The following is a 71565-nucleotide window of genomic DNA, read 5'->3' as shown; positions in this document are numbered from 1 at the left end:
TATGTCCCGTTTGTCACTGTAATGTCCCGTTTGTCTCTGTTATGTCTCGTTTGTCTCTGTTATGTCCCGTTTGTCTCTGTTATGTCTCGTTTGTCTCTGTTATGTCCCGTTTGTCTCTGTTGTGTCCCGTTTGTCTCTGTTATGTCTCGTTTGTCACTGTTATGTTCCGTTTGTCTCTGTTATGTCCCGTTTGTCTCTGTTACGTCTCGTTTCTCTCTGTTTTGTTCCGTTTGTCTCTGTTATGTCCCATTTGTCTCTGTTGTGTCCCGTTTGACTCTGTTATGTCCCGTTTTTCTCTGTAATGTCCCATTTGTCTCTTTTATGTCCCTCCTGTCTCTGTTAAGTTGTGTCTAAATCTTTTCTGTCCCGTTTGTCTGTGTTATGTCCCGTTTTTCTCTGTAATGTCCCGTTTGTCTCTGTTATGTTCCGATTGTCTCTGTTATGTCCCGTTTGTGTCTGTCATGTCCCGTTTGTCTCTATTATGTCCCGTTTGGCTCTGTTATGTTCCGTTTGTTTCTGTTATGTCCCGTTTGTCTTGGTTATGTCCCGTTTGTCTCTGTTATGTCCCGTTTGTCTCTGTTATGTCCCGTTTGTCTTGGTTATGTCCCATTTGTCTCTGTTATGTCCCGTTTGTCTCTGTTAAGTTGCGTCTGGAGCTGTTCTGTCCCGTTTGTCTCTGTTATGTCCCGTTTCTCTCTGTTATGTCCCGTTTGTCTTGGTTATGTCCCATTTGTCTCTGTTATGTCCCGCTTATCTCTGTTAAGTTGCGTCTGGAGCTGTTCTGTCCCGTTTGTCTGTGTTATGTTCCGTTTGTCTCTGTTATGTCCCATTTGTCACTGTAATGTCCCGTTTGTCACTGTAATGTCCCTTTTGTCTCTGTTATGTCCAGTTTGTCTCCTTTTATTTCCCAGTTGTCTCTGTTTGGTCCCATTTGTGTCTGTCATCTCCCGTTTTTCTCTGTCATGTCCCGTTTGTCTCTGTTATATCCCACTTGTCTCTGTTAAGTTGCGTCTGGAGCTGTTCTGTCCCGTTTGTCTCTGTTATGTCCCGTCTGTCACTGTAATGTCACGTTTGTCTGTGTTACGGTCCGGTTGTCTCTGTTATGTTTCGTTTATCTCTGTCATGTCCCGCTTGTCTCTGTTAAGTTGTGTCTGAATCTTTTCTGTCCCGTTTGTCTCTGTTCTGTTCCGATTGTCTCTGTTATGTTTCGTTTATCTCTGTTATGTCCCGTTTGTCTGTGTTACATCCCGTCTGTCACTGTAATGTCACGTTTGTCTGTGTTACGGTCCGGTTGTCTCTGTTATGTCCCGTTTGTCTGTGTTATGGTCCGTTTGTCTCTGTTACATCCCGTTTGTCTCTGTTATGTTCCGTTTGACTCTGTAAGTCCCATTTGTCTCTGTTAAGTTGTGTCTTAATCTTTTCTGTCCCGTTTGTCTCTGTTATGTCCCATTTGTCTCTGTTAAGTTGTGTCTTAATCTTTTCTGTCCCGTTTTTCTCTGTAATGTCCCGTTTGTCTCTGTAATGTCCCGTTTGTCTCTGTTATGTCCCGTTTGTCACTGTAATGTCCCGTTTGTCTCTGTTATGTCTCGTTTGTCTCTGTTGTGTCCCGTTTGTCTGTGTTGTGTCCCGTTTGTCTCTGTAATGTCCCGTTTGTCTCTGTTATGTCCCGTTTGTCTCTGTAATGTCCCGTTTGTCTCTGTTATGTCTCGTTTGTCTCTGTTATGTCCCGTTTGTCTCTGTTATGTCCCGTTTGTCTCTGTTATGTCTCGTTTGTCTCTGTTATGTTCCGTTTGTCTCTGTTATGTCCCGTTTGTCTCTGTTACGTCTCGTTTCTCTCTGTTTTGTTCCGTTTGTCTCTGTTATGTCCCATTTGTCTCTGTTGTGTCCCGTTTGACTCTGTTATGTCCCGTTTTTCTCTGTAATGTCCCATTTGTCTCTTTTATGTCCCTCCTGTCTCTGTTAAGTTGTGTCTGAATCTTTTCTGTCCCGTTTGTCTGTGTTATGTCCCGTTTTTCTCTGTAATGTCCCGTTTGTCTCTGTTATGTTCCGATTGTCTCTGTTATGTCCCGTTTGTGTCTGTCATGTCCCGTTTGTCTCTATTATGTCCCGTTTGGCTCTGTTATGTTCCGTTTGTTTCTGTTATGTCCCGTTTGTCTTGGTTATGTCCCGTTTGTCTCTGTTATGTCCCGTTTGTCTCTGTTATGTCCCGTTTGTCTTGGTTATGTCCCATTTGTCTCTGTTATGTCCCGCTTGTCTCTGTTAAGTTGCGTCTGGAGCTGTTCTGTCCCGTTTGTCTCTGTTATGTCCCGTTTGTCTCTGTTATGTCCCGTTTGTCTTGGTTATGTCCCATTTGTCTCTGTTATGTCCCGCTTATCTCTGTTAAGTTGCGTCTGGAGCTGTTCTGTCCCGTTTGTCTGTGTTATGTTCCGTTTGTCTCTGTTATGTCCCATTTGTCACTGTAATGTCCCGTTTGTCACTGTAATGTCCCTTTTGTCTCTGTTATGTCCAGTTTGTCTCCTTTTATTTCCCAGTTGTCTCTGTTTGGTCCCATTTGTGTCTGTCATCTCCCGTTTTTCTCTGTCATGTCCCGTTTGTCTCTGTTATGTCCCACTTGTCTCTGTTAAGTTGCGTCTGGAGCTGTTCTGTCCCGTTTGTCTCTGTTATGTCCCACTTGTCTCTGTTAAGTTGCGTCTGGAGCTGTTCTGTCCCGTTTGTCTCTGTTATGTCCCGTTTGTCTCTGTTATGTCCCGTCTGTCACTGTAATGTCACGTTTGTCTGTGTTACGGTCCGGTTGTCTCTGTTATGTTTCGTTTATCTCTGTCATGTCCCGCTTGTCTCTGTTAAGTTGTGTCTGAATCTTTTCTGTCCCGTTTGTCTCTGTTCTGTTCCGATTGTCTCTGTTATGTTTCGTTTATCTCTGTTATGTCCCGTTTGTCCGTGTTACATCCCGTCTGTCACTGTAATGTCACGTTTGTCTGTGTTACGGTCCGGTTGTCTCTGTTATGTCCCGTTTGTCTGTGTTATGGTCCGTTTGTCTCTGTTACATCCCGTTTGTCTCTGTTATGTTCCGTTTGACTCTGTAAGTCCCATTTGTCTCTGTTAAGTTGTGTCTTAATCTTTTCTGTCCCGTTTGTCTCTGTTATGTCCCATTTGTCTCTGTTAAGTTGTGTCTTAATCTTTTCTGTCCCGTTTTTCTCTGTAATGTCCCGTTTGTCTCTGTAATGTCCCGTTTGTCTCTGTTATGTCCCGTTTGTCACTGTAATGTCCCGTTTGTCTCTGTTATGTCTCGTTTGTCTCTGTTGTGTCCCGTTTGTCTGTGTTGTGTCCCGTTTGTCTCTGTAATGTCCCGTTTGTCTCTGTTATGTCCCGTTTGTCACTGTAATGTCCCGTTTGTCTCTGTTATGTCTCGTTTGTCTCTGTTATGTCCCGTTTGTCTCTGTTATGTCTCGTTTGTCTCTGTTATGTCCCGTTTGTCTCTGTTGTGTCCCGTTTGTCTCTGTTATGTCTCGTTTGTCACTGTTATGTTCCGTTTGTCTCTGTTATGTCCCGTTTGTCTCTGTTACGTCTCGTTTCTCTCTGTTTTGTTCCGTTTGTCTCTGTTATGTCCCATTTGTCTCTGTTGTGTCCCGTTTGACTCTGTTATGTCCCGTTTTTCTCTGTAATGTCCCATTTGTCTCTTTTATGTCCCTCCTGTCTCTGTTAAGTTGTGTCTAAATCTTTTCTGTCCCGTTTGTCTGTGTTATGTCCCGTTTTTCTCTGTAATGTCCCGTTTGTCTCTGTTATGTTCCGATTGTCTCTGTTATGTCCCGTTTGTGTCTGTCATGTCCCGTTTGTCTCTATTATGTCCCGTTTGGCTCTGTTATGTTCCGTTTGTCTCTGTTATGTCCCGTTTGTCTCTGTTATGTCCCGTTTGTCTTGGTTATGTCCCATTTGTCTCTGTTATGTCCCGCTTGTCTCTGTTAAGTTGCGTCTGGAGCTGTTCTGTCCCGTTTGTCTCTGTTATGTCCCGTTTGTCTCTGTTATGTCCCGTTTGTCTTGGTTATGTCCCATTTGTCTCTGTTATGTCCCGCTTATCTCTGTTAAGTTGCGTCTGGAGCTGTTCTGTCCCGTTTGTCTGTGTTATGTTCCGTTTGTCTCTGTTATGTCCCATTTGTCACTGTAATGTCCCGTTTGTCACTGTAATGTCCCTTTTGTCTCTGTTATGTCCAGTTTGTCTCCTGTTATTTCCCAGTTGTCTCTGTTTGGTCCCATTTGTGTCTGTCATCTCCCGTTTTTCTCTGTCATGTCCCGTTTCTCTCTGTTATGTCCCGCTAGTCTCTGTTATGTCCCGTTTGCCTCTGTTATGTTCCGATTGTCTCTGTTATGTTTCGTTTATCTCTGTTATGTCCCATTTGTCTCTGTTAAGTTGTGTCTGAATCATTTCTGTCCCGTTTGTCTCTTTTATGTCCCGTTTGTATCTGTAATGTCCCGTTTGTCTCTGTTATGTCCCATTTGTCACTGTAATGTCCCGTTTGTCTCTTTTATGTCCCGTTTGTATCTGATATGTCTCGTTTGTCTCTGTAATGTCCCGTTTGTCTGTGTTCTGTCCCGTTTGTCTTGGTTATGTCCCATTTGTCTCTGTTATGTCCCGCTTGTCTCTGTTAAGTTGCGTCTGGAGCTGTTCTGTCCCGTTTGTCTCTGTTATGTCACGTTTGTCTGTGTTACGGTCCGGTTGTCTCTGTTATGTTTCGTTTATCTCTGTCATGTCCCGCTTGTCTCTGTTAAGTTGTGTCTGAATCTTTTCTGTCCCGTTTGTCTCTGTTATGTTCCGATTGTCTCTGTTATGTTTCGTTTGTCTCTGTTATGTCCCGTTTGTCTCTGTTATGTCCCGTCTGTCACTGTAATGTCCCGTTTGTCTGTGTTATGGTCCGTTTGTCTCTGTTACATCCCGTTTGTCTCTGTTATGTTCCGTTTGACTCTGTAAGTCCCATTTGTCTCTGTTATGTCCCGTTTGTCTCTGTTATGTCCCGTTTGTCTCTGTTGTGTCCCGTTTGTCTGTGTTGTGTCCCGTTTGTCTCTGTTATGTCCCGTTTGTCACTGTAATGTCCCGTTTGTCTCTGTAATGTCCCGTTTGTCTCTGTTATGTCTCGTTTTTCTCTGTTATGTTCCGTTTGTCTCTGTTGTGTCCCGTTTGTCTCTGTTATGTCTCCTTTGTCTCTGTTATGTTCCGTTTGTCTTTGTTGTGTCCCGTTTGTCTCTGTTATGTCTCGTTTGTCTCTGTTGTGTCGCGTTTGTCTCTGTTGTGTCCCGTTTGTCTCTGTTATGTCTCGTTTGGCTCTGTTATGTTCCGTTTGTCTCTGTTATGTCCCGTTTGTCTCTGTTACGTCTCGTTTCTCTCTGTTATGTTCCGTTTGTCTCTGCTACATCCCGTTTGTCAGTGTAATGTCACGTTTGTCTCTGTTATGTCCCATTTGTCACTGTTTTGTTCCGTTTGTCTCTGTTTTGTTCCGTTTGTCTCTGTTTTGTTCCGTTTGTCTCTGTTATGTCACATTTGTCTCTTTTATGTCCCTCCTGTCTCTGTTAAGTTGTGTCTGAATCTTTTCTGTCCCGTTTGTCTCTGTTATGTCTCGTTTGTCTCTGTTATGTCCCGTTTGTCTCTGTTGCGTCCCGTTTGTCTCTGTTATGTCCCGTTTGTCACTGTAATGTCCCGTTTGTCTCTGTTATGTCTCGTTTGTCTGTGTTATGTCCCGTTTGGCTCTGTTATGTCTCATTTGTCTCTGTTACGTCCCGTTTGTATCTGTGATGTCCCGTTTGTCTCTGTTACGTCCCGTTTGTCTCTGTTGTGTCCCGTTTGTCTCTGTTATGTCTCGTTTGTCTCTGTAATGTCCCGTTTGTCTCTGTTTTGTCCCGTTTGTCTCTGTTATGTCTCGTTTGTCTCTGTTATGTCCCGTTTGTCTCTGTTGTGTCCCGTTTGTCTCTGTAATGTCCCGTTTGTCTCTGTTATGTCCCGTTTGTCACTGTAATGTCTCGTTTGTCTCTGTTATGTCTCGTTTGTCTCTGTTATGTTCCGTTTGTCTCTGTTGTGTTCCATTTGTCTCTGTTGTGTTCCATTTGTCTCTGTTATGACCTGTTTGTTTCTGTTATGTCCCGTTTGTCTTGGTTATGTCCCGTTTGTCTCTGTTATGTCCCGTTTGTCTCTGTAAGTCCCATTTGTCTCTGTTAAGTTGTGTCTTAATCTTTTCTGTCCCGTTTGTCTCTGTTATGTCCCATTTGTCTCTGTTAAGTTGTGTCTTAATCTTTTCTGTCCCGTTTTTCTCTGTAATGTCCCGTTTGTCTCTGTTATGTCCCGTTTGTCTCTGTAATGTCCAGTTTGTCTCTGTTATGTCCCGTTTGTCACTGTAATGTCCCGTTTGTCTCTGTTATGTCTCGTTTGTCTCTGTTATGTCTCGTTTGTCTCTGTTATGTTCCGTTTGTCTCTGTTGTGTCCCGTTTGTCTCTGTTATGTCTCGTTTGTCTCTGTTGTGTCCCGTTTGTCTCTGTTGTGTCCCGTTTGTCTCTGTTATGTCTCGTTTGGCTCTGTTATGTTCCGTTTGTCTCTGTTGTGTCCCGTTTGTCTCTGTTGTGTCCCGTTTGTCTCTGTTATGTCTCGTTTGTCTCTGTTATGTTCCGTTTGTCTCTGTTATGTCCCGTTTGTCTCTGTTACGTCTCGTTTCTCTCTGTTATGTTCCGTTTGTCTCTGCTACATCCCGTCTGTCAGTGTAATGTCACGTTTGTCTCTGTTATGTCCCATTTGTCACTGTTTTGTTCCGTTTGTCTCTGTTTTGTTCCGTTTGTCTCTGTTTTGTTCCGTTTGTCTCTGTTATGTCACATTTATCTCTTTTATGTCCCTCCTGTCTCTGTTAAGTTGTGTCTGAATCTTTTCTGTCCCGTTTGTCTCTGTTATGTCTCGTTTGTCTCTGTTATGTCCCGTTTGTCTCTGTTATGTCCCGTTTGTCTCTGTTATGTCCCGTTTGTCACTGTAATGTCCCGTTTGTCTCTGTTATGTCTCGTTTGTCTGTGTTATGTCCCGTTTGGCTCTGTTATGTCTCATTTGTCTCTGTTATGTTCCGATTGTCTCTGTTATGTCTCGTTTGTCACTGTAATGTCCCGTTTGTCTCTATTATGTCCCGTTTGGCTCTGTTATGTTCCGTTTGTTTCTGTTATGTCCCGTTTGTCTTGGTTATGTCCCGTTTGTCTCTGTTATGTCCCACTTGTCTCTGTTAAGTTGCGTCTGGAGCTGTTCTGTCCCGTTTGTCTCTGTTATGTCCCACTTGTCTCAGTTAAGTTGCGTCTGGAGCTGTTCTGTCCCGTTTGTCTCTGTTATGTCCCGTTTGTCTCTGTTATGTCCCATCTGTCACTGTAATGTCACGTTTGTCTGTGTTACGGTCCGGTTGTCTCTGTTATGTTTCGTTTATCTCTGTTATGTCCCGTTTGACTCTGTTGTGTCCCGGTTGTCTCTGTTATGTTTCGTTTATCTCTGTTATGTCCCGTTTGTCTCTGTTATGTCCCACTTGTCTCTGTTAAGTTGCGTCCGGAGCTGTTCTGTCCCGTTTGTCTTGGTTATGTCCCATTTGTCTCTGTTATGTCCCGCTTGTCTCTGTTAAGTTGCGTCTGGAGCTGTTCTGTCCCGTTTGTCTCTGTTATGTCCCGTCTGTCACTGTAATGTCACGTTTGTCGGTCTTACGGTCCGGTTGTCTCTGTTACATCCCGTTTGTCTCTGTTATGTTCCGTTTGACTCTGTAAGTCCCATTTGTCTCTGTTAAGTTGTGTCTTAATCTTTTCTGTCCCGTTTGTCTCTGTTATGTCCCATTTGTCTCTGTTAAGTTGTGTCTTAATCTTTTCTGTCCCGTTTTTTCTCTGTTATGTCCCATTTGTCTCTGTTAAGTTGTGTCTTAATCTTTTCTGTCCTGTTTTTCTCTGTAATGTCCCGTTTGTCTCTGTAATGTCCCGTTTGTCTCTGTTATGTACCGTTTGTCTCTGTTGTGTCCCGTTTGTCTGTGTTGTGTCCCGTTTGTCTCTGTTAAGTCCCGTTTGTCTCTGTTGTGTCCCGTTTGTCTCTGTAATGTCCCGTTTGTCTCTGTTATGTCCCGTTTGTCACTTTAATGTCCCGTTTGTCTCTGTTATGTCTCGTTTGTCTCTGTTATGTCTCGTTTGTCTCTGTTATGTCCCGTTTGTCTCTGTTGTGTCCCGTTTGTCTCTGTTGTGTCCCGTTTGTCTCTGTTATGTCTCGTTTGTCTCTGTTATGTCCCGTTTGTCTCTGTTGTGTCCCGTTTGTCTCTGTTATGTCTCATTTGTCTCTGTTATGTCCCGTTTGTCTGTGTTGTGTCCCGTTTGTCTCTGTTATGTCTCGTTTGTCTCTGTTATGTCCCGTTTGTCACTGTAATGTCTCGTTTGTCTCTGTTATGTCTCGTTTGTCTCTGTTGTGTTCCATTTGTCTCTGTTATGACCCGTTTGTCTCTGTTATGTCCCGTTTGTCTCTGTTGTGTTCCATTTGTCTCTGTTATGACCCGTTTGTCTCTGTTATGTTCCGTTTGTTTCTGTTATGTCCCGTTTGTCTTGGTTATGTCCCGTTTGTCTCTGTTATGTCCCGTTTGTCTCTGTTATGTCCCGTTTGTCTCTGTTACGTCCCGCTTGTCTCTGTTATGTTCCGATTGTCTCTGTTATGTCTCGTTTGTCTCTATTATGTCCCGTTTGGCTCTGTTATGTCCCACTTGTCTTGGTTATGTCCCGTTTATCTCTGTTATGTCCCGTTTGTCTCTGTTATGTCCCGCTTGTCTCTGTTAGGTTGCGTCTGGAGCTGTTCTGTCCCGTTTGTCTCTGTTATGTCCCGTATGTCTCTGTTGTGTCCCGTTTGTGTCTTTTATGTCCCGTTTTTCTCTGTAATGTCCCATTTGTCTCTGTTAAGTTGTGTCTGAATCTTTTCTGTCCCGTTTGTCTCTGTTATGTCACGTTTGTCTCTGTTATTTCCAAGTTGTCTCTTTTAAGTCCCGTTTGAGTCTGTTATGTCCCGTTTGTCTCTGTTATGTCCCGTTTGTCTCTGTTATGTCCCGCTTGTCTCTGTTAAGTTGCGTCTGGAGCTGTTATGTCCCGTTTGACTCTTTTAGGTCCCATTTGTCTCTGTTATGTCCCGTTTGTCTCTGTTATGTCCCGTTTCTCTCTGTTATGCCCATTTGTCTCTGTTATTTCCAAGTTGTCTCTTTTAAGTCCCGTTTGAGTCTGTTATGTCCCGTTTGTCTCTGTTATGTCCCGTTTGTCTCTGTTATGTCCCGCTTGTCTCTGTTAAGTTGCGTCTGGAGCTGTTATGTCCCGTTTGTCTCTGTTATGTCCCATTTGTCTCTGTTATGTCCCGTTTCTCTCTGTTATGCCCATTTGTCTCTGTTATTTCCAAGTTGTCTCTTTTAAGTCCCGTTTGAGTCTGTTCTGTCCTGTTTCTCTCTGTTATGTCCCATTTGTCTCTGTTATTTCCCGTTTGTCTCTGTTATGTCCCGCTTGTCTCTGTTAAGTTGCGTCTGGAGCTGTTCTGTCCCGTTTGTCTCTGTTATATTCCGTTTGTCTCTGTTATGTCCCGCTTGTCTCTGTTAAGTTGCGTCTGGAGCTGTTCTGTCCCGTTTGTCTCTGTTACGTCCCGTTTGTCTCTGTTATGTCCCGTTTGTCTCTGTTATGTCTCGTTTGTCTCTGTTATGTCCCGTTTGTCTCTGTTATGTCTCGTTTGTCTCTGTTATGTCCCATTTGTCTCTGTTATGTCCCGTTTGTCTCTGTTATGTCTCGTTTGTCTCTGTTATGTCCCGTTTGTCTCTGTTATGTCTCGTTTGTCTCTGTTATGTCCCATTTGTCTCTGTTATGTCTCGTTTGTCTCTGTTATGTCTCGTTTGTCTCTGTTATGTCCCGTTTGTCTCTGTTATGTCCCCTTTGTCTCTGTTATGTCTCGTTTGTCTCTGTTATTTCCCGCTTGTCTCTGTTAAGTTGCGTCTGGAGCTGTTCTGTCCCGTTTGTCTCTGTTACGTCCCGTTTGTCTCTGTTATGTCTCGTTTGTCTCTATTATGTCCCGTTTGTCTCTGTTATGTCTCGTTTGTTTCTGATATGTCTCGTTTGTCTCTGTTATGTCTCGTTTGTCTCTATTATGTCCCGTTTGTCTCTGTTAAGTTGTGTCTGAATCTTTTCTGTCCCGTTTGTCTCTGTTATGTCCCGTTTGTTTCTGATATGGCCCGTTTGTCTCTGTTATGTTCCGTTTGTCTCTGTTATGTCTCGTTTGTCTCTGTTATGTCCCGTTTGTCTCTGTTATGTCCCCTTTGTCTCTGTTATGTCCCGTTTGTCTCTGTTATGTCCCGTTTGTCTCTGTTATGTCCCCTTTGTCTCTGTTATGTCTCGTTTGTCTCTGTTATGTCCCGCTTGTCTCTGTTAAGTTGCGTCTGGAGCTGTTATGTCCCGTTTGTCTTGGTTATGTCCCGTTTGTCTCTGTTATGTCTCGTTTGTCTCTATTATGTCCCATTTGTCTCTGTTATGTCTCGTTTGTTTCTGATATGTCTCGTTTGTCTCTGTTATGTCTCGTTTGTCTCTGTTATGTCCCGTTTGTCTCTGTTAAGTTGTGTCTGAATCTTTTCTGTCCCGTTTGTCTCTGTTATGTCGCGTTTGTTTCTGATATGTCTCGTTTGTCTCTGTTATGTCTCGTTTGTCTCTATTATGTCCCGTTTGTCTCTGTTATGTTCCGTTTGTCTCTGTTATGTCCCGTTTGTGTCTGTCATGTCCCGTTTGTCTCTGTTATGTCTCGTTTGTCTCTATTATGTCCCGTTTGTCTCTGTTATGTCCCGTTTGACTCTTTTAGGTCCCATTTGTCTCTGATATAATCCCTATGTCTCTGTTATGTCCCGTTTGTGTCTTTTATGTCCCGTTTGTCTCTGTTATGTCCCGTTTGTCTCTGTTATGTCCCGTTTGTCTCTGTTGTGTTCCATTTGTCTCTGTTATGTCCCATTTGTCTCTGTTGTGTTCCATTTGTCTCTGTTGTGTTCCATTTGTCTCTGTTATGACCCGTTTGTCTCTTTTATGACCCGTTTGTCTCTGTTATGTCCCATTTGTCTCTGTTATGTCCCGCTTGTCTCTGTTAAGTTGCGTCTGGAGCTGTTATGTCCCGTTTGACTCTTTTAGGTCCCGTTTGTCTCTGTTATTTCCAAGTTGTCTCTTTTAAGTCCCGTTTGAGTCTGTTATGTCCCGTTTCTCTCTGTTATGTTCCGATTGTCTCTGTTATGTCTCGTTTGTCTCTGTTATGTTCCGATTGTCTCTGTTATGTCCCGTTTCTCTCTGTTATGTCCCATTTGTCTCTGTTACGTCCCGTTTGTCTCTGTTACGTCCCGTTTGTCTCTGTTATTTCCCGTTTGTCTCTGTTATGTCCCGCTTGTCTCTGTTAAGTTGTGTCTGAATCTGTTACGTTCCGTTTGTCTCTTTTATGTCCCGTTTGTATCTGATATGTCTCGTTTGTCACTGTAACGTCCCGTTTGTCTGTGTTATGTTCCGTTTGTCTCTGTTATGTCCCATTTGTCACTGTAATGTCCCGTTTGTCACTGTAATGTCCCTTTTGTCTCTGTTATGTCCAGTTTGTCTCCTGTTATTTCCCAGTTGTCTCTGTTTGGTCCCATTTGTGTCTGTCATGTCCCGTTTTTCTCTGTCATGTCCCGTTTCTCTCTGTTAGGTCCCGCTTGTCTCTGTTATGTCCCGTTTGCCTCTGTTATGTTCCGATTGTCTCTGTTATGTTTCGTTTATCTCTGTTATGTCCCATTTGTCTCTGTTAAGTTGTGTCTGAATCTTTTCTGTCCCGTTTGTCTCTTTTATGTCCCGTTTGTATCTGTAATGTCCCGTTTGTCTCTGTTATGTCCCATTTGTCACTGTAATGTCCCGTTTGTCTCTTTTATGTCCCGTTTGTATCTGATATGTCTCGTTTGTCTCTGTAATGTCCCGTTTGTCTGTGTTATGTTCCGTTTGTCTCTGTTATGTCCCGTTTTTCTCTGTAATGTCCCATTTGTCTGTGTTATGTTCCGTTTGTCTCTGTCATGTCCCGTTTGTCTCTGTTATGTCTCGTTTGTCTCTATTATGTCCCGTTTGGCTCTGTTATGTTCCGTTTGTTTCTGTTATGTCCCGTTTGTCTTGGTTATGTCCCGTTTGTCTCTGTTATGTCCCACTTGTCTCTGTTAAGTTGCGTCTGGAGCTGTTCTGTCCCGTTTGTCTGTGTTATGTTCCGTTTGTCTCTGTTATGTCCCGTCTGTCACTGTAATGTCACGTCTGTCTGTGTTACGGTCCGGTTGTCTCTGTTATGTTTCGTTTATCTCTGTTATGTCCCGCTTGTCTCTGTTAAGTTGTGTCTGAATCTTTTCTGTCCCGTTTGTCTCTGTTATGTTCCGATTGTCTCTGTTATGTTTCGTTTATCTCTGTAATGTCACGTTTGTCTGTGTTACGGTCCGGTTGTCTCTGTTACATCCCGTTTGTCTCTGTTATGTTCCGTTTGACTCTGTTATGTCCCGTTTGTCTCTGTTAAGTTGTGTCTTAATCTTTTCTGTCCCGTTTGTCTCTGTTATGTTTCGTTTGTCTCTGTTATGTCCCATTTGTCTCTGTTAAGTTGTGTCTGAATCTTTTCTGTCCCGTTTGTCTCTTTTATGTCCCGTTTGTATCTGTAATGTCCCGTTTGTCTCTGTTATGTCCCATTTGTCACTGTAATGTCCCGTTTGTCTCTTTTATGTCCCGTTTGTATCTGATATGTCTCGTTTGTCTCTGTAATGTCCCGTTTGTCTGTGTTATGTTCCGTTTGTCTCTGTTATGTCCCGTTTTTCTCTGTAATGTCCCGTTTGTCACTGTAATGTCTCGTTTGTCTCTGTTATGTCTCGTTTGTCTCTGTTATGTTCCGTTTGTCTCTGTTGTGTTCCATTTGTCTCTGTTGTGTTCCATTTGTCTCTGTTATGACCTGTTTGTTTCTGTTATGTCCCGTTTGTCTTGGTTATGTCCCGTTTGTCTCTGTTATGTCCCGTTTGTCTCTGTAAGTCCCATTTGTCTCTGTTAAGTTGTGTCTTAATCTTTTCTGTCCCGTTTGTCTCTGTTATGCCCCATTTGTCTCTGTTAAGTTGTGTCTTAATCTTTTCTGTCCCGTTTTTCTCTGTAATGTCCCGTTTGTCTCTGTTATGTCCCGTTTGTCTCTGTAATGTCCAGTTTGTCTCTGTTATGTCCCGTTTGTCACTGTAATGTCCCGTTTGTCTCTGTTATGTCTCGTTTGTCTCTGTTATGTCTCGTTTGTCTCTGTTATGTTCCGTTTGTCTCTGTTGTGTCCCGTTTGTCTCTGTTATGTCTCGTTTGTCTCTGTTGTGTCCCGTTTGTCTCTGTTGTGTCCCGTTTGTCTCTGTTATGTCTCGTTTGTCTCTGTTATGTTCCGTTTGTCTCTGTTGTGTCCCGTTTGTCTCTGTTGTGTCCCGTTTGTCTCTGTTATGTCTCGTTTGTCTCTGTTATGTTCCGTTTGTCTCTGTTATGTCCCGTTTGTCTCTGTTACGTCTCGTTTCTCTCTGTTATGTTCCGTTTGTCTCTGCTACATCCCGTCTGTCAGTGTAATGTCACGTTTGTCTCTGTTATGTCCCATTTGTCACTGTTTTGTTCCGTTTGTCTCTGTTTTGTTCCGTTTGTCTCTGTTTTGTTCCGTTTGTCTCTGTTATGTCACATTTATCTCTTTTATGTCCCTCCTGTCTCTGTTAAGTTGTGTCTGAATCTTTTCTGTCCCGTTTGTCTCTGTTATGTCTCGTTTGTCTCTGTTATGTCCCGTTTGTCTCTGTTGTGTCCCGTTTGTCTCTGTTATGTCCCGTTTGTCACTGTAATGTCCCGTTTGTCTCTGTTATGTCTCGTTTGTCTGTGTTATGTCCCGTTTGGCTCTGTTATGTCTCATTTGTCTCTGTTATGTTCCGATTGTCTCTGTTATGTCTCGTTTGTCACTGTAATGTCCCGTTTGTCTCTATTATGTCCCGTTTGGCTCTGTTATGTTCCGTTTGTTTCTGTTATGTCCCGTTTGTCTTGGTTATGTCCCGTTTGTCTCTGTTATGTCCCACTTGTCTCTGTTAAGTTGCGTCTGGAGCTGTTCTGTCCCGTTTGTCTCTGTTATGTCCCACTTGTCTCAGTTAAGTTGCGTCTGGAGCTGTTCTGTCCCGTTTGTCTCTGTTATGTCCCGTTTGTCTCTGTTATGTCCCATCTGTCACTGTAATGTCACGTTTGTCTGTGTTACGGTCCGGTTGTCTCTGTTATGTTTCGTTTATCTCTGTTATGTCCCGTTTGACTCTGTTGTGTCCCGGTTGTCTCTGTTATGTTTCGTTTATCTCTGTTATGTCCCGTTTGTCTCTGTTATGTCCCACTTGTCTCTGTTAAGTTGCGTCCGGAGCTGTTCTGTCCCGTTTGTCTTGGTTATGTCCCATTTGTCTCTGTTATGTCCCGCTTGTCTCTGTTAAGTTGCGTCTGGAGCTGTTCTGTCCCGTTTGTCTCTGTTATGTCCCGTCTGTCACTGTAATGTCACGTTTGTCGGTCTTACGGTCCGGTTGTCTCTGTTACATCCCGTTTGTCTCTGTTATGTTCCGTTTGACTCTGTAAGTCCCATTTGTCTCTGTTAAGTTGTGTCTTAATCTTTTCTGTCCCGTTTGTCTCTGTTATGTCCCATTTGTCTCTGTTAAGTTGTGTCTTAATCTTTTCTGTCCCGTTTTTTCTCTGTTATGTCCCATTTGTCTCTGTTAAGTTGTGTCTTAATCTTTTCTGTCCCGTTTTTCTCTGTAATGTCCCGTTTGTCTCTGTAATGTCCCGTTTGTCTCTGTTATGTACCGTTTGTCTCTGTTGTGTCCCGTTTGTCTGTGTTGTGTCCCGTTTGTCTCTGTTAAGTCCCGTTTGTCTCTGTTGTGTCCCGTTTGTCTCTGTAATGTCCCGTTTGTCTCTGTTATGTCCCGTTTGTCACTTTAATGTCCCGTTTGTCTCTGTTATGTCTCGTTTGTCTCTGTTATGTCTCGTTTGTCTCTGTTATGTCCCGTTTGTCTCTGTTGTGTCCCGTTTGTCTCTGTTGTGTCCCGTTTGTCTCTGTTATGTCTCGTTTGTCTCTGTTATGTCCCGTTTGTCTCTGTTGTGTCCCGTTTGTCTCTGTTATGTCTCATTTGTCTCTGTTATGTCCCGTTTGTCTGTGTTGTGTCCCGTTTGTCTCTGTTATGTCTCGTTTGTCTCTGTTATGTCCCGTTTGTCACTGTAATGTCTCGTTTGTCTCTGTTATGTCTCGTTTGTCTCTGTTGTGTTCCATTTGTCTCTGTTATGACCCGTTTGTCTCTGTTATGTCCCGTTTGTCTCTGTTGTGTTCCATTTGTCTCTGTTATGACCCGTTTGTCTCTGTTATGTTCCGTTTGTTTCTGTTATGTCCCGTTTGTCTTGGTTATGTCCCGTTTGTCTCTGTTATGTCCCGTTTGTCTCTGTTATGTCCCGTTTGTCTCTGTTACGTCCCGCTTGTCTCTGTTATGTTCCGATTGTCTCTGTTATGTCTCGTTTGTCTCTATTATGTCCCGTTTGGCTCTGTTATGTCCCACTTGTCTTGGTTATGTCCCGTTTATCTCTGTTATGTCCCGTTTGTCTCTGTTATGTCCCGCTTGTCTCTGTTAGGTTGCGTCTGGAGCTGTTCTGTCCCGTTTGTCTCTGTTATGTCCCGTATGTCTCTGTTGTGTCCCGTTTGTGTCTTTTATGTCCCGTTTTTCTCTGTAATGTCCCATTTGTCTCTGTTAAGTTGTGTCTGAATCTTTTCTGTCCCGTTTGTCTCTGTTATGTCACGTTTGTCTCTGTTATTTCCAAGTTGTCTCTTTTAAGTCCCGTTTGAGTCTGTTATGTCCCGTTTGTCTCTGTTATGTCCCGTTTGTCTCTGTTATGTCCCGCTTGTCTCTGTTAAGTTGCGTCTGGAGCTGTTATGTCCCGTTTGACTCTTTTAGGTCCCATTTGTCTCTGTTATGTCCCGTTTGTCTCTGTTATGTCCCGTTTCTCTCTGTTATGCCCATTTGTCTCTGTTATTTCCAAGTTGTCTCTTTTAAGTCCCGTTTGAGTCTGTTATGTCCCGTTTGTCTCTGTTATGTCCCGTTTGTCTCTGTTATGTCCCGCTTGTCTCTGTTAAGTTGCGTCTGGAGCTGTTATGTCCCATTTGTCTCTGTTATGTCCCATTTGTCTCTGTTATGTCCCGTTTCTCTCTGTTATGCCCATTTGTCTCTGTTATTTCCAAGTTGTCTCTTTTAAGTCCCGTTTGAGTCTGTTCTGTCCTGTTTCTCTCTGTTATGTCCCATTTGTCTCTGTTATTTCCCGTTTGTCTCTGTTATGTCCCGCTTGTCTCTGTTAAGTTGCGTCTGGAGCTGTTCTGTCCCGTTTGTCTCTGTTATATTCCGTTTGTCTCTGTTATGTCCCGCTTGTCTCTGTTAAGTTGCGTCTGGAGCTGTTCTGTCCCGTTTGTCTCTGTTACGTCCCGTTTGTCTCTGTTATGTCCCGTTTGTCTCTGTTATGTCCCGTTTGTCTCTGTTATGTCCCGTTTGTCTCTGTTATGTCTCGTTTGTCTCTGTTATGTCCCGTTTGTCTCTGTTATGTCTCGTTTGTCTCTGTTATGTCTCGTTTGTCTCTGTTATGTCCCGTTTGTCTCTGTTATGTCTCGTTTGTCTCTGTTATGTCCCATTTGTCTCTGTTATGTCTCGTTTGTCTCTGTTATGTCTCGTTTGTCTCTGTTATGTCCCGTTTGTCTCTGTTATGTCCCGTTTGTCTCTGTTATGTCTCGTTTGTCTCTGTTATTTCCCGCTTGTCTCTGTTAAGTTGCGTCTGGAGCTGTTCTGTCCCGTTTGTCTCTGTTACGTCCCGTTTGTCTCTGTTATGTCTCGTTTGTCTCTATTATGTCCCGTTTGTCTCTGTTATGTCTCGTTTGTTTCTGATATGTCTCGTTTGTCTCTGTTATGTCTCGTTTGTCTCTATTATGTCCCGTTTGTCTCTGTTAAGTTGTGTCTGAATCTTTTCTGTCCCGTTTGTCTCTGTTATGTCCCGTTTGTTTCTGATATGGCCCGTTTGTCTCTGTTATGTTCCGTTTGTCTCTGTTATGTCTCGTTTGTCTCTGTTATGTCCCGTTTGTCTCTGTTATGTCCCGTTTGTCTCTGTTATGTCTCGTTTGTCTCTGTTATGTCCCGTTTGTCTCTGTTATGTCCCCTTTGTCTCTGTTATGTCTCGTTTGTCTCTGTTATGTCCCGCTTGTCTCTGTTAAGTTGCGTCTGGAGCTGTTATGTCCCGTTTGTCTTGGTTATGTCCCGTTTGTCTCTGTTATGTCTCGTTTGTCTCTATTATGTCCCATTTGTCTCTGTTATGTCTCGTTTGTTTCTGATATGTCTCGTTTGTCTCTGTTATGTCTCGTTTGTCTCTATTATGTCCCGTTTGTCTCTGTTAAGTTGTGTCTGAATCTTTTCTGTCCCGTTTGTCTCTGTTATGTCGCGTTTGTTTCTGATATGTCTCGTTTGTCTCTGTTATGTCTCGTTTGTCTCTGTTATGTCCCGTTTGTCTCTGTTATGTTCCGTTTGTCTCTGTTATGTCCCGTTTGTGTCTGTTATGTCCCGTTTGTCTCTGTTATGTCTCGTTTGTCTCTATTATGTCCCGTTTGTCTCTGTTATGTCCCGTTTGACTCTTTTAGGTCCCATTTGTCTCTGATATAATCCCTATGTCTCTGTTATGTCCCGTTTGTGTCTTTTATGTCCCGTTTGTCTCTGTTATGTCCCGTTTGTCTCTGTTATGTCCCGTTTGTCTCTGTTGTGTTCCATTTGTCTCTGTTATGTCCCATTTGTCTCTGTTGTGTTCCATTTGTCTCTGTTGTGTTCCATTTGTCTCTGTTATGACCCGTTTGTCTCTTTTATGACCCGTTTGTCTCTGTTATGTCCCATTTGTCTCTGTTATGTCCCGCTTGTCTCTGTTAAGTTGCGTCTGGAGCTGTTATGTCCCGTTTGACTCTTTTAGGTCCCGTTTGTCTCTGTTATTTCCAAGTTGTCTCTTTTAAGTCCCGTTTGAGTCTGTTATGTCCCGTTTCTCTCTGTTATGTTCCGATTGTCTCTGTTATGTCTCGTTTGTCTCTGTTATGTTCCGATTGTCTCTGTTATGTCCCGTTTCTCTCTGTTATGTCCCATTTGTCTCTGTTACGTCCCGTTTGTCTCTGTTACGTCCCGTTTGTCTCTGTTATTTCCCGTTTGTCTCTGTTATGTCCCGCTTGTCTCTGTTAAGTTGTGTCTGAATCTGTTACGTTCCGTTTGTCTCTTTTATGTCCCGTTTGTATCTGATATGTCTCGTTTGTCACTGTAACGTCCCGTTTGTCTGTGTTATGTTCCGTTTGTCTCTGTTATGTCCCATTTGTCACTGTAATGTCCCGTTTGTCACTGTAATGTCCCTTTTGTCTCTGTTATGTCCAGTTTGTCTCCTGTTATTTCCCAGTTGTCTCTGTTTGGTCCCATTTGTGTCTGTCATGTCCCGTTTTTCTCTGTCATGTCCCGTTTGTCTCTGTTAGGTCCCGCTTGTCTCTGTTATGTCCCGTTTGCCTCTGTTATGTTCCGATTGTCTCTGTTATGTTTCGTTTATCTCTGTTATGTCCCATTTGTCTCTGTTAAGTTGTGTCTGAATCTTTTCTGTCCCGTTTGTCTCTTTTATGTCCCGTTTGTATCTGTAATGTCCCGTTTGTCTCTGTTATGTCCCATTTGTCACTGTAATGTCCCGTTTGTCTCTTTTATGTCCCGTTTGTCTCTGATATGTCTCGTTTGTCTCTGTAATGTCCCGTTTGTCTGTGTTATGTTCCGTTTGTCTCTGTTATGTCCCGTTTTTCTCTGTAATGTCCCATTTGTCTGTGTTATGTTCCGTTTGTCTCTGTCATGTCCCGTTTGTCTCTGTTATGTCTCGTTTGTCTCTATTATGTCCCGTTTGGCTCTGTTATGTTCCGTTTGTTTCTGTTATGTCCCGTTTGTCTTGGTTATGTCCCGTTTGTCTCTGTTATGTCCCACTTGTCTCTGTTAAGTTGCGTCTGGAGCTGTTCTGTCCCGTTTGTCTGTGTTATGTTCCGTTTGTCTCTGTTATGTCCCGTCTGTCACTGTAATGTCACGTCTGTCTGTGTTACGGTCCGGTTGTCTCTGTTATGTTTCGTTTATCTCTGTTATGTCCCGCTTGTCTCTGTTAAGTTGTGTCTGAATCTTTTCTGTCCCGTTTGTCTCTGTTATGTTCCGATTGTCTCTGTTATGTTTCGTTTATCTCTGTAATGTCACGTTTGTCTGTGTTACGGTCCGGTTGTCTCTGTTACATCCCGTTTGTCTCTGTTATGTTCCGTTTGACTCTGTTATGTCCCGTTTGTCTCTGTTAAGTTGTGTCTTAATCTTTTCTGTCCCGTTTGTCTCTGTTATGTTTCGTTTGTCTCTGTTATGTCCCGTTTGTCTCTGTAATGTTCCGATTGTCTCTGTTATGTTTCGTTTATCTCTGTTATGTCCCATTTGTCTCTGTTATGTCCCGTTTGTCTCTTTTATGTCCCGTTTGTATCTGATATGTCCCGTTTGTCTCTGTTACGTCTCGTTTGTCTCTATTATGTCCCGTTTGGCTCTGTTATGTCTCGTTTGTCTCTATTATGTCCTGTTTGTCTCTTTTATGTCCCGTTTGTCTCTATTATGTCCCGTTTGGCTCTGTTATGTCCCACTTGTCTTGGTTATGTCCCGTTTATCTCTGTTATGTCCCGTTTGTCTCTGTTATGTCCCGTTTGTCTCTGTTATGTCCCGTTTGCTTCTGATATGGCCCGTTTGTCTCTGTTATGTTCCGTTTGTCTCTGTTATGTCTCGTTTGTCTCTGTTATGTCCCGTTTGTCTCTGTTATGTCCCCTTTGTCTCTGTTATGTCTCGTTTGTCTCTGTTATGTCCCGTTTGTCTCTGTTATGTCCCCTTTGTCTCTGTTATGTCTCGTTTGTCTCTGTTATGTCCCGCTTGTCTCTGTTAAGTTGCGTCTGGAGCTGTTATGTCCCGTTTGTCTTGGTTATGTCCCGTTTGTCTCTGTTATGTCTCGTTTGTCTCTATTATGTCCCGTTTGTCTCTGTTATGTCTCGTTTGTTTCTGATATGTCTCGTTTGTCTCTGTTATGTCTCGTTTGTCTCTATTATGTCCCGTTTGTCTCTGTTAAGTTGTGTCTGAATCTTTTCTGTCCCGTTTGTCTCTGTTATGTCGCGTTTGTTTCTGATATGTCTCGTTTGTCTCTGTTATGTCTCGTTTGTCTCTATTATGTCCCGTTTGTCTCTGTTATGTTCCGTTTGTCTCTGTTATGTCCCGTTTGTGTCTGTCATGTCCCGTTTGTCTCTGTTATGTCTCGTTTGTCTCTATTATGTCCCGTTTGTCTCTGTTATGTCCCGTTTGACTCTTTTAGGTCCCATTTGTCTCTGATATAATCCCTATGTCTCTGTTATGTCCCGTTTGTGTCTTTTATGTCCCGTTTGTCTCTGTTATGTCCCGTTTGTCTCTGTTATGTCCCGTTTGTCTCTGTTGTGTTCCATTTGTCTCTGTTATGACCCGTTTGTCTCTGTTGTGTTCCATTTGTCTCTGTTGTTTTCCATTTGTCTCTGTTATGTCCCGTTTGTCTCTGTTATGTCCCATTTGTCTCTGTTGTGTCCCGTTTGTCTCTGTTATGTCCCGTTTGTCTCTGTTGTGTTCCATTTGTCTCTGTTATGACCCGTTTGTCTCTTTTATGACCCGTTTGTCTCTGTTATGTCCCATTTGTCTCTGTTATGTCCCGCTTGTCTCTGTTAAGTTGCGTCTGGAGCTGTTATGTCCCGTTTGACTCTTTTAGGTCCCGTTTGTCTCTGTTATTTCCAAGTTGTCTCTTTTAAGTCCCGTTTGAGTCTGTTATGTCCCGTTTCTCTCTGTTATGTTCCGATTGTCTCTGTTATGTCTCGTTTGTCTCTGTTATGTTCCGATTGTCTCTGTTATGTCCCGTTTCTCTCTGTTATGTCCCATTTGTCTCTGTTACGTCCCGTTTGTCTCTGTTACGTCCCGTTTGTCTCTGTTATTTCCCGTTTGTCTCTGTTACGTCCCGCTTGTCTCTGTTAAGTTGTGTCTGAATCTGTTACGTTCCGTTTGTCTCTTTTATGTCCCGTTTATATCTGATATGTCTCGTTTGTCACTGTAACGTCCCGTTTGTCTGTGTTATGTTCCGTTTGTCTCTGTTATGTCCCATTTGTCACTGTAATGTCCCGTTTGTCACTGTAATGTCCCTTTTGTCTCTGTTATGTCCAGTTTGTCTCCTGTTATTTCCCAGTTGTCTCTGTTTGGTCCCATTTGTGTCTGTCATGTCCCGTTTTTCTCTGTCATGTCCCGTTTCTCTCTGTTAGGTCCCGCTTGTCTCTGTTATGTCCCGTTTGCCTCTGTTATGTTCCGATTGTCTCTGTTATGTTTCGTTTATCTCTGTTATGTCCCATTTGTCTCTGTTAAGTTGTGTCTGAATCTTTTCTGTCCCGTTTGTCTCTGTAATGTCCCATTTGTCTGTGTTATGTTCCGTTTGTCTCTGTCATGTCCCGTTTGTCACTGTAATGTCCCGTTTGTCTCTTTTATGTCCCGTTTGTATCTGATATGTCTCGTTTGTCTCTGTAATGTCCCGTTTGTCTGTGTTATGTCCCGTTTGGCTCTGTTATGTTCCGTTTGTTTCTGTTATGTCCCGTTTGTCTGTGTTATGTTCCGTTTGTCTCTGTTATGTCCCACTTGTCTCTGTTAAGTTGCGTCTGGAGCTGTTCTGTCCCGTTTGTCTGTGTTATGTTCCGTTTGTCTCTGTTATGTCCCGTCTGTCACTGTAATGTCACGTCTGTCTGTGTTACGGTCCGGTTGTCTCTGTTATGTTTCGTTTATCTCTGTTATGTCCCGCTTGTCTCTGTTAAGTTGTGTCTGAATCTTTTCTGTCCCGTTTGTCTCTGTTATGTTCCGATTGTCTCTGTTATGTTTCGTTTATCTCTGTAATGTCACGTTTGTCTGTGTTACGGTCCGGTTGTCTCTGTTACATCCCGTTTGTCTCTGTTATGTTCCGTTTGACTCTGTTATGTCCCGTTTGTCTCTGTTAAGTTGTGTCTTAATCTTTTCTGTCCCGTTTGTCTCTGTTATGTTTCGTTTGTCTCTGTTATGTCCCGTTTGTCTCTGTAATGTTCCGATTGTCTCTGTTATGTTTCGTTTATCTCTGTTATGTCCCATTTGTCTCTGTTATGTCCCGTTTGTCTCTTTTATGTCCCGTTTGTATCTGATATGTCCCGTTTGTCTCTGTTACGTCTCGTTTGTCTCTATTATGTCCCGTTTGGCTCTGTTATGTCTCGTTTGTCTCTATTATGTCCTGTTTGTCTCTTTTATGTCCCGTTTGTCTCTATTATGTCCCGTTTGGCTCTGTTATGTCCCACTTGTCTTGGTTATGTCCCGTTTATCTCTGTTATGTCCCGTTTGTCTCTGTTATGTCCCGGTTGTCTCTGTTAAGTTGCGTCTGGAGCTGTTCTGTCCCGTTTGTCTCTGTTATGTCTCGTTTGTCTCTATTATGTCCCGTTTGGCTCTGTTATGTCCCGTTTGTCTCTGTTATGTCCCATTTGTCTCTGTTATATTCCGTATGTCTCTGTTATGTCCCGTTTGTCTCTGTTATGTCCCATTTGTGTCTGTCATGTCCCGTTTGTCTCTGTTATGTCCCATTTTTCTCTGTTCTGTCCCGTTTGTCTCTGTTATGCCCGTTTCTCTCTGTTATTTCCAATTTGTCTCTTTTAAGTCCCGATTGTCTCTGTTATGTTTCGTTTATCTCTGTTATTTCCCATTTGTCTCTGTTATGTCCCGTTTGTGTCTTTTATGTCCCATTTGTCTCTGTTGTGTCCCGTTTGTCTCTGTTATGTCCCGTTTGTCTCTGTTATGTCTCGTTTGTCTCTGTTATGTCTCGTTTGTCTCTGTTATGTTCCGTTTGTCTCTGTAATGTCCCATTTGTCTCTGTTAAGTTGTGTCTGAATCTTTTCTGCCCCGTTTGTCTCTGTTATGTCCCGTTTGTCTTTGTTATATTCCGTTTGTCTCTTTTATGTCCCGTTTGTATCTGTTATGTCTCGTTTGTTTCTATTATGTCCCGTTTGTCTCTGTTTTGTTCCGTTTGTCTCTGTTATGTCCCGTTTGTCTGTGTTATGTTCCGTTTGTCTCTGTTAAGTTGTGTCTGAATCTTTTCTGTCCCGTTTGTCTCTGTTGTGTCCCGTTTGACTCTGTTATGTACCGTTTTTCTCTGTTATTTCCCTCTGGTCTCTGTTATGTCCCATTTGTCTCTGTTTTTTCCCTCTGGTCTGTGTTATGTCCCACTTGTTTGTTCTGAGACCTTTTCTCAGGCTCCAGTCCCAGAACTACCCAAACCTGTTGGGAAATCCTGGAGTTGACCGGCATCGCTGGTGCTATCCCTGGTCCACCCAGACTGTCCTGCTGCCCTGTGTGTTTGCTGATGTTTGTCAGGGCGGCGATGGGAGGGAGAGCGGGGTGACAGGTAGGAATCTGGAGGTCTGGCTGTGTGGGGCGGTGAAGAAGCAGAATATCACCGTCCCCTCGGACCATCAGCAAAAGTCACAATGCCGGATCATGCCAGCCTGGTGTGTGGTTACCAACTGGTTCAGTCTCCACTCTGCTCGGGCAAGTGCCACCAGCTTCTGTCTAATTCCTCTCTCTGTATGAACCACTGTAATCACCTTGCGGGGCTCTACCACTGTCATTATTCACCCACTCGCTCTCACATTCCCTAAACTCTGAGACCCCAACGCCTCGCACCCTCTACACTGGCTGATTATTCCCTTGGAACACCTTCCTCCTCAGAACTAAACTCCAACTGTTCCTCCCTCTTTCATCTCCCTCAGTGGCTGCCTCTCTCTCTCTCTCTCTCTCTCTGTCCCGTTCCCAACAGGGCAGGGAGAGTAAAGATGGCAGTGACATGTCTGACATTCAGCTGCTTTGTCCTTTAGATGGTGAGTACCTCGAGTCTCACCACCCCAGGCTGCTGGCTGAATCCAAGCCCCTCAACAGGAACCAGAGACTGCCCTCAAAATACTATGTTGAGACCCCCTTAATGAAGGTTCTTTCTGTTAATGCGGGTGAGTGCTGCAGATAACCACATCCAGCTTACTGACTTTGTGAGTGCACTAAATGGCAAGGCAGTGATTCTGTGAGCGTAGTAACTCTGGCTGAGAGGGTGATGAGCACGATGACATGACGTAAGCAGGATGGAGATACATGGGCTGGACACTGATTACCAGGGGGTTTTTGCAGCATGATACGGAGAGTGGGTTGTGTGCCATAAGGCGCAGCACTGAAGGACAAAAGCATCCTGTAAGTGGATCGAAGATGTCCCATTCGAGGATTTCCGGACTGGCTCATTGTAGATGTCACTGAAAATGTGTTGCTGGAAAAGCGCAGCAGGTCAGGCAGCATCCGAGGTCAAGGAGCAGGAGAATCGACGTTTCGGGCATGAGCCCTTCTTCAGGGCTGACATTTTCAGCTCTGATCTCCAACATTAGATTACTTACAGTGTGGAAACAGGCCCTTCAGCCCAACAAGTCCACACTGACCCGCCGAAGCTCAATCCACCCATACCCCTTACCTAGCACTACGGGCAATTTAGCGTGGCCAATTCACCTGACCCGCACATCTTTGGACTGTGGGAGGAAGCCGGAGCACCCGGAGAAAACCCACGCAGACACGGGGAGAACGTGCAAACTCCACACAGTAGATCGCCTGAGGGCAGAATTGAACCCGGGTTTCTGGCGCTGTGAGGCAGCAGTGCTAACCACTGTGCCACCGTGCCGCCCTAAACATCTGCAGTCCTCACTTTCTCCTCGTTGTAGATGTCCCTGTCCATGTCGATGTGGCTGGAACTGACCAGCAGCAGTGAGTTGACACTGTCAGGGACCTGTTCTAACCGCCATCTCCAGAATTCTCAACATCGTTTTTATATGGTTTGTTTGAGAAGCTGGGAAACTGAATATTAATGAAGTAAGTTGTGGTGTGAATCTGGCATTTAACACTCAGTAACCTCCTTCCTGAGGCCACTGAGAAGTTTTTCCATAGCCACATCACTTGGGCTGTGACAAAACTCCCCCCCATGGAAGCCCATCAGCTGTGTTTGTGCAGGCCTTGTGTAAGGGAGTAGGCTCCGTAATGTACGTGATAATAATTGAGAGATTGACTCTGAGAAATTAATGATGGAAAATAAATAAATGGTGAATAAATCAAACAACATTTTATATCTGTCTACACTGTTGAGGATTGAAAATATAAATAATGGTGCAACTAGACTTGGAAAGAATGGAGGAACTTTAAGCAATTACTAACACCAGAGAAAGGGGACTAAGAAAATTGCAAGAAATAACAACCAACAAGTAAAGTTGTTTTAATCTTCCAAAGTTTTCTTAATTCTAGAAAGGTCCTAGAAGGGGAAAGCAAATATATAATTCCTCTAATCAAGAAAGAAGGGGATTAAAAAGCCAAAATCTCCAGTGAGTGGGTGAGAGTGTGTGTGAGAGTGTGTGTGTGAGTGTGTGTGTGTGTGTGTGTGTGTGTGTGTATGTGTGTGTGTGTGTGTGTGTGTGTGTGTGTGAGAGTGTGTGTGTTTGGGTGTGAGTGTGTGTGAGAGTGTGTGTGTGTGTGAGTGAGAGTGTGAGTGTGTGTCTGAGTGAGTGCGTAAGTGTGTGTGAGTGTGAGTGTGTGTGTGTGTTTGGGTATGTGCAGGTGTGAGTGTGTGAGTGCATGTGTGTGCGTGTGTTTGTGTGTGAGAGTGTGTATGCGATTGAGTGTGTGTGTGTGTGCGAGTGTGTGTAAGTGAGTATGTGAGTGTGTGAGTGTGTAAGTGTGTGAGTGTGTGTGAGTGTGTGACTAAACTTCCTGAACATGCCTGAGGATCAGAATACCAGTGAGTGAGTGTGTGTGTTTGTGAGTGTGTGAGTGTGACTGTGTGTGAATGTGTGTGAGAGTGTGTGCGAGTGTGTGTGAATGTGAGTGAGTGTGAGTGTGTGTGTTTGTGTGTATATGTGCGTGAGATTGAGTATGTGTGTGTGTGTTTGTGAGTGTGTGTATGTGTGAGTGTGTGTGTGAGTGTGTGTGTGAGTGTGTGTGTGAGTGTGTGTGAGTGCATGCGAGTGTGTGTGTGAATGCGAGTGAGTGTGAGTGTGTTTGTGAATGTGAGTGAGTGTGTGAATGAGTGTGTGTGTGTGAGTGAGTGTGTGTGAGTGTGTGTGTGATTAAACTTCCTGAACATGCCTGTGGATGAGAACACCAGGAGAGCCCTATCTGGTGATCAGTGACAATTGTGTCCCTCTCCTGTCGAATGGACCAAGGGAACATGTTGGTGGTGGTGGTCAACCTCCCCTGAGCCTCCATTTTTATCACCTCTTGCTCTTTGTGGTCTTGAGCCGGTGATCTTTCTGGAATCTCTGCTGCCCACAGCTGGTAGCTGCCAGTATGGGTGTAACATGAAAGCAGGTATTCGGTCCTCTCCTCATTGATGAGTCCAGTGTAATTGTTTGATCTCTCTGGTTATATTCCCTTCGGTCCAGGGAGAGGTGAGTGTAATAACCAAGACATGTCTCCGCACATGATGACCAGGCCCCCACCAAATCAGGTGTTAGCATTCACCAACCGCAATGTATTCCACTCCATTGATGTTCAGCTGCACTGATAACACCAAAAGATCAGGATGCATATCTGTTCCACTGTCCCAGACAAACCAGGTGTATATTTTACAGCAGTCAATCCTTCCTGTCAGACTCACAGCACAAAGCAGCGTGGCTAGTCTCTCCTTACAGACAAGGACTACCTCTTGGCGGTACAGCTCATGTGACCCGTGAGGTTCCCAAACCCAGACACCACGGAGAGCTGCAGCAGGAATCATGGGATCTCCACAGGAAGCAATCAGGAGAGTGAAGATGTTCCTCAGGAACTGAGACAGCTCCTTGGCCCCTTTGCAATAGGCAACAGCACAGGTAGCCAGCTAACTGCTGTATTCCTGGCTGTAATGTACCCTTTGGGCAGGAGGGTGATGATGAGCCGGTGAGTGATGTAGACAGTTACATAGCGGTTAGCTGCACCCAGACAGGCTAAGGAACGTTTCAGTTAAACTGAGCAACTGCAGCTGCCACAACAATTCAACAACCACCTTTCCCCTTAGCAACCACCTCCCCTCCCCCATCTCCACTAAACAGGATCACCATCAGCGGTTCAACTCGACAATCCACTTCCTGGTCAGCTATCGCTCTTTATCTGACTGTTCTTGACAAGACAGGAGCCCACTTGGGAGGCGGCAGGTGACAGAAACGCAGAACAGGACAACAAAGGGGTGAAATTAATTTTATGATGCATGTCCATCAAGCACAACGTTGTAAGATTGGGTGAAACACTCAAGTAAAAATCTTTGTTCACCTACAAATCTGACCCAGACATAGGATAAGGACAGCTGGGTTACTGTCAGGAGGAGGAAAGGGAACCAATGGTCAGTGCAGGGATCCCCTGTGGCCGTTTCCCTTAGCAATAAGTATACCGTTTGGGATACTGCTGGTGGGGACCACCTAATAGGGGGAAGTTATAGTTGTCAGGTCTCTGGCACTGAGCCTGGTACTGTGGCTCAGAAGGGAAGGGGGGAGAATAGTTAGACGGATTGGCGGGAGATTTTGTGGTCAGGAATGGGACTCCCGGAAGGTATGTTACCGCCCCAGTGCCAGGGTCCGGGATGTAAACACGATCAGCGACAAGATTCTGAAGGGGGAGGGTGAGCAGCCAGAAATAGTAGCACATATTGGCACCAATGATATAGCCAGGAAAGGGATTGAGGATCTGAAAAGTGACTACAGAGAGGTTGGAAGCTGAAGAGCAAGAAGAGTATAGTAGTGATCTCAGGTTTGCTACCAGTGCCACGAGACAGTGAGTTGAGGAACAGTTAGCAAATGCAGCTTAACACGTGGCTGTGAGGCTGGTGCAGGAGGGAGAGCTTCAGATACCTAGACCCATTGGGATACCTTCTAGGGAAGGTGGGACCTGTACATGAGGACGGGTTGCAACTGAACTGGAGGAGTACAAATGTACTGAGTGGGAGATTTGCTCGTGTGATTCGGGAGGGTTTCAAATAGTTTTGGCGGGGGTTGGGAATCAGAGCCACATGTCTGAGGGGGTCAGTTGCTCGGATATATTGAATCTCGGGAAGGTTTCTCACGCGATGAAACAAAGGGATTGGTTAATGTGTCTGCTTTAACGCAAGGAGTGTCAGAAATAAGAGTGACGAACTTAGAGCATGGATTAATACTTGGGGCTACGATGTTGTGGCCATATTGGAGACATGGGTTCCACAGGGGCAGGAATGGTTGCTTGATGTGCCAGGGTTTAGAACATTTAAAAAGAACAGGGAAGGTGGAAAAAGAGGAGAGGATGCTAATCAGAGAGTGCATCACAGCTACGGAAACAAAGGTTGTTGAGGAAGGTTTGTCTACTGAGTATGGGTGGAAGTTGGGAACAGCCACCGCATTGGGGATTTTCTACAGACCACCTAATAGCAGTTGAGAGATTGAAGATACCATAGGTGCACAGATTCTGGAAAAATGCAGAAGAAGCAGGATTGTTGTTATGGGTGACTTCAACTTTCCCAATATAGACTGGAACCTCTTTAATGCAGATGGTTTGGATGGAGCTGTTTTTGTCAGGTGTGTTCAGGCGGGTTTCCTTACTCAGTATGTAGACAGACCAACGAGGGGAGAGGCCATTTTGGATTTGGTGCTCGGCAAAGAGCCAGGACAGGTGTCAGATCTCATGGTGGGAGAGCACTTTGATGACAGTGATCACAACTGCCTCACATTTACCATCGCCATGGAGAGGGAAAGGAGCAGTTACCAAGGGAAGATATTTAATTGGGGAAAAGGAAATTATGATGCTATCAGACAGGAGTTGGGAAGTACAGACTGGGAGCAATTGTTCCACAGAAAGGGCACAGCAGACATGTGGAGACTGTTTAAGGAGCAGTTGTTGTGAGTGACGCACGAATTTGTTCCTCTGAGACAGGTAAGAAGGGGTAAGATTAAGGAACCTTGGATGATGAGAACAGAGGAGTTTCTCATCAAAAGGAAGAAGGCAGCTTACGTAAGTTGGAGGAAGCAAGGATCTAGCACAGCTTTAGAGGATTACAGGCTTGCTAGAAAGGAGCTCAGAAATGGACTGAGGAGAGCCAGGAGGGGGCACGAAAAAGGCTAAGCAGGAAGGATTAGGGAGAACCCAAAGGCGTTTTACTCATACGTGAGGAATAAGAGACTGATCTGGGAGAAGGTAGGGTCGATCAGGGATAGTGGAGGGAAGTTGTGCGTGGAGTCTGAGCAGATAGGGGAAGCCCTAAATGAGCTTTTTGCTTCGGTTTTCACCAAGGAAAGGGAACTTGTTGAGAATGAGAATTTTCAGGAGCTGGGAGACAGGCCTGAACAGATCGTGATTGATAAAGTTGATGTGCTGGAAATTTTGGAAAACATTAAGATTGATAAGTCCCCAGAGCCAGACCAGATTTATCCTAGGCTAATCCAGGAAGCGAGAAAGGAGGTTGCTAAACCGTTGTGGAAGGTCTTTGCTTTCTCACTCTCCACGGGAGTCGTACCAGAGAATTGGAGGGAGGTGAATATTGTTCCTCTTTTCAAGAAGGGGAATCAGGAAATCCCTGGTAAAAACAATGAGTGCAGATGCTGGAAACCAGAGTCTAGATTAGAGTGGTGCTGGAAAAGCACAGCAGTTCAGGCAGCATCCGAGGAGCAGGAAAATCAATGTTTCTAGCAAAAGCCCTTCATCAGGAATTGGTTTTCTTGATGAAGGGCTTTTGCCTGAAACGTCGATTTTCCTGCTCCTCGGATGCTGCCTGAACTACTGTGCTTTTCCAGCACCACTCTAATCTAGACCCTAATAGGGAAATCCCTGGCAATTACAGACCAGTCAGTCTTAGATCTGTGGTCAGCAAAGTTTTGGAAAGAATTTTGAGGGATAGGATTTATGACTATTTGGAAAAGCAGAGCATGATTAAAGGCAGTCAGCATGGCTTTATGAGAAACAGAGAGATCTTGGTGTTCAAGTACATAGATCCCTCAAAGTTGCCACCCAAGTGGATAGAGTTGTTAAGAAGGCATTTGGAGCTTTGGCTTTCATTAACAGGGGGGATCGAGCTTAAGAGCCGCGAGGTTTTGCTGCAGCTCTACAAGTCCCTGGTGAGACCACACTTGGAATATTGTGTCCAGTTCTGGTTGCCCTACTGTAGGAAAGATACAGAGGCTTTGGAGAGGGGGCAAAGAAGGTTTACCAGGATGCTGCCTGGACTGGAGGGCTTGTCTTATGAAGAAAGGTTGAATAAGCTCGGACTTTTGTTTCTGGAGAGAAGGAGGAAGAGAGGAGACCTGATCGAGGTGGACAAGGTAGTGAGTGGAATAGATAGAGTCAGTAGCCAGAGACTTTTCCCCAGGGCAGGATTGACTGGTACGAGCAGTCACAGTTTGAAGATATTAAGAGGAAGGTATAAAGGAGACGTCAGAGGTAGGTTCTTTCTGCAGAGAGTTGTGAATGCATGGAATGCGTTGCCAGCGGTGGTGGTGGAAGCAGAGTCATTGGGGACATTTAAGTGGCTGCTGAACATACACATGGATAGCAGTGAGTTGAGGGATGCGTAGGTTATTTTATTTTACATTAGGATTAATCCTCGGTACAACATCGTGGGCCGAAGGGCCTGTTCTGTGCTGTAATTTCTATGCTCTGTGTTCTATGTTCTAAATCCTTTATCTACAATTTCCTCCAGCTGTCACCTGTTGGCCCTGTGATATCAGTAAAGCTGGAGTCGGGTTGAATTTGTCCCTGATGTGACACTCTGACATTCTTTGGTAATACCCTCTGACAATGAATATGGTGACAGCCAGAAAAGCCAGGCCTTGATGAGAGCCCAGCAGGATGCTCATACACCAGGAAGGCCCGTGACATTAAAGCAAATAAACTAAAGATGGACTCATCTTGTCATGGACAGTGCAGTTAGACGGATAGAGAGAAGCACCGAAACTTTCTGTTCAAAGCCCTCAGGTCTCAGCTCCTAAATGCAGCAAGGTACAGCTTGGAAGGTCCTCCTCCCTCAGCAAGCTGATGGAAGGTGATGGAAGATGATGGAAGGTGATGGAAGGTGAAAGAAAGTGATGGAAGGTGATGGAAGGTGATGGAACGTGATGGAAGGTGATGGAAGGTGAAGGAAGGTGAAGGAAGGTGATGGAAGGTGATGGAAGGTGAAAGAAAGTGATGGAAGGTGATGGAAGGTGATGGAAGGTGATGGAACGTGATGGAAGGTGATGGAACGTGAAGGAAGGTGATGGAAGGTGATGGAAGGTGATGGAAGGTGATGGAAGGTGAAGGAAGGTGAAGGAAGGTGATGGAAGGTGATGGAAGGTGATGGAAAGTGAAGGAAGGTGATGGAACGTGATGGAAGGTGAAGGAAGGTGATGGGAGGTGAAGGAACGTGATGGAACGTGATGGAAGGTGATGGAAGGTATAACTGACAGTGCCATCAAGTAGCACTTACTCAGCAACAGCCTGCTCACTGATACAGGGAGCTTGCAACTCCTGGCCTCGTTTCAGCTTCAGTCCAAACACAAACAAAAGAGCTGAATTTGCGATGGGAGGTGAGGGTGATTGTAAATAATGACGATTTATCATGATTGAGAGTGATAACCAGAGTTCAGGAAACCAGGGTGTGGAAGCAGCTTGGGTAAATCGAGATAAAGGCCAGAAATCAACCGAAGGAGAGAGGTATAGGCCAGCTGAAGGTAACCATACCGTAGGGTGGAGAAATATTAAGATTGTGTCAGAAAGACACGATGATGACCATGGGAAAATTCAATCTACATATCAACTGAAAAAGTCCAATTGAAAAAAATTGTCAAGATAGATGTTGTCAAAATCTTTCCAGAGCAGTTTGTGAAACATTGTGTTCTGGAGCTGACAAGATAGCGGGTTATACTCAGTGGCATTAATTAATGATGGCACAATGAGAGTGCCCCGACATTGCAGTGGCCTTAATAAGATTAAATTTTACATCCAGTTGGAGGGAGGCAGGAGGGGGTCCCTGACTATTTTTACAAACTTAAATAAGGGGAGTTAGTGGAGCATGAAAGCATAAAGTTAATTGGCAAACTGGATTAAAACCTAAGACATGATAGATACGGTGACAGATATTTAAAGAAATATTTCAGAATACACAGAATAAATAGGTTACAAAAAGTAAGAACATTTCCAAGGAACAACCCAGCAGCCATGATTTACTAGAAAGGTAGATGAAAATATCAAACTTAAAACAAAAAAAAGTGCAATCGTGCAAAGACAGATAACAGGTGAGAAGGTTGGACAGAGGATAAAAAGCAGCAAAGAATGACTGAACCATAATCAGGGAGGGAAAATCACGTTCAAAATATACAACTAGGTAGGAGAAAGGGAGGCCTGCAGATACCGGAGATTAGAGCGGTGCTGGAAAAGTACAGCAGGTCAGGCAGCATCTGGAGCAGGAGAGTCGACGTTTCAGGCATACACCGTTCATCAGTTTCCTGATGAAAGGCTTATACATATAGATCAGATTACTTACAGTTGGAAACAGGCCCTTCGGCCCAGCAAGTCCACTCCAACCCTCTGAAGAGCAACCCACCCAGACCCATTCTCCTACGTTTACCCCTGCACCTAACACTACGGGCAATTTAGCATAACTAATTCACCTAACCTGCACATTCTTAGACTGTGGGAGGAAACGAGAGTACCTGGAGGAAACCCACACAGACACGGGGAGAATGTGCAAACTCCACACAGACAGTTGCCCGAGGCGGGAATTGAACCCAGGTCCCTGGCGCTGTGAGGCAGCAGTGCTAACCACCGTGACACCATGCTGCCCATAAATAGATAGTCAGAGTTTCTACAGGTAAGGGAAGTTAACAAATAGTTAATAATAGTCTGATAGGAAATAAGCGTGGGAAATTGTAATGGTAATTAGAGAGATTCCAGATGAATTGAAGAAGTGTTTTCCGTTAGCCATGAGAAATGCAGGGGATGGGGATGGGGTCAGTGGAGTGGGGGTAGGTCTGGGTGGGATGATTTTCAGACAGTCGATGTGGATTCGATGGGCTGAATGGTTTGCTTCCACACTGTAGGAATTCTATGGTAGTCTTCACTGTAGAGGGGGGCAAATAATATCCCAGAAGCAGCTGTAACAGGAAATGGAGGGGAGGAGTTCAGAGTTCTCAAAAAGGGCTGTCTGGGCTGGAAACATTGACTCTGCTTTCTCTCCATCGATATTACCAGACCTGCTGAGTTTCTGCAGCAGTTTTTGTTTATATTTCAGATTTCCAGCATCTGCAGTTCAATGTTTGATGTCACTGTAAGGGAGGAAGGAGCTCAGGGAAATGAAGTGGTACTTGAGTACATTGTTGGAGTTGTAGGTTCCAGGAAATGGGTCCTGATGGTTTTCAATCTGGGGGTCTTAAATAAAATGGCTGGTGGGTTAGTAGATGTGTTCCTTTTAATTTTCTAAAATTCCCTAGATGCAGGGAAAGTCCCATTAACTTGGAAAGCAGCAACTGTGACTCCTTCATTCAGAAAGGGACAGAGCCAACAAACCAGAAACTACACTCCAGGTAGCTTCACAACTGTCGTACAGAGAATGAGAGAAGCTATGATTAAAACATTAAGGTGGGACACCTTAAGACGTTAAAGGTAATCAGACAAAGTCAACATGGTTTTGTGAAAAGGATGTCATGTTTATTCGATGTCTTGGAGTTCTTTGATGAAGTAGCATGATCAGTAGATAAAGGGGAGCCAGTGAATGCCCTATACTTAGTTTTCTAGAGAGATTTGATGAAGTGCTATAAAGGTTATTGTGAAAATAAAATGCTCATGTTTCAGAGGTAGCATATTAATGAGGATAATAGATTGCTGGCGAACAGAAAGTAGAGAATGGGTACATTTCTGGATAGCAGGTTGGAACAAGCAACACAGCAGTATTTATAATTCATTGAATTAATTTGGATGAAGGAATGGGAGGTAGAGTTGCCAAATTTGTTGATGACTCAAAGATAGGAAAAGTAAGTTAAGAAGACAACAGTTATAGATAGTTTAAGTGGATAAGAATCTATTAAATAGAATACAATGTGGGAAAACATGAAATTGTCCATTTTGTTAGGATAAATCAATACCGTCATGATCATTAGTAAAATAATGTGGAGCTGCTCGTGTTGGACTGGGGTGGACAAAGATAAAAATCACACAACACCAGGTTATAGTCCCAACAGGTTTATTTGGAAGCACTCGCTCTCAGAGCACTGCTCCTTCAACAGGTAGCTAGTGGGGCAGGATCATAGGGCACAGAATTTATAGTAAAAGATGCAAGTGTCATACAACTGATGTGATGTGTTGAACAAACCTGGATTATTGTTAATTCTTTAATCACCTTGAATGGGGATGCAGGTTTGGATTCACCAGTATGTAAATCCCAGAACTTCTTTCAAGTCACATTCCCGAGATAACTTAAAGTTTTATTCAAAAAAGGTGACATCTCAGCTCAGACATTGAATGTGTGAGATTAGAGTCGACTAGGCATAAGAGAGGACTGCGGATCAGAGTCTAAATTAGAGTGATGCTGGAAAAACACAGCATCCGAGAAACAGGAAAATCGACGTTTCGGGCAAAAGTCCTTCATCAGGAAGGAGGTGTGAGGTTAGAGTCTGTCTGTGTTCCAACCTTGAGTCAGATTAGTTCTATTTCCAAAATTTATAAAATGTCACATGGACCGACTGCCTGCAAATTGTGTAACAATCACCAGACAGGGATGTTCCTTCCCAGTCGGAGGATCCTTCACCGGACAGGGACCATCGGCCTCGGACCTTCGGGTGACCGAACTCCGGGACAGGCAATGACACAGAGTGGCCGAGCAGAAGCTGATAGCCCAGTTTGGTAACCGTGGGGATGGTCTCAACCGGGACCTTGGGTTCATCTCACACAGCACTGCACACACACACACCCACACCCACCCCCATACACACTCCCACACAGGGAGAATGTGCAAACTCCACACAGACAACTACCTGAGGCTGGAATCGAACCTGGGTCTCTGGCGCTGTGAGGCAACAGTGCTAACCACTGCGCCACCCATAAGTTCTGGGATTTATATATTAATGAATCGAAATCTTCATCCCCACTCTAAGGGACGAAAGACTTAACAGCAATCCAGGTTTGTTCAATAGATCACATCAGTTGTATGACACTTTGATCTTTTACTATAAATTCTGTGTCCTATGCTCCTGCCCCACTAGCTCCCTGACGAAGGAGCAGCACTCTGAAAGCTAGTGCTTCCAAATAAACCTGTTGGAACCTGGTGAGTGTTTGTATGATTTTTAAATCAGTAAATTGGTGCAAGATGCCAGTAACAGTGTTATCAAGCTGCACTTCAAAAGCAATAACCAACTCATTGATGCTCTTTCTGGGTTCCATCAGGGCCACCCCAGTAAGGTTTGGTTCAAACATGGACAAAAGAGCTGACCAGCAGGAAAAAAGCTGTAAATATAAACAGTAAATCTTGGAAAGTTAGCTCACTGGTCATGAGGGAGCCAGAGTTCAAACTATACAAGATGTGATGGACCAAGATGGGTCGTTCTCACGTTTTACCAATTTCTTTCTCTTGAGTGAACCCAGAAGTGAGGTCATTGTGTCTGCCCTTGACATCAAGGTAACATTCAACTGATTAAGGTTTCATAGACCAATAGAGTCTTAGAGATGTACAGCACAGAAACAGACCCTTCAATCTAACTTGTTCAAGCTGACCAGATAACCTAAACTAATCTTGTCTCATTTGCCAGCACTTAGCCCATATCCCTCCAAACGCTCCTTATTCATATACCCATCCAGATGCCTTTTAAATGCTGTAATTGTACCAGCCTCCACTACGTCCTCTGGCAGCTCATTCCATACATGCACTACCCTCTGTGGGAAAAAGTTGCCCCTTTAAATCTTTCCCCTCTCACCCTAAACCTATGTCCAGTAGTTTTGGACTCACCCACCTGGGAAAAAGACTTTATTCATTTACCCTCCATGCCCCTCATGATTTTATAAACCTCTATAAGATCACCCCTCAGCCTCTGACACTCCAGAGAAAAGAACCCCAGCCTGTTCAGCCTCTCCCTGTAGCTCAAACCCTCCAACCCTGGCAACATCTTAGAGTCTTAGCAAAAAATGGACTCAATGGGAATCAGGAAGAAAACTTTCCATTGGTTGGAGACATACCTGAAACAGAGGAAGATGGTTGTGATTGTTAGAGTTCATTCATCTCAGCTCTAGCATATCTCTGCAGGAGATCCTCAGGGTACAGTCCTCGTCCTAACCATTGTAAGATGTAATAATGTTTTCTGATGACTACACAATGTTCAGCACCATTCAGGAATCCTTAGATGCTGAAGCAGTCGGTGTTCAAATGCAGCAAGACCATTGCAGCTTCACGCTTGGGCTGATAAGTGACAAGAAACATTCAGACTGCACAAGTGCCAGGCAATGACGACTATCTGCAACAAGAAAGAATCTCACCATTTTCCTTTGATATTCAACAGCATTACATTGCTGACTCCCCATTGTCATTATCTTGGCGATTAGCATTGACCAGAAATTGATCTGATTCATTCCTATAAATACAAAGAAATTGCAAAAATAAAACATATGTGCCATTAAGCCAGGTTTCACTTTGAACTCTGACTGACCCAGGATTATCACCAGCTGGAACCATGGCAACAGAATATAATTTTATAATTTACAATAATTTGCTTGAATACTCTGTTAGGTATCCACTGTAGGCCAGGAAACAGATTTCTCAGAGACAGAAAGGCACAAACATGCATTAAGCTTTCAGAAATTCTGCATTGATTTTTTTTATTCATCTGTGGTTTGTGGGTGTCACCAGCTGGGCCCAGCATTATTGCCTACACAAAGTTGTCCCTTTGAGAAGGTGGGGGTGAGCTGCCTTCTTGAACCGCTGCAGTCCGTCTGCTGTGGGTGGACCCACAATGCCCTTCGGGAGGGAATTCCAGGATTCTGACAGGATTCAGTGACAGTGACAGAACATAGAACCTAGAACATTACAGCACAGTACAGGCCCTTCGGCCCTCGATGTCGCGCCGATCTGTCATACCAATCTGAAGCCCATCTAACCTACATAATTCCATGTACGTCCATATGCTTGTCCAATGACGACTTCAATGTACTTAAACTTAGTGAATCTACTCCCGTTGCAGGCAAAGCATTCCATACCCTTACTACTCTCTGAGTAAAGAAATTGCCTCTGACATCTGTCCTATATCTATCACCCCTCAATTTAAAGCTATGCCCCCTCGTGCTCGCCATCACCATACTTGTAAAAAGGCTCTCCCTGTCCACCCTATCTAACCATCTGATTATCTTATATGTCTCTATTAAGGCACCTCTCAATCTTCTTCTCTCTAACGAAAACAGCCTCAAGTCCCTCAGCCTTTCCTCGTAAGACCTTCCCTCCATACCAGGCAATATCCTGGTAAATCTCCTCTGCACCCTTTCCAAAGCTTCCACATCCTTCCTATAATGCGGTGACCAGAACTGTACACAATACCCCAAGTATGGCAACACCAGAGTTTTGTACAGCTGTAGCATAACCTCATGGATCCGGAACTCGATCCCTCTGTTAATAAAAGCTAAACACTGTCTGCCTTCTTAACAACCCTGTCAACCTGGGTGGCAACTTTCAAGGATCTGTGTACCTGGATACCGAGATCTCTCTGCTCATCTACACTACCAAGAATCTTACCTTTAGCCCAGTACTTTGCATTCCGGTTACTCCGACCAAAGTGAATCACCTCACACTTGTTCACATTAAACTCCATTTGCCATCTCTCAGCCCAGCTCTGCAGCTTATCTGTGTCTCTCTGTAACCTACAACATCCTTCGTCACTATCCACAACTCCACCGACCTTCGTGTCATCTGCAAATTTATAACCCATCCTTCTACGCCCTCATCCAGGTCATTTATAAAAGGGACAAACAGCAGTGGACCCAACACCGACCCTTGGGGTACACCACTAGTAACTGGACACCAGGATGAACATTTCCCATCAACCACCACCCTCTGTCTTCTTTCAGCAAGCCAATTACTGATCCAAACTGCGATATCTCCCACAATCCCATTCCTCTGCACTTAGCCTACTGTGGGGAACCTTATCGAACGCCTTGCTGAAATCCATATACACCACATCAACCGGTTTACTCTCACCTACCTGTTTGGTCACCTTCTCAAAGAACTCAATAAAGTTTGTGAGGCACGACCTACCCTTCACAAAACCGTGCTGACTATCCCTAATCAAATTATTCCTTTCTAGATGATTATAAATCCTATGTCTTATAACCTTTTCCAACACTTTACCAACAACTGAAGTAAGGTAATATGTTTCCCAGTCAGGATGGTGAGTGGCTTGGAGGGGAGCTTGAAGGTGGCGGTGTTCCTATATCTGCTGCCCTTGTCCTTCCAGATGGAATTTGTTGTGGGTTTGGAAGGTGCTGCCTCAGGATCTTTGGTGAACTTCTGCAGTGCATATTGTAGATGGTACACACTGCTGCTACTGAGGGTCAGTGGGTAAGGGAGGGAGGGGATGGTACACACTGCTGCTACTGAGCTGTCAGTGGGTAAGGGAGGGAGGGGATGGTACACACTGCTGCTACTGAGGGTCGGTGGGCGAAGACGTGGATGCTTGTGATAGTGCCAACCACGCTGCTGCTTTGTTGTCAAGCTTCTTCGAGTGTTGTTGGAGCTGACCCCATCCAGGCAAGTGGGGAGTTATCCATCACACTCCTGCCTTGTGCCTTGTAGATAGTGGACAGGCTTTGGGGGGTCAGGAAGTGAGGTACTCGCCACACTATTCTGAGCTTCCAACCTGCTCTTGTAGTCACTGTGTGCAATATGACTCTTCTCTGTTTCAGAAAAACAATGTTCCACATTGTGAGTGACATTGAAATGTTGAACTGCAAGGGGAAAACAAGAGCACAGACTCCGAAATATGCAAAACTGTTGACAACAACCATACTTTAATGAATTAAATAGATAATTAATTAACTAAATTTTCAGTACATCCAACATGTATTGATGTCCTCACTTGTATCAATGTCAAACTTTGATCATTTACTTGCAAACGTCAGAATGACTTAGGGTGTAGGTTTGTAGCTCAGGTTGAGGTTTAGGGGGTAGGTTTGCTCGCTGAGCTGTCGGTTTGATATCCAGACGTTTCGTTACCTGGCTAGGTAACATCATCAGTGGTGACCTCCAAGTGAAGCGAAGCTGTTGTCTCCTGCTTTCTATTTATATCTTTCTCCTGGATGGGGTTCCTGGGGTTTGTGGTGATGTCATTTCCTGTTCGTTTTCTGAGGGGTTGATAGATGGTATCTAGATCTGTGTTTGTTTATGGCTTTGTGGTTGGGGTGCCAGGCCTCTAGGAATTCTCTGGCATGTCTTTGCTTAGCTTGTCCCAGGATAGATGTGTTGTCCCAGTTGAAATTGTGTTTTTTTTCCATCCGTGTGTAGGGCTATGAGGGAGAGAGGGTCGTGTCTTTTTGTGGCTAGCTGGTGTTCGTGTATCCTGGTGGCTAACTTTCTTCCTGTTTGTCCTACGTAGTGTTTGTGGCAGAATGACTGTTAATATAGTCATAGTACTGCAGTACAGTGATTTCATTGTCACCAAATTTCAAATTATATTCTTTCTGATTATGTTATGCTCTGTATGTAGTGTTGACCATCTATTACATTTAGATGTAATTTGGAATGCCTCAGCGTTTTGAGCAGTGCTGGCCCATGGGTGAACTTATTACATTAAGTGCTGAACGTTGCTCTGTTCCGTATAATGATCCACTCCATTTCCAGGATTTATCACTGACTCACAAAAACTGCTCCTCACTCTCCTTCAGTCAGTCCCTAGACACTTGTACTGCCACAAATTCAACAGGTCGAGGGGACTGCACTGACTCACTTGTAGCTCTGGACATCTGTACCGCCAATAATGCCAACAATATTCGGTTAGATTGTTTGACTATCAATAACTATCACAATTATAAACCCTTTAAACCAAGCTGGGTGTTATCAGTGTAGGGTAATGTGGAAATTTTATCTAAAGTAATTTGAATAATTGCAAACTCATACCTGGAATGATCTGAACAAATTTAAATGCTATGCAGAAACAAGCCCCAACGTGGCCTAAAATAAACACCTGAGTCTGGAAGTTATTGTGTGCAATGTTGTATTAAGAACCTGGGAATATAGGAACAGGAGGAAGCCATTCTGCCACTCAATCAGATCAGGGCTGATCTGGGACCTAAGGGCATATACCTGGCTTTGGCCTTTTTAAAATTCATTCATGGGACATGAGCATCTCTGGCTAGGCCAGCATTTATCACCCATCCCTAATTACCCATCCCTAATTACCCAGGGCGCAGTTAAGAGTTAACCATATTGCTGTGGGTCTGGAGTCACATGTAGACCAGACCAGGGAAGGATTGCAGATTTCCTTCCCTAAAGCACATTCATGAACCAGGTGGGTTTTTCCTGATAATTGACATTGGATTCATGATCATCGTGAGAGTTTTAATTCCAGATTGTTATGGAATTCAGGTTCCACCGTCTACCATGGTGTGATTCAAAACTGGGTCCCCAGAACATTCCCTGGATCTCTAGATGAACAGCCCAGTGATAATACTGCAATCCTGGAATGGCGGGATTATCTGACACTGAAAGACTGGAGCGAGTGGGCTTGTATACCCTTGAGTCTAGAAGACTGAGAGGGAATCTGATTGAGATGTATAAGATTATTAAAGGCTTGGACACTCTGGAGGCAGGAAACCTGCCTGGGTAGGTTTTTTCCTATAAAGGCCTGTGCCTCACTCTCTCAGTGGAGCAGGTAAGGCCTGTTTGGCAGTGGCTGCTTGAAGGCTCAGTGACAGTTTTTTTAACGGTTTAAATTTGAAAGTTTTTTTTTAAAAAGCGCGGAGCGGACCCGGAAGCTGGTGTAGCACAAGCTTACCTGGGTAAGTTGTTTTTTCCTATAAAGGCGCACAGGAGAGGAACCCGAGGCACTACAGAGGTAGAGCCTCCCACCCGCCCTCCTCCTCTAATAATAAGACCCGCTGTGGTAAGCAGGTAAGTGCTGCATTTTGCTTGTTCTATTGTTTAGACCTAGATTTTTTTTAAAGGTTACTTTTAGAGGGATGGCAGTGAAGGCAGTGCAATGTTCCTCTTGCAACATGTTTGAGGTGAGGGATGCCATGGTCGTCCCTGCTGATTACACTTGCAGGAAGTGCACCCATCTCCAGCTCCTCCAAGACCGTGTTAGGGAACTGGAGCTGGAGTTGGATGAACTTAGGATCATTTGGGAGGCAGAGGGGGTCATAGATCAGAGCTTGAGGGAAAGTAGTAACTCCAAAGATTGCAGACAGATGGGTGACAGTAAGGGGGACTGGGAGGAAGCAGCCAGTGCAGGGACCCCCTGTGGCCGTTCCCCTCAAGAACAAGTATACCATTTTGGATACTTGTGGGGGGGGGGACTTACCAGGGGTAAGCAACGAGGTTCAGGCCTCTGGCACGGAGCCTATCCCTGTTGCTCAGAAGGGAAGGGTGGAGAAGAGCAGAGCAATAGTTATTGGGGACTCAATAGTTCGGGGCACAGATAGGCGGTTTTGTGGAGGCGAGAGAGACTCACGATTGGTATGTTGCCTCCCAGGTGCAAGGGTACATAACGTCTTTGATCGTGTTTTCCGGGTCCTTAAGGGGGAGGGAGAGCAGCCCGAAATCGTGGTCCACATTGGCACCAACGACATAGGTAGGAAGAGGGATGAGGATGTTAGGCAGGCTTTCAGGGAGCTAGGTTGGAAGCTCAGAGCCAGAACAAACAGAGTTGTTGTCTCTGGTTTGTTACCCGTGCCACGTGATACAGAGTCTAAGAATAGGGAGAGCAAACAGTTAAATGCGTGGCTACAGGGATGGTGCAGGAGGGAGGGATTCCGGTTTCTGGATAACTGGGGTTCTTTCTGGGGAAGGTGGGACCTCTATAAACAGAATGGTCTACACCTGAACCTGAGGGGTACCTGTATCCTTGGGGGGAGGTTGGCTAGTGCTCTTTGGGAGGGTTTAAACTAACTCTGCAGGGGCATGGGAACCTGGACTGTAGCTTTAGGGTGCAGGACCTGGAGTGTAGGGAGGTTAGGAACATGGCATCAATCTCGAAGGTGGGTGCCTGTAAACAGGAAGGTGGCTTGAAGTGTGTATACTTTAATGCGAGGAGTATACGAAATAAGGTAGGTGAACTTGCAGCGTGGCTTGGTACCTGGGAGTTCGATGTTGTGGCTATTACGGAGACATGGGTAGAACAGGGACAGGAATGGCTGTTGCAGGTTCCAGGGTTTAAATGTTTTAGTAGGGTCAGAGGTGGGGATAAAAGAGGGGGAGGTGCGGCATTGCTTGTCAAGGATAGCATTACAGCGGTGGAAAGGACGATGGATGAAGACTCACCATCTGAGGTAGTTTGGGCTGAGCTTAGAAATAGGAAAGGTGAGGTCACCCTGTTAGGAGTTTTCTACAGGCCTCCTAATAGTCCTAGAGACGTAGAAGAAAGGATTGCGAGGATGATTCAGGAGAAGAGTGAAAGTAATAGGGTGGTTGTTATGGGGGACTTTAACTTTCCAGATATTGACTGGGAAAGCTATAGCTCGAGTTCATTAGATGGGTTGGTGTTTGTCCAGTGTGTGCAGGAGGGTTTCCTGACACAATATGTAGACAGGTCAACAAGAGGTGAGGCTATACTGGATTTGGTTCTGGGTAATGAACCAGGCCAGGTGTTAGAATTGGAGGTAGGTGAGCACTTTGGGGACAGTGACCACAATTCGGTGACTTTTACTCTAGTGATGGAGAGGGATAAGTGTGCACTGCAGGGCAAGAGTTATAGCTGGGGGCAGGGAAATTATGATGCAGTGAGGCATGACTTAGGATGCGTAGCTTGGAAAAGTAGGCTTCAAGGGAGGGGCGCAATCGATATGTGGAGCTTGTTCAAGGAGCAACTATTGAGTATCCTTGATAAGTATGTACCTGTCAGGCAGGGAGGAAAGGGTCGTGTGAGGGAGCCATGGTTTAATAAGGAATTGGAATCCCTTGTTAAAGGGAAGAGGGCGGCCTATGTAAAGATGAGGCGTGAAGGTTCAGTTGGGGCGATTGAGAGTTATAAGGTAGCCAGGAAGGATCTAAAGAGGGAGCTAAGAGCAGCAAGGAGGGGACATGAAAAGTCCTTGGTTGGTAGGATTAGGGAAAACCCAAAGGCTTTTTATAGGTATGTCAGGAATAAAAGGATGACTAGGGTAGGTATCGGTCCAGTCAAGGATAGTAGAGGGATGTTGCGCGTGGAGGCTGAAGAGATTGGGGAGACACTGAATGAATACTTTTCATCAGTATTCACTCAGGAACAGGACATTGTTGCCGATGTGAATATTGAGTCACAATTAATTAGAATGGATGGCTTTGAGGTATGTAGGGAAGAGGTGTTGGAAATTCTGGAAAGGGTGAAAATAGATAAGTCCCCTGAGCCTGATGACATTTATCCTAGGATCCTCTGGGAAGCAAGGGAGGAGATTGCAGAGCCATTGGCCTTGATTTTTATGTCGTCGTTGTCTACAGGAATAGTGCCAGATGACTGGAGGATAGCAAATGTGGTTTCCTTGTTCAAGAAGGGGAGTAGGGATAACCCTAGTAACTATAGCCCAGTGAGTCTCACTTCTGTGGTGTGCAAAGTCTTAGAGAGAATTGTAAGGGATAGGATTTATGAACATCTGGATAGGAATGATGTGATCAAGGATAGTCAGCATGGTTTTGTGAAGGACAGGTCGTGCCTCACAAACCTTATTGAATTCTTTGAGAAGGTGACTAAGGAGGTGGACAAGGGTAAAACGGTAGATGTGGTGTATATGGATTTTAGTAAGGTGTTTGATAAGGTTCCCCCTGGTAGGCTACTGCAAAAAATACGGAGGTATGGCATTGAGGGTGCGTTAGAGGTTTGGATTAGGAATTGGCTGGCTGGAAGAAGACAGAGGGTAGTAGTTGATGGTAAAAGTTTATCTTGGAGTGCAGTTACCAGAGGTCTTCCGCAAGGATCTGTTTTGGGACCATTGCTTTTTGTCATTTTTATAAATGACCTGGAGGAGTGGCTAGAAGGTTGGGTGAGCAAGTTTGCGGATGATATGAAAGTCGGTGGAGTTGTTGACAGTGAGGAAGGATGTGGCAGGTTACAGCGGGATATAGATAAGCTGCAGAGCTGGGCAGAAAGGTGGCAAATGGAGTTCAATGTAGGTAAGTGTGAAGTGATTCACTTTGGTAAGAGTAACAAGAAGATGGGGTACTGGGCTAATGGTTGGATACTTGGTAGTGTGGATGTGCAGAGGGATCTTGGTGTCCATGTACACAGATCTCTGAAAGTTGCCACCCAGGTAAATAGTGCTGTGAAGAAGGCATATGGCGTACTGGCTTTTATTGGTAGAGGAATTGAGTTCCGGAATCCTGAGGTCATGTTGCAGTTGTATAAGAGTCTGGTGCGGCCGCATCTGGAGTATTGTGTGCAGTTTTGGTCGCCATACTACAGGAAGGATGTGGAGGCACTGGAATGGGTGCAGAGGAGGTTTACCAGGATGTTGCCTGGTATGGTAGGAAGATCGTATGAGGAAAGGCTGAGGCACTTGGGGCTGTTTTCATTGGAGAAAAGAAGGTTTAGGGGTGACTTGATAGAGGTGTACAAGATGATTAGGGGTTTAGATAGGGTTGACAATGAGAACCTTTTTTCACGTATGGAGTCAGCTATTACGAGGGGGCATAGCTTTAAATTAAGGGGAGGTAGGTATAGGACAGATGTTAGGGGTAGATTCTTTACTCAGCGAGTCGTGAGTTCATGGAATGCCCTGTCAGTAACAGTGGTGGACTCTCCCTCTTTATGGGCATTTAAACAGGCATTGGATAGGCATATGGAGGATAGTGGGCTAGTGTAGGTTAGGTGGGCTTGGATCGGAGCAACATTGAGGGCCGGAGGGCCTGTACTGCGCTGTATTTTTCTATGTTCTATGTTCTATGAGACATGTTTCTGCTGATGGGTGAGTGCCGAACCAGAGGACACAGCTTAAAAATATGGGGTAGACCATTTAGGACAGAAATGAGGAGAAACTTCTTCACCCAGACAGTGGTGGCTGTGTGGAATGCTCTGCCCCAGAGGGCAGTGGAGGCCCAGTCTCTGGATTCATTTAAGAAAGAGTTGGATAGAGCTCTCAAGGATAGTGGAATCAAGGGTTATGGAGATAAGGCAGGAACAGGATACTGATTAAGGATGATCAGCCATGATCATATTGAATGGTGGTGCAGGCTCGAAGGGCAGAATGGCCTACTCCTGCACCTATTGCCTATTGTCTAATACCACTAGATCATTGCCTCCCCTAAATATCCTTTTAATACCTTTGCTTAACAAAGCAATTATCTATTTCAGATTTAAATTTAATACCAGATCCAGCACCGACTGCTGTTTGTGGAAGAGAATTCTAAAGCTCTCCCACCCTTTGTGTGTGTAGGAGTGGTCCCTAACATCTCTCCTGAATGCTCTAGTCCCAAATCTCTGGTGATGCCCTTAGTTCTAGAATCCCCAACTCATTGAAAGAGTTTATTTTTATCTACCCTGTCTTTTCCTGTTAATATCTTGAAGATGCCAGTCAGATCGCCACGAGAACCAGTGCTTGCTGTAAGGGGCACTTCAGGAAGAGTTTACTGGAACTGGCAGAAGAGAGACCAAGACTCAGTTTTACTCGATTCTGACATTCTTTGAAATGCTGCTTTGCTGGAGTGTAGCCACCAACCAAACACCATGACCATCAAAGAGCAGTGAGGCAGGAGGGACATCCTACTCTGAGAATTCTCATACCCCAGGCCTTCACTGGGACCTGACGTACATGTAACTGATGTAACAAAGACAAAGTAGGGTCTAGGGAACAAATAGGGCACAAGTCTCACCACGGGCCTGAGTGAGAGTGGGGGAGTGATTGGGATCTAGAACACAATTACCATTTGGATTCCTAAGATATAAATTCCTAAAGTTAGGAGAGCGTCCAAAAAAAACAAAATGTGTGCCGTTAGAGGGGCACACGAGTTGCTCAGAGAGTACTGGGGGAAGGCCTGTATCATGCTGTTTCTATCTTGGCTCCACAACAGTTGTTGGCGGGGTGGATGTTTCCCCTAAAACTCTCCTGTGTTTGGGAGTATCCATCCACCATTATCAGAAAATGAAGGAAGTTTCCCCAAACCAAAGGATTGCCAAGCAACCATTTTCAGCTCACATGTCTTCAGAGCCGTGTAGATTTTCCACTGAATCAAATTACCTACTGTTCTGGGGGAAGAAGTTAACCTGTTTATTTTAAGTAGGTTACAGTCATCATTAAAACAGCATCAATATGATTATAATACACAATGGGTTTGTTAGACGGCATCAGTCATTAATGAGGCCAAACACACAGATTGAATCAATGATTTTATTGTCACACTGTGGCTCAGCGGTTAACGCTGCTGCCTCCTAACACTAAGGACCTGGGTTCAATTCCAGCCTTGGGCAACTGTCTGACTGTGTGGAGTTTGCACGTTCTCCCCGTGTCTGCGTGGGTTTCCTCTGGGTGCTCCGGTTTCCTCCCACAGTCCGAAGATGTGCGGGTCAGGGTGGATTGGACATGAGAAATTCAGGGCTACAAGGATGGGAGGGGTGCGGTGAGTCTGGGTGGGATGTTCACCAGAAGGTCAGTGTGGACTCAATGGGCTGAATGGCCTGCTTCCATACTGTAGGGATTTGATGGTTCTAATATATCATGAAGATTCAGTGAAAAAAGTGTTTTGTTGCCACAATCCAATGCCGTTCTGAATGACAAAAGAAATAAAAAGAAATTACTTCAAGAGAGATCACCTTATGTTAAAATTAGGGTCTCAGCGTGGCTCCAAGCTCTCCGCAAGGTGTCCTGCTCCTCAGAGAATCCTGCTCCAGGGACAGCACCCCGAGTCCGGGCACTGCCCCCCCCACCCAGAGTCCGGGCACTGCCAAACCCCCCCCCCCACCCCGAGTCCAAGCACTGCCCCCCCCCCACCCAGAGTCCGGGCACTGCCACCACCCCCACCCCCAAATCCGGGCACTGCCCCCCCACCCCCCCCCCGAGTCCGGGCACTGACACTCCCCCCCCCGAGTCCAGGCACTGCCCCCCCCCCACCCAGAGTCCGGGCACTGCCACCACCCCCACCCCCAAATCCGGGCACTGCCCCCCCCCCCCCCCAGAGTCTGGGCACTGCCCCCCCCCAACCCAGAGTCCAAGCACTGCCACCCCCCCCCAGAGTCCAGGCACTGCCACCCCCCCCAGAGTCTGGGCACTGCCACCCTCCCCCCACCCAGAGTCCAGGCACTGCCACCCCCCCCAGAGTCTGGGCACTGCCACCCTCCCCCCACCCAGAGTCCAAGCACTGCCACCCCCACCCAGAGTCCAGGCACTGCCACCCCCCCCATGCTGCAGCCATGACCTTGCCAACACCACTCCAACCTCGAAGGTGAAGAAGAGAGAGACAGAAGTTGAAAGATCCATGGGGAAAACGATGTCACCGCCCTGGAGCGACAGGCTCTGAGCAGCCGGAACATTGCCAGGCCCAATGTGCTGGAGCCACCTTGGTTACACTTGCCAGGCCTGTCCTTTGTCCGGTCAGTGTCAGTATTTCAGTGGTAGTTACCGGTTATTATCTTGGTTGCTGCCCAGAGTCTACAATTCATTGATTTCTCTTTCCCGCTCCCCCCCACCACCCCCTCCGCCCCCCCTCCCCAATCTTATCTATTACTGGTAGTTCCAGACAGGGAAACATTAGATGCAATATGCAAATTAAACTCTTTAACTATAGGAAATGAGCAATTTGACCTTTGGTAATGAGTCAGTTATTATTTCTGGTTGTAAGGTTACATTCAAATTCCCAACAAATGTGAGAAATGCTCTATTAAATGTGAGCTTCCTATTTTAATTTCTAAAGCTATTTAACTGAAAAAGTCACCTCTTATTCAAAATCCTCCACATGCTCAGGCAGTCCGACTTTCTTTAGAAAATACAGTGACAGGATTATATTGAAAGCTTGGGTTAACAGTGCATATGTTTAATGCTTAAAAATGATACTGATCAGCACAGGTTAAATTAATCTGTTTTAATCTGAAATTAGTTTAATTGATTTTCCAATAAAGGCGAAAAATCTGAATACTTATGTTCAATTTACAAATCACTAATTAATACTGGTAAGTTATGTATATTTAACATTGAAAAATATTTGTACTGAGAGAAAATTATGCCAACAGATTACTGTACACATGACAAATAAACTTTGACATTGAGAGCTATATTAAATCTTACATCTTTCTGTTATGTCAGTAACTGAAAATAAAAGCATCTGTTTCAGTTTCACAAGGATAGACTAATCCAAATCATCAAAAGTCAGATTGATCAAACTTACAACATGTTTTTGTTACACACCAGCAGAAAGGTTTTAATTACATTTCACACCTTGTTGTGGTCTCACTTTGGTTCCTTTCTCTCCATCAGTCCACCCTAATTGTGAATGGCAACATCAAACAGGTTCAAAAGGAATCTGGGGGAGAGCGAAACACAAGGGAACTTCCATAGTGGGCTTCCTTCCACCAACGTCAGGGCTTCTGGCATGATTATGTGACAATTGGCCAATTAGAGTCTGCCCAGTGGGGCCCATATCAGATTGTGGCCATTTCACGGGACAGCCTAGAATAGTAATGTCACGGCATGAAGCAGAGTTCTGTTCCAGCAATCAGTGGGCATGCTCAGTGGCTGTAAGCTTTAATTGGTAGATATCATAATTGAAGGAAGGAATATAGGAACAGTAATAGTCCATTCAGCCCATTAAGCCTCCACTGCTACTTATTACAATCACAGGTGAACAAAAGCATCAATGTCTTTTTCACAAACTATCCCCATAACCTTTTAAATCATTTCATCATTGGTGTTCAGAAATTTATCAATTAATCTCCCTCTTGGATGGAAAATTCCAAAGGTTTAACACCCTGAGTATGAAAATAATTGACCCAATCAGCATCTTCCGTACTTTTCAAATTGTAGACAGCGCAACTAGAGGAAACATCTGTCCTGCTTCTACCCGTTCATGTCATTAGATTAGATTCCCTACAGTATGGGAACAGGCCCTTTGGCCCAACAAGAACACCCAGACCCATTCCCCATATTCACCCCTGACTATGGGCAATTTAGCATGACCAACTCACCTGCCCTGCACATCTTTGGACTGTGGGAGGAAACCGGAGCACACCCACTCAGACACTGGGAGAATGTGCAAACTCCACACAGACAGTTGCCTGAGGTGGGAATTGAACCCCAGTCTCTGGCGCTGTGAGGCAGCAGTGCTAACCACTGTGCCACCGTGCTGCTCTTAAGTATATAACTATTGTGTAGATTTCAATGAGATCACCTCTTGATCTTAGAAACTCTCGAAAATAGAAGTCTGGTTTGATCAAATTTTTTTTATGGGTCAGAAGAACACTTCTGATGAGCCTTTGTTATATTCCTCTATGGCAATAATATCTTCCCTGAGATAAGGAAACCAAAAATGCACACAATACTCTCGATGTAGTCTAACTACGATCCTGTACAAGCGAAACAAGACTCCAGCTGCTCAGTACTCAAATCCTCTTGCAATAAAGGCAAACATTCCATTAAACTTCCTAACAGCTCACTGTATTCCAAGTCAGCCTTCAGTAACAAGGATACCTAGATCCCTTTGTACATCTATACTTTCCAGCTACTTGCCTTTTGAACAATGTTCTGCATTTCTGTTCTTACTGCCAAAGGGGGTAAGGGGAATAACTATCCCATCACCTGTACAGTACATGAACTCTAACCAGCTAGCTCAGAACCAGTCCCTAGAGTGAGGAGACTCTCTGAAACTCCTATTTATATTTCTTTATTTATATTCACCACCGGGAAGAAAGAAAACACCTGAGGGGCCAATGACAAGCAGTGCCCTTCACATCAAACAGCAATACTGTGTGATCAAACCATAATGGGGAGGGTGGGGACTAAATCAAACAAGAGTTGGAGGGGGTAACCTCCGGTTTCTAATCGGTCTGCCTGGGCTTCCTGATTGGGGATGTGAACCTGGACAACCGGGGAGCTCATACTGAAGGAGATTCACCTGGCCAGCCTCGTTCCAATCACTATAATAACTTTATGTTAAAAAATAAGCACTACCTCAATTAGGCGGTAGTGTGGGGTTAAAAAAAAGTAAAACAAAATTTAAAAAAATAAAAAAAATAAACAGGAGATTTGATCACACAGCATTGCCCTTTGATAAAAAAAAGAAAAAAATAATAATTTTATGTTGCCGACTGCCTGCCCCTCTTCCGCGGTTACGTTAGAGCCCGAGTGTTCTTGGAGAAGGAGCATGCGGTGTCCACCAACACCCTGGAGTTGTTCAGGGAGAGGTGGGCGCCACAGGGAGTGGAGTGCATTATTTCTCCCTCCAACTCTATTCTGATTTAGTCCCTGCCCTCCCCTTCACTGTTTGATCATACAGCATTGCCCTTTGATGTGAAAGGCACTGCTTGTCACTGGCCACCCGGGTGTTTCCTTTCTTCCTGGTGGTGGGAAATGAATAAAGATTTGTGCACTTTGTGTCTTTCACTGTGTCTCACACCTGCACACTCACAAAAATAAAAACTTTATGTTGCTGACACCCCAGGTGGGTACCGGGGTGGGCTGTCCTAGAGATGGATGGAAGGTTTGTCAGGGCAGACTGAGAGCTGGAAGGTGCATAGGGGTGGGCTGCCTTAGAATGGCCGGAAGGTGGGAGGGATGGGGGGACTTGCTGGGTTTTCTGGGGGACTGTATTATATGCACTTTCTTTTATGTAATTTGACTGCCTTGTATGTACAAATGTCATTGTTACTGTTTTGTCATGCTTCAAACTGGGATTTGAGGTTTGTCCTCATTTCCCTGAAAACTGGTTGAATGTCAGGGTTCGGGGCCTGGTTTTGCTGCCCCTCTCCCTCGTAAAATTGCTGTTTCCCTGTTTACAGCTGTAAATGTTAACTGTTCTGTAAACTGTGAATTGTTTAGTAAAATATAAAGAACTTTATGTTTTTCCACATTAAATCCTGTCTGCCATGTTCTTGATTATTCATTAACCTTGTCTAAATCCTCCACAAACCACTTTGTATCTTCTTCACAAATCACATTTCCCGCTCAGCTTTCAATCATCTGCAAACTTGGAAATATTTTATTTGAATCCTGAAATCCAAACCATTGATCTATGTGTGAGTAGTTGGGGCCCTAGGACTGATCCTTGCAATACCACACTGGTCAGAGTTTGTTAACGTGAGAATGACCCCTTTGTTTTCACTCTCTGACGTCTTTCAGAAAACCAATCCTCACTCCATGGTAGTACTATTCCACCTGCTCCTGCCCCACATACTTTAATTTTGTTAACCACCCTCTGTGATGGAAATTATCAAAAGCAATCTAGAAATCTAGGTAGCTGGGATCTGTCATCTATTTATCAATCCAATACATTCATCAAGCACTATTTCCCATTCACAAGTCGATTCCAGCCCCAGGCGACTGTCTGTGTGGAGTTTGCACATTCTCCCTGTGTCTGCGTGGGTTTCCTCTGGGTGCTCCGGTTTCCTCCCGCAGTCCAAAGATGTTCAGGTCAGGGTGAATTGGCCATGCTAAATTGCTCCATAGTGTTCAGGGATGTGTCGGTTAGGTGCATTAGTCAGGGGATATGTAGAGTAATAGGGTAGGGGAATGGTCATGGTGGGTTCCTCTTTGGAGGGTCAGTGTAGACCTGTTGGGCTGAAGGGCCTGTTTCCACACTGTAGAAATTCTATGATTTTAAGTCCACAACATCTTTGCCTCAATGAGATCGTTATTATTCAAATGTCTACTCATTGCATCCTTTATAGAAGATGAGAGTATTGACCCTACTGATGGAAGGCTGGCACATCTGCAGCTTTCTCTCTTGCTCCTTTCTTAAATAGTGGGATGACATTTGAAAGATTCCAATCGATGGCAATCATTCCAGAATCAACGGAGTTTTGGATGATAATCATCACTGCATTGACCATCTGCGTCGCCTCCTCCTTCAAGACTGCAGTATAGAACGGCAGATCCCAGGAATGTATCAGCTTTCACCCCCAGTCCAACCTTCTCACTGTCTCTAATTTCCAGCATCTCCTCATTCTCCCCAGTCACTGGGATCTGGATATCTGCAAAATGTCTTGTTTCTTCCTCAGTGAAAACAGACACAAAGTAATCGTTTGCTCTCTTTTCCATTTCTTTAATGCTGATGATAAATTCTCCTGACTGGACTGTCATGGGTGCACATTTTATTTAGCTGAATGTACCTTCAGAAGGCTTAACGGCCCAATTTTTGAAGTTATGAAGAAGGATCACTGGACTTGAAGTGTTGACTCTCCCTTTCTCTCCACAAATACTGCCTGACCTGCTGAGTTTCTCCAGCAATTGCTGTTTTTGCATTCTGTGGATCAAGTTTCCAACTAACAAATGGAATGAGATGACTTTCTCAGTTTTTTTGGTTTTGACGATGATATCATATCGCTGTCAATTACAGCCAGCCTCATTCAGTCGCCTGTCAGTTAAACCTAGGTTTTTACTTGAGTTGGAAGTTGTTCCTTTACAACTGGTTGTCTTCATCTCTGAAGGGGAGAGAGTGAGAAAGAGAGAGTTGCCTTCACGTGCAGACTTGTAGAGATCTGAGTGTAACTGCTGTCTCACCTCAGTGCAACAAAAAAGTAACCAACAAACAAATCAAAAAGCTGTTGCTGGGCAGTTGGTTGCTCAACTAAAAAGCACCTGGTCCCAACTAGCTTTATAAAAAGTGTCAAATCCTCCTTCCCCAGAATTACATACTCTCAGAAACTGATGAGGGAACTGCACATAATTCCAGTTTTCCACTCAGTTGTAAAAAAAGATCATTTTCAGCTCATCCTCAGCAACATAGCAATCTAAATTTCCATTTTCCATTTTCCCTGTTTAAATTTCCTAAAGAATTCTACATAGTCCTTACAGCACAAACAGGGCAATGCAGGGAGCTGTTTCCTTTGTCTTGCTGCATGATAGAATGTGTTGATAATCTTTCTTAAATGTTTAAGCATTTTTTTCTTGTGAGGGATTCTACAGTTTGCTAGTTGGTTTAAACAACATTTTGCCCCTGATTACCTGTTTATTTTTATAGTGCCAGTGACCATCCTCGTGATTTGTCTTAACAATGAAGCATGCAAGGTTGGCCCTGTGGCTACTGGTTTGTAAAGGTCATATGAGGTCACAGATAGAAGACTGCAAGGAAACATTTACTTCAAGTTCTCAGTAACCTGACGCGTATCATCCCACACCATGAGTCTGCCGCACATCCACTCTCTGGTGGGCATCAGATATGCCAGCCTGGATTCTGAAATCTGATCTAACATCAATTATTTACTCAATATCAGACCCAGGTTGGACCAAAGGGTCTGTTTCCATGACACTATAAGTACACAACCACTCCAGGAATGAGTGCATTTAGACAAGGTTCACAAATGTTTGCAGTTACTAATACGGAAGTCTTGTTATATCTGTACCATGTCGAAGTGAAGCTGAATCTGGAGTACTGTGTACAGTTTTGGTCTCTGTATTATAAAAGGATATCCTGGCATTGGAGGAGGTGCCAGGTTGGTTTCTGGGATGAAAGGGGTGATTTATTAAGAATGGCTAAATGAGTTTAACTAAATAAGCTCCGCCTTTATTCATTCAGGTTTAGAAGAATGAGGAGAGGCCTTGTTGAAAGATATAAAGATTCTGACAGGTTTGGCTGGGGAGATGTTTCCGTTAGTGGGGAATCTTAAAGTAAGAACATAGTTACCGAAAAAGGGAACACTCATTTAAAAGTCAAAGACAGCAGGGAATGTGTGGAATTCTTGACTTCAGAGATCTGTGGAGGCTAATCACTGAACATTTCTGAAGAGGAGGTGATCAGTTTAATAAATATCAAAGCATTAAGGTCAACATGGAGAAGAATCAAGGCCTGGGGCAGATCCATGATGATCTTATAGAATGGCAGAGCGTGCGCAAAGGAGTGAATGTATTATTCTTTATTTGATGATCTTATCGTGAATAGCGATCATTGCAAGATGGGCTTGGTAAAATATTCAGTTAGTACAGTCATACATGATAAAGTTCAAAAGGGATCTTATTGTTCTAAAATTAATCGTGCAGTAACAGAAGTTGAGCCAAATACATTTAGATACTTTGATTCTGTAATATAACCAAACCAAAATGTTAATGGGCTGAAAATGTGTTGCTGGTTAAAGCACAGCAGGTCAGGCAGCATCCAAGGAACAGGAAATTCGACGTTTCGGGCAAAAGCCCTTCATCAGGAAAAACGTCGAATTTCCTGTTCCTTGGATGCTGCCTGACCTGCTGTGCTTTAACCAGCAACACATTTTCAGCTCTGATCTCCAGCATCTGCAGACCTCACTTTTTACTCAAAATGTTAATGGTCACAATATGTTGGTTTCAAGAGCTTTTACCTGCAGATCACATGATTATTTATAGTTTCTCTCATTAATAAACTTGAAATAAAGTTGATTTGGCATTTTCTCCTGGAGACTCCTTCTAAAACTGGTCTCTCAGTTGTTGTTGTTGTGGGGTACCTTAGCGTACATTTTGGGTGAACTACTCTACAAAAGAGATGTGGTTTGAGCCTGCTAACTTTTGCAAGTAGTTTTTTTTATTTACATCATTGACACGATATTTTCTGGCTAAGCACAAGGTGCGAGTTGTTTTTGCTTCTTCAGAGTCGCTAGGTTATCATGTGATCTTGACATCAATGAGGTGTTTCCGAGATAGCTGCTCAACAGTTAACCCTTTACACCACAATCCACCTCAAAGATTCACAGGTCAAACCTTGTTACCTCGAACAATTCAGATGGTAACTCCATACTGAGTTGGTCCTTTTCCCGGACGTTTCTCCTGCTCCTGTGCTGTTAATGAGTAGCTGCTGAAAATCATTCCAACTGTTTGGCCCATGCACAGTCGGTGAAATGCAACAGGCAAAGTGAAATTTCCAACAATTGCCTATTTACCTGAGGTCAACAGAAGATTAGAAAGTAGACTCCTGACTTCAGGTCCCACTTGGCCTCCATCAGATCAAACGCTGTGGGAGGATGTGAAGTTGGTGGCCTGATTTTACAGAGGCACAGCAAGAGACTGTTTGAGTTATCTCTGAAAATCCAGTTCATTGTTTCTTTCTCAAATACTGACTCTCGAATCAGATCCAAGAATAGAGTCTTGCTTTAACATCACATCTTTCACAACTTCAGAAAGTGCCTTAAGCACTTCACAGTCAGTTAAGTGATTTTGAAATGTAGGAGACACAATAGCCAGAACAGAATATCAGCCGTGCGACTCTTCACTGTGTTTCTCTCATCCTTTCCTCCAAATCTCTTCAATTTATCCTTGTCCCTTATCTCTAATCCAAGTTACTGAAACTAGTCTTCTCTATCCTTTCATCATTTTAAACAATTCCTTTCTATTGTTTCATAATCTTCAATATTCTTCTGGGAAAAAGAACACTTTTTCATATCTTTGTTTTTATGTTTTTTTCTTTGTTTGATGTATTTAGCAGATTTTCAACATTTCACTAACAATTTTGTTACCATCTTACGAAGGGTGTTTTTTGCGTACACCATAGAAACCTTCAGAAATGGTAATAACGCTGCTGATGCTTTTATCAAGAAAACTACCTAGTTTAATATAAGCATTGAAATTATCAGCCAGGATTTAACTTGACTTTAATGGTGCAGATAGGAATTAATATGATGGGAATATGCAGTTTGTTTCTATATTCACTCCATGATAATTGGCTCTGTTCAGGGACAGAAAAGCTGCCTTTACCACCAAATGATTAGATATACACATACACACACACACACATACACACATTCACACTCACACACACACATTCACACTCACACACACACACAAATACACACACAGACATACACACACACACAAATACACACACGCATACACACACACCTTACATACACACTCACATACACACACACACTCATACACACATATACACACACACATACACACACACACATACACGCACACAGACACACACATACACACACACCCATACACACACACACACGCACACACACATACATACACACACACATACATGCACACACACACGCACACACGTACACACACATACACATGTACACACACACACGCACACACATACACACACACATACATGCACACAGACACACACATACACACACACGCACACACACATACACACGCACACATACACATACATACACACACACGTACACACACATACACGCACACATACATATACACACACACACACATACACACACACATACACACATACACACACACATACACACGTACACACACATACACGCACACACATACACACACACGCACACACATACACATACTCTTACGTGATGAAGGGCTTTTGCCTGAAACGTTGATTTTCCTGCTCCTCGGATGCTGCCTGAACTGCTGTGTTTTTCCAGCACCACTCTGAACTAGAATCTTACCTGAGTTAGTCTCAATTACGAAGCTGGTCTGTCTTAAACCGTGTGGCAGAGAGGATGCTGCCAACATGGCGGTAGATGTGAAACCAAAAGAGAAAATGCTGGAAAATCTCAGCAGATCTGGCAGCATCTGTAAGGAGAGAAAAGAGCTGACATTTCGAGTCTCACTGACCCTTTGTCAAAGCTTGTTTTTATGATGGTAGATTTGTTTGATGTACATCAGATCATCAATTCCATTGCCATCATCCCCCCAGCAGCCACCCGAGTCTCTGCTAATTTCAACCTATAACTTCAATCAGAGTGGGACTGATTGCCACTGGTTCCTGGTGTGGAGTTCATTGTCCTCCACCTTTAAGCCATGCTATTTGTCAGAGTTAGAAGTGCAAGTCCCTTTAAGAGTCAAACAAAGTTGATTGAGAACAGGTAATATTCATTGGGCTGTCTAATTAACAGCTGGCTTCCCAGGACGGCTACAGCAAGATCCGGGCACAAGGTTAGAGCGGGGGTCAGATCGGGTCGACCAACTCCCTGGCCCTCCTCCCTGGTTATGTTTGTATCTGGGTGTCCTTAGACTTGGGGTATGGTGTCCGTTGATGTTTGTGATGCCTTTACAGGGAGGTGGGCATCACGGTGGGGGATATAATGCTGTTTTTACCCTTTAGTTCTGTTTGATTTAATTCCTTCCCTCTTTCCCTCCCTCCACCTCATTCCTGATGGTTTGCATTGGATTTGGTTGTAAATATTGAATCAGTTACACAGCTGATTATTAACGGTAGTTAAAAAAAACAAAACCTGTCCCGGTAATGTCGGTGGTGGGAAAGTTGCTCGGTTGTATGTAATAGCACCTCAGGGTAGACACAGCTAGCTTTTTTGGATTAATTGGTTGTGGATGATTACATCCTTTCATAATTGTTTGAAAAATATTTTATGTTTTTGGTTGCACTCAGTCCCATGTTCCTGATCTTTGGACACTTGGTGTGGAGGGGTGTGGGTAGATCTCCTGGTCTGCTCCTGGGCCATGAACAGGTCCAGGCAGCAGGTTGTGGAAGGGGTCAGATCTGCCGACTGCTTGCCCCTCCCTGTGGTTATGTCTGAGCCTGGATGTCCTTCGAGAGGGAGCACATGGTGTCCATCAATGCTCTCAATGCCTTTGCTGCAAGGTGGGCACAGTAGGAGGGGCAAAGTGCTTTATATACTCTTCTAATTCAATTTTGATTCAGTCCTTTGCCTCTCTCCCTACCTTTCCCTCACCTTTAATGGTCTGCAACATTGACTGGGATACACTGAGCGTCAGAGGTCTGGCTGGGGTAGAATTTGTAAGGAGCGTCTGGGAGAGTTTTCTAGAGAATATGTCAATAGTCCGATGAAGGAAGGGGCCATACTGGACCTGGTACTGGGGAACGAGCCAGGACAAGTGGTAGAAGTTGCGTTGGGGGATTTCTTTGGGAACAGTGACCACAATTCTGTAAGTTTTAGAATACTCGTAGATAAAGAAGAGAGTGGTCCAAAGGGAAGAGTACTAAACTGGCCCAAGGCCAATTATATCAAAATTAGGCAGGAACCAGGAAATGTGGATTGGACACAGCTATTTGAAGAGAAGTTCACATTTGATATATGGGAGACTTTCAAAGATAGGTTAAAGATAGTGCAGGATAGGCATGTCCCGTTGAGTGCAATGCATAGGAAGGGCAAGATTCGTGAACTGTGGATGACAGGAGAAATTGTGTGACTAGCCAAGAGGAACAGGGAAGCGTACATAAGGTCCAGGCAGCTAAGAACAGAACAGGCCCTGGAGGAATATCGGAAGAGTAGGACCAGTCTTTAACGAGGGATCAAGCGGGCTAAAAGGCGTCATGAAATAGCTTTTGTGAGTGGAATTAAGGAGAATCCCAAAGCATTTTATTCTTATATAAGAAGCAAGAGGGTAACTAGAGAAAGGATTGGTCCACTAAAGAATAATGAAGGAAGGCTGTGTGTCGAACCTGAGAGAATGGGTGAGATTCTGAATGATTACTTTGCATCAGTGTTCACTGAGGAGAGGAACATGATGAATGTTGAGATTAGAGATAGAAGTTTGATTAGTCTGGATCACATTGGCATAAGTAGGGAAGATGTGTTGGGTAGGCTAGAGGTTATTAAGGTGGACAAATCCCCAGGACCAGATGCGATCCATCCCAGGTTGCTGAGGGAGGTGAGAGAGGAAATAGCTGGGGCCCTGACAGATATCTTTGTAGCATCCTTAAATACAGGTGAGTTGCCGGAGGACTGGAGGGTTGCTCATGTTGTCCCCGTGTACAAGAAGGGGAGTAGGGATATTCCGGGTAACTACAGGCCAGTGAGCCTGACGACAGTGGTGGGGAAGTTGCTGGAGAAAGTACTGAGGGACAGGATATATTTATATTTAGAAAAGAATGAGTTTATCAGTGAAAGGCAACATGGTTTTGTACGGGGGAGATCTCACCATACAAACTTAATAGAGTTCTTTGAGGAAGTGACCAAGTTGATTGATGAAGGAAGGGCTGTAGATGTCATATACATGGACTTTAGTAAGGCATTTTATAAGGTTCCTCATGGTAGACTAATGGAGAAAGTGAATTCATATGGTGTGCAGGATGTTCTAGCTGGGTGGGTAAAGAACTGGTTGAGCAACAGGAGACAGGGAGTAGTAGTTGAAGGGAGTTTCTCGAAATGGAGAAAGGTGACCAGTGGTGTTCCACAGTGATCAGTGCTGGGGCCACTGTTGTTTGTAATATACATAAATGATCTGGAAGAGGGGACTGTTGGTATGATCAGCAAGTTTGCAGACGACACGAAGATTGGTGGAGTAGCAGAAATCATAAGGGACTGTCAGAGAATACAGGAGGATATAGATAGACTGGAGAGTTGGGTGGAGAAGTGGCAGATGGATTTCAATCCAGACAAATGTGAGGTGATGCATTTTGGCAAGTCTAATTCTAGAGCAAATTATACAATGAATGGAAGAGCCTTGGGAAAAGTTGATGAGCAGAGAGATCTGGGAGTGCAGGTCCATTGTACCCTGAAGGTTGCTGCACAGGTGGATAGAGTGGTCAAGAAGGCATATAGTATGCTTGCCTTCATTGGACGGGGTATTGAGTATAAGAGCTGGCAAGTCATGTTAAAATTGTACAAGACATTGGTTCGGCTGCATTTAGAATACTGTGTACAGTTCTGGTCGCCACATTACCAAAACGATGTGGACGCTTTGGAGAGGGTGCAGAGAAGGTTTACGAGGATGTTGCCTGGTATGGAAGGTGCTAGTTATGAAGAGAGGCTGAGTAGGTTAGGATTGTTTTCATTAGAAAAAAGGAAATTGAGGGGGGACCTGATTGAGGTTTACAAAATCATGAAGGGTATAGACAGGGTGGAGAGAGATAAGCTATTTCCCAGGGTGAAAGATTCAATAACGAGAGGTCATGCTTTCAAGGTGAGAGGTGGAAAGTTTAAGGGGGATACACGCGGCAAGTACTTCACACAGAGGGTGGTGGGTGTCTGGAATGCGTTGCCAGCAGAGGTGGTAGAGGCAGGCACGGTAGATTCATTTAAGATGCGTCTGGACAGATGCATGAGTCGGTGGGGAGCAGAAGGATACAGATGCTTAGGAATTGGGCGACAGGTTTAGACAGTACATTTGGATCGGCTCAGGCTTGGAGGGCCGAAGGGCCTGTTCCTGGGCTATACATTTTCTTTGTTCTTTGCATTGACTATAATGTGTAAATTAATCAACTGGAAAACACGTTGGATTTACTGGTGGTTGTTAATGGAAGAAGAAAAGAACAAATATTTTGATGGAAATGATACATCCAGTTGTATGTTGGAGCACTTTTACATCTTTAATTATTTTGAAAAAAGAGCTGGGTTCTCTTCTGGCCCTTGCTGGCATTGCAGCTAATTTGAGTAATTGCTGAATAATAAATGAAAAGTCCTGTGGGTAATTTAGTACTGGGAGAAAAAAATGATTCTGTGTGATAACACTTCTGGATATAAAAGATATAAAAAAGAAAAGACTGGGATTTTCCCCAGTCAGGACTTCGTTTCAGGATCGGGAAAGATCAAAACTGATGCTTGTGCTAAATTATAGGGTTACAATAAAACTGTTGTAAAGCTCCAAGGATCTTCTGCTACTCACTGATATTGGTCTGTTAAATGCACAGATAAGGCCTCATGCTACACAGTGACAAAGAGATCCAGTTTGACCCTCCAACTGAGTTAAAATCAGGCATCATCTGAAAGACAAACAAGGTGACAGGTTCAACAACAAAGTCACTGCGATTTTCCTGCAGAAGGCTCTATTATTATTGCATGTAAGTTTGATTTCTTGCAGAGTTTTGCATGGTTTGACCATTTGGTAAAAGAGTTTCACGGGGAAAACTGAATTTAAATGTAAATTCATTCAACCTGTCACTTTTAGTTCCAAGGTGTAATTTTCACTTAAACTGTCGTGGTTCAGTGGTAACCCTCCTCCTGCAGCAGAAAGTTCTCAGCTGAATTTCCTATCCCCATGCTGTACTGAGGGAGTGTTGCACTGTCAGTCAGTACTGAACATAGAACATAGAACATTACAGCACAGTACAGGTCCTTCGGCCCTCGATGTTGTGCTGACCTGTCATATCAACCTGAAGTCCATCTAACCTACACCATTCCATGTACATCCATATGCCTGTCCAATGATGACTTCAATGTACTTAAAGTTGGTGAATCTACTCCCGTTGCAGGCAAAGCATTCCATACCCTTACTACTCTCTGAGTAAAGAAACTACCTCTGACACCTGTCCTATATCTATCACTCCTCAATTTAAAGCTATGCTCCCTCGTGTTTGCCATCCCCATACTTGGAAAAAGACTCTCCCTGTCCACCCTATCTAACCCTCTGATTAACTTATATGTCTCTATTAAGTCACCTCTCAACCTTCTTCTCTCTAACGAAAACAGCCTCAAGTCCCTCAGCCTTTCCTCATAAGACCTTCCCTCCATATTTAACATCCTGGTAAATCTCCTCTGCACCCTTTCCAAAGCTTCCACATCCTTCCTATAATGCAGTGACCAGAACTATACACAATACTCCAAGTGTGGCAACACCAGAGTTTTGTACAGCTGTAGCATAACCTCATGGTTCCGGAACTCAATCCCTCTACTAATAAAAGCTAAAACACTGTCTGCCTTCTTAACAACCCTGTCAACCTGGGTGGCAACTTTCAAGGATCTGTGTACCTGGACACCGAGATCCCTCTGCTCATCTACACTACCAAGAATCTTACCATTAGCCCAGTACTTTGCATTCCGGTTACTCCGACCAAAGTGAATCACCTCACACTTGTCCACATTAAACTCCATTTGCCACCTCTCAGCCCAGCTCTGCAGCTTATCTATGTCTCTCTGTAACCTACAATATCCTTCATCACTATCCACAACTCCACCGACCTTAGTGTCGTCTGCAAATTTACTAACCCACCCTTCTAAGCCCTCATCCAGGTCGTTTATAAAAATGACGAACAGCAGTGGACCCAACACCGACCCTTGTGGTACACCACTGGTAACTGGACTCCAGGATGAACATTTCCCATCAACCACCACCCTCTGTCTTCTTGCAGCAAGCCAATTACTGATCCAAACTGCTGTATCTCCCACAATCCCATTCCTCCACATTTTGTACAATAGCCTACTGTGGGGAACCTTATCGAATGCCTTGCTGAAATCCATATACACCACATCAACCGGTTTACTCTCACCTACCTGTTTGGTCACCTTCTCAAAGAACTAAGGGAGGGACTACTGAAAGAACTACTGACGGTGTGCTGCACGATCAGAACTGCTGTCTTGCAGATTTAAACTGAGACCCATGGAAGTGGATCTAAAATATTCCAAGGTCTTTTTGGTTTGCCTTTGCGATATATGATTGGTTAGTTGGGTGGAATGCTGGTGGACTGCATCCAACTTAATGGAGCCTAGATTCTTGTGTTCTATTTGTACTTTGTGTGCTGGCTTTCAGCTTGTGTTGTCAGTGTTCAGCTATGAGGGAACATTGTCCAAGAGCCTAAGTTTTACAATGTTTTGGTGACAATCAATAAAACTATTGTCAAAATGGTGTGTCCTAGTTTCCTTCGTTTTGTCGTTTTTTTTCTTTTATCTGCCAATGATTGAGAGGACATAGTTCTGAGAGTGTTTACGATCTCAGTATTTTGCAGATCCTGTGTCATAGGATATTTGACACCGTGGGGGTTGGGGGGGGGACACATGGAACAACATTAGACCTAGAATGTGTGCCATTTCTGACAAGTAATATTTTCTTTGTTATAACAAGTGGGGGTGGGGTGGGGGGAGTGGGGGGTGGAGTGAGATGTCTGGATGGGATGCAACTTGGAGAAAGCTTCACAGTCTTCATGAGCAGACACTGGGTTGCAGTCAGAACTGGGATCAGCAGCTGGAGGTTTCCATCCCTTAGCCTGGGAAGTTTGAGATCAATTGCAGTGTCACTGTAACTGTGACTGACATCAGGTAAATCAATGCAGACTGAGAGTGGGACACGATCCAGTTAACTCAATGTCACACACTGTGGTGAACCCATCTTTCAAACCAACAGCAGTTTCTTTTTTCTTACACTATATAGCATCGGTTCCTGAATATTTTAGATTTGTTTTGTTTTGTTAATTGAGGCTTTTCATTTATTCATACACACAGATATAAGGCATACAGCACCCAGCATTTACCTTTTTCTAATCCAGCCAGAATGACCATGTAAAACTCTGCACAAATCAAACTTACAAGCAATAGCATTCTAACCTTCTGTAGGAAAATGGCTACAGATTTATAATAGTTACGTAGTTAGATATGATTGTTACAAAAAGTAAAGACCCAGTCCTTTTCATAACTAGAACGTGCCATCTCATCAGTGTGTTGCTGCAAAATGGTGGTGATTACTTGTGTAATTTCCTCCAACAAAAATACTTTCCAGAAACTCTCTTCCACTGAGCTGAACTCTGCTGACATGGCAAAGACTTTCAGCCTTTTCGACATGACTCAGCATCTTTATAACGTCACTTGTGATTTTTACCAAATTGTGACACTGATCAGTGATCTGATTTGTTATCTCAGTACCTAGATGGTATCTCTGCATTAATATGTGACCCAGGTTCACATCATTAATTTATTCTGTTGTTTTAGCAGATTTTGTTTTTATCAAATAACATTCAATTTGTTTAATTTCTTTTACTGTTTATTGAACAGCTTTCCATAGGTGTGCCTCAATTTCTATTTACACAATTTTAACCCAGGACATAGATGCTCTTCTGGTTTAAATTATTCCATGGAGTTCAATCAAAATGAATAGTTTGGAACAACATTAGACCTAGAATGTGTGCCATTTCTGACAAGTACCATTTTCTTTGTAATAACATTGGGCTGAACCTAATTTTTTTCGTCTCTTCTTCCATGATGAATATCTCTAAATCCCATGCATTTGGAATAATATTTGATGCAGTTCTTTTCTGGATCACCTGAGACAAGTGGAAGTGAAGAGGCAATGAGCTTAGAGTTGGGAAAGTTTTAATAGAAATTTCTCCAACTGGCAACCCCTTTTTGAAGCAATTTTCTTTCAGCATTGCCAGACTCAGGTTTGATGGTGACCACCAGGAGGTTTTCATATCTCACCCAAGGCTTTGCTGTTGTTCTGTGGGATACCAGTCCATGACATCTGGATGGGATGATGAAGATGGGAGAAAGCTCTTGTCACGGTTCACACCCCCATCCTGCACTGGGAAATGTAACCAGGAAGGTTGACTTCAGCTGTCATGATTCCATTGGACAATTGATCTCATTAGCATGTTGGCTGATTTCTTGGTACCTATGAGACTCTGAGAGACACAGAGAATCACTCCGGGTAGGAAGTTGATATGTGGGAGGCTTCAATGTCCAGACCATTGAGTATAGGAGTTGGGACATCATGTTGAAGCTGTACAGTTTATTCTACATACAAACCTCTCTCTGTGTAAAAATATCACAAGGAAAGACAAGAATTAGTCAGTGTTTTTCTTCCTTTTATCTGGTTATTTCTGAATTAGAGCATTACTTTTATTCAGCAGGAGATTTCCCCAGGTTTGTGGGGTAGTTGTCTTTCAGCCTAGTGAAATAACTCCACAGACGCTGGTATCCCACTTCCAAGTCACTGTTCATTTATACACGGAGAGTCCCTGACACTGATTCAGCTGCCTCAGAGCCACCTCTCAGAGTGAACAGGTTGTCTGACAGTCCTATTCGTTTTATTTCCCTACACTGCTGGTTGACAGCACTAGTGCTTATTTTTTCCCCAGTACCCATGTCGTGTGTGTGTGTGTGTGTGTGTGTGTGTGTAGGTGTGGGACACAGTGAAGAACAACAAGTGTGTAAATTTTTATTTATATTCCACCACCAGGAAGAAAGGAAATACCCGGGTGGCCAGTGACAGGCAGTGCCCTTCACATCAAAGGGCAATGCTGTGTTATCAAAACAGTGACGGGGAGGGCAGGGACTAAATCAAAATAGCGTTGGAGGGGGAAATGATACACTCCACTCCCTGCGGCGCCCACCTCTCCCTGAACAACTCCAGGGTTTTGGTGGACACCGCGTGCTCCTTCTCCAAGGACACCCGGGCCCTAACGTAACCGCGGAAGAGGGGCAGGCAGTCGGCCCTAACGACCCCTTCCACGGCCCGCTGCCTGGACCTGTTTATGGCCAGTTTAGCCGTGCCCAGGAGCAGACCCACGAGGAGGTCTTTAGACCAGCCCTCCCTCCTCCGCACCGGGTGCCCGAAGATCAGGAGTGTGGGACTGAAGTGCAACCAAAAGCAGAGGAGGAGGTTTTTGAGAAAATCAAAGAGGGAGTGCAAACGCCCACACCCAATATACACATGGTCCACGGACTCCACAGCACCACAGAACAAGCAGTTGGGCTGGGAGTCCGTGAACCACCACAATCTGCGGTTGCAGGGGACCGCTGCATGCAGCACCCTCTACCCCAGATCCCCGAGAGAAAGGGGGAGGAGACCCGCGTAGAGGGCCCTCCACTGGGGATCCCCACCGCCCGGCGGCAAATGGGCATGCCAAGGCGTGTCCGGGCAGTGGATGAGGGAGAAGAGGCGGACGGTGTGCAGCAGCAGTTGGTACAGGGCCTGCTGTTTTATCTCCCTAAGCATTACTTCTTAACCAAGGACCAGGCAATTCAAGTTTTTTTCCTTCTTTTCTTTTTTATTATTTTCTTTTTTTTTCTCTCGATGTGGGGCAGCTGGTTCAGGGATAGTCCCCTTCCCCACTGACACCTTCAAGGAGGAGAGTCCATGCACAGGAGCACACACTGATCCAGCTCCCTCAAGAGCCAGCTCTCAGAGTGAACAGAACCTCAGATACTCCTTTTTTTTAAAGTATCTCTAACCCTCCTCTTTTTATTTAATCTCCTGTTTATATATTTTTTTCTTTTTTCTTCTCTTTTTATAAGGTGTGGGGCACAGTGAAAGGCACAAGGTGCAAGAATCTTTATTCAGTTTCCACCACCAGGAAGAAAGGAAACACCCGAGTGGCCAGTGACAAGCAGTGCCCTTCACATCAAAGGGCAATGCTGTGTAATTAAAGTTTTTAATTGGGATAAAGAAATAATCTGAATTAATTAGAGTATTGCCCCAGACTTCCATCACCTGAATACAGATCTGAAGAGACTGCAAGGGACTTGGTTAAGTTTGGGAATTCAGTGAGATAGGGATAACAGTTGCTGCTTCCTATATGAAAAAATAAACAAATAACCATAAGATATAGGACCAGAATTAGGCCTTTTGGCTCATCAAGTCTGTTCCTCCATTTGATCATGTCTGATATATTTCTCAATCACATTCTCCTGCCTACTCTCTCTAATCCTTCATCCCCTTACTCATCAAGAAATCCCCTTCCTGATCAACAATAATAAAGGAGGTTAAGTTATGATTGCAGGCTTAATTTCAAAAAAGACCCAAAATATATAACTAGATTTCATAAACTAAACAAGATTAGTTTCTAGATTCAAAACTATAAATAGATAACTCAAACCTCAAAATCCGAACTGTTATGAATTGCAATAGAGATGGATGGTAGACATTTATGTGATTCACAATAACTGCATAAACAGTAAGTGTCTGCATCCTGAGGAACCTCAGCCCAGAGTTATTCAGGTTGAGTCTGAACTGTGCACATTGCGATGAATCAGGGAGGAGGAAAATTACATCGACACTTTGTTTCAGGAGGAAATCACACATCCTTGGGTTAGATATTTTAGATTGGGTCTATGGTCAGGAAGCATCCACGGAACAGGAAATTCGACGTTTCGGGCATAAGCCCTTCACTGCGGCATGGCACATATATACTTAAAGGTAGAAAATGGAGTAGTTCGAACAGTGAAATAACTAAAAGAATTGCGGAGTTCTGAAACCAACAAAAATAGAAATTGCAGAAAAAGCTCAGCAGGTCAGCCAGCAGCTGTGAAGAGAAAACCAAGTTAACGTTTCAGATTCTGTGACCTTTGTTCAGAAGGTCAGAGAGCGTCCTTCACCGAGTTGATGATCCTCCAGGCACAGTTGATGTTCGTCTCAGTGTGCGTCCCGGGGAACAGACCGTAGAGCACAGCACTGCTCGGGATGAACCTTGACTGCATTCCTCTCCAGACTTCCTTTGCACAGGTACATTCCAGAACATTCCAGTTGAAATGGTGATTTGCTGGAAGGCAGATCTGTGGTCAGCTTAGACACACAAACCCACAGTACGCAGCTCTCAGTCACAGGCAGCTGCCCCAGTGCTAATGCTTCACAGTCACAGGGCAGCTGCCCCAGTGCTAATGCTTCACAGTCACAATGCAGCTGCCCTAGTGCCAACGCTTCACAGTCACAGGGCAGCTGCCCCAGTGCCAACGCTTCACAGTCACAGGGCAGCTGCCCCAGTGCAAATGCTTCACAGTCACAGGGCAGCTGCCCCAATGCTAATGCTTCACAGACACAGGGCAGCTGCCCCAGTGCTAATGCTTCACAGTCACAGGACAGCTGCCCCAGTGCCAACGCTTCACAGGCACAGGGCAGCTGCCCCAGTGCCAACGCTTCACGGGCACAGGGCAGCTGCCCCAGTGCTAATGCTTCACAGTCACAGGCAGCTGCCCCAGTGCCAACGCTTCACAGTCACAGGGCAGCTGCCCCAGTGCTAATGCTTCACAGTCACAGTGCAGCTGCCCCAGTGCCAACGCTTCACAGGCACAGGGCAGCTGCCCCAGTGCTAATGCTTCACAGTCACAGGGCAGCTGCCCCAGTGCTAATGCTTCACAGACACAGGGCGGCTGCCCCAGTGCTAATGCTTCTCAGTCACAGGGCAGGTGCCCCAGTGCCAATGCTTCTCAGTCACAGGGCAGCTGCCCCAGTGCTAATGCTTCACAGTCAGAGGGCAGCTGCCCCAGTGCTAATGCTTCACAGTCACAGTGCAGCTGCCCCAGTGCCAACGCTTCACAGTCACAGGGCAGGTGCCCCAGTACCAACGCTACACAGTCACAGGGCAGCTGCCCCAGTGCTAATGCTTCACAGACACAGGGCAGTTGCCCCAGTGCTAATGCTTCACAGACACAGGGCAGCTGCCCCAGTGCTAATGCTTCACAGTCACAGGGCAGCTGCCCCAGTGCTAATGCTTCACAGTCACAGTGCAGCTGCCCCAGTGCCAATGCTTCACAGACACAGGGCGGCTGCCCCAGTGCTAACGCTTCACAGTCACAGTGCAGCTGCCCCAGTGCTAATGCTTCTCAGTCACAGGGCAGCTGCCCCAGTGCCAATGCTTCTCAGTCACAGGGCAGCTGCCCCAGTGCTAATGCTTCACAGTCACAGTGCAGCTGCCCCAGTGCCAACGCTTCACAGTCACAGGGCAGCTGCCCCAGTGCCAACGCTTCACAGTCACAGGGCAGCTGCCCCAGTGCAAATGCTTCACAGTCACAGGGCAGCTGCCCCAGTGCTAATGCTTCACAGACACAGGGCAGCTGCCCCAGTGCTAATGCTTCACAGTCACAGGACAGCTGCCCCAGTGCCAACGCTTCACAGGCACAGGGCAGCTGCCCCAGTGCCAACGCTTCACGGGCACAGGGCAGCTGCCCCAGTGCTAATGCTTCACAGTCACAGGCAGCTGCCCCAGTGCCAACGCTTCACAGTCACAGGGCAGCTGCCCCAGTGCTAATGCTTCACAGTCACAGGGCAGCTGCCCCAGTGCCAACGCTTCACAGGCACAGGGCAGCTGCCCCAGTGCTAATGCTTCACAGTCACAGGGCAGCTGCCCCAGTGCTAATGCTTCACAGTCACAGTGCAGCTGCCCCAGTGCTAATGCTTCACAGACACAGGGCGGCTGCCCCAGTGCTAATGCTTCTCAGTCACAGGGCAGCTGCCCCAGTGCTAATGCTTCACAGTCAGAGGGCAGCTGCCCCAGTGCTAATGCTTCACAGTCACAGTGCAGCTGCCCCAGTGCCAACGCTTCACAGTCACAGGGCAGCTGCCCCAGTGCTAATGCTTCACAGTCAGAGGGCAGCTGCCCCAGTGCTAATGCTTCACAGTCACAGTGCAGCTGCCCCAGTGCCAACGCTTCACAGTCACAGGGCAGCTGCCCCAGTGCTAACGCTTCACAGTCACAGGGCAGGTGCCCCAGTACCAACGCTACACAGTCACAGGGCAGCTGCCCCAGTGCTAATGCTTCACAGACACAGGGCAGTTGCCCCAGTGCTAATGCTTCACAGACACAGGGCAGCTGCCCCAGTGCTAATGCTTCACAGTCACAGGGCAGCTGCCCCAGTGCTAATGCTTCACAGTCACAGTGCAGCTGCCCCAGTGCCAATGCTTCACAGACACAGGGCGGCTGCCCCAGTGCTAACGCTTCAAAGTCACAGTGCAGCTGCCCCAGTGCTAATGCTTCTCAGTCACAGGGCAGCTGCCCCAGTGCTAATGCTTCTCAGTCACAGGGCAGCTGCCCCAGTGCTAATGCTTCACAGTCACAGGGCAGCTGCCCCAGTGTTAATGCTTCACAGTCACAGTGCAGCTGCCCCAGTGCCAAGGCTTCACAGTCACAGGGCAGGTGCCCCAGTACCAACGCTACACAGTCACAGGGCAGCTGCCCCAGTGCTAATGCTTCACAGACACAGGGCAGTTGCCCCAGTGCTAATGCTTCACAGACACAGGGCAGCTGCCCCAGTGCTAATGCTTCACAGTCACAGGGCAGCTGCCCCAGTGCCAATGCTTCTCAGTCACAGGGCAGCTGCCCCAGTGCTAATGCTTCTCAGTCACAGGGCAGCTGCCCCAGTGCCAATGCTTCACAGTCACAGGGCAGCTGCCCCAGTGCTAATGCTTCACAGTCACAGGGCAGCTGCCCCAGTGCTAATGCTTCACAGCCACAGGGCAGCTGCCCCAGTGCCAATGCTTCTCAGTCAATGGGCAGCTGTCCCAGTGCCAACGCTTCACAGTCACAGGGCAGCTGCCCCAGTGCTAATGCTGCACAGTCACAGGGCAGCTGCCCCAGTGCTAATGCTTCACAGACACAGGGCAGCTGCCCCAGTGCTAATGCTTCACCGTCACAGGGCAGCTGCCCCAGTGCTAATGCTTCACAGTCACAGTGCAGCTGCCCCAGTGCTAATGCTTCTCAGTCACAGGGCAGCTGCCCCAGTGCTAATGCTTCACAGTCACAGGGCAGCTGCCCCAGTGCTAATGCTTCACAGTCACAGGGCAGCTGCCCCAGTGCCAACGCTTCACAGTCACAGGGCAGCTGCCCCAGTGCTAATGCTTCACAGTCACAGGGAAGCTGCCCCAGTGCTAACGCTTCACAGTCACAGGGCAGCTGCCCCAGTGCCAACGCTTCACAGTCACAGGGCAGCTGCCCCAGTGCCAACGCTTCACAGTCACAGTGCAGCTGCCCCAGTGCTAATGCTTCACAGTCACAGGGCAGCTGCCCCAGTGCCAACGCTTCACAGTCACAGGGCAGCTGCCACAGTGCTAATGCTTCACAGACACAGGGCAGCTGCCCCAGTGCTGATGCTTCACAGTCACAGGGCAGCTGCCCCAGTGCTAATGCTTCACAGTCACAGGGCAGCTGCCCCAGTGCCAATGCTTCACAGTCACAGGGAAGCTGCCCCAGTGCTAATGCTTCACAGTCACAGGGCAGCTGCCCCAGTGCCAACGCTTCACAGTCACAGGGCAGCTGCCCCAGTGCTAACGCTTCACAGTCACAGGGCAGCTGCCCCAGTGCTAACGCTTCTCAGTCACAGGGCAGCTGCCCCAGTGCTAATGCTTCACAGTCACAGGGCAGCTGCCCCCGTGCTAATGCTTCACAGTCACAGGGCAGCTGCCCCAGTGCTAATGCTTCACAGTCACAGGGCAGCTGCCCCAGTGCTAACGCTTCACAGGCACAGGGCAGCTGCCCCAGTGCTAATGCTTCACAGTCACAGGGCAGCTGCCCCCGTGCTAATGCTTCACAGTCACAGGGCAGCTGCCCCAGTGCTAATGCTTCACAGACACAGGGCAGTTGCCCCAGTGCTAATGCTTCACAGACACAGGGCAGCTGCCCCAGTGCTAATGCTTCACAGTCACAGGGCAGCTGCCCCAGTGCTAATGCTTCACAGTCACAGTGCAGCTGCCCCAGTGCCAATGCTTCACAGACACAGGGCGGCTGCCCCAGTGCTAACGCTTCAAAGTCACAGTGCAGCTGCCCCAGTGCTAATGCTTCTCAGTC

Source organism: Hemiscyllium ocellatum, chromosome 4 (assembly GCF_020745735.1).
Source record: "Hemiscyllium ocellatum isolate sHemOce1 chromosome 4, sHemOce1.pat.X.cur, whole genome shotgun sequence".
Taxonomy (NCBI): domain Eukaryota; kingdom Metazoa; phylum Chordata; class Chondrichthyes; order Orectolobiformes; family Hemiscylliidae; genus Hemiscyllium; species Hemiscyllium ocellatum.
Note: the sequence above shows the minus strand (reverse complement) of the source record.